Source organism: Neovison vison, chromosome 2, assembly GCF_020171115.1.
Source record: "Neovison vison isolate M4711 chromosome 2, ASM_NN_V1, whole genome shotgun sequence".
In the NCBI taxonomy this organism is placed as follows: domain Eukaryota; kingdom Metazoa; phylum Chordata; class Mammalia; order Carnivora; family Mustelidae; genus Neogale; species Neogale vison.
The window spans coordinates 231,916,378-231,986,176 of NC_058092.1; the positions used below are offsets into that span (position 1 = coordinate 231,916,378).

The 69,799-nt window shown below is 48.7% G+C and overlaps 3 protein-coding genes across 4 annotated transcripts; all 3 read left to right on the forward strand.

Annotated features, from left to right (window-relative positions):
* The first annotated feature begins 3,525 nt into the window (after positions 1-3,525).
* HMX3 (H6 family homeobox 3) lies at positions 3,526-5,230 on the forward strand. Its single transcript, XM_044236697.1, has 2 exons — positions 3,526-3,934; positions 4,557-5,230. Exons 1-2 carry the CDS (start codon positions 3,526-3,528, stop codon positions 5,228-5,230), a joined length of 1,083 nt encoding a protein of 360 aa, XP_044092632.1.
* A 10,284-nt stretch (positions 5,231-15,514) lies between these two features.
* Positions 15,515-17,205, forward strand: HMX2 (H6 family homeobox 2). Its single transcript, XM_044236698.1, has 2 exons — positions 15,515-15,782; positions 16,655-17,205. Exons 1-2 carry the CDS (start codon positions 15,515-15,517, stop codon positions 17,203-17,205), a joined length of 819 nt encoding a protein of 272 aa, XP_044092633.1.
* A 4,207-nt stretch (positions 17,206-21,412) lies between these two features.
* On the forward strand, positions 21,413-33,490 carry BUB3 (BUB3 mitotic checkpoint protein). 2 transcript variants are annotated; one of them, XM_044240685.1, is made up of 8 exons: positions 21,413-21,524; positions 21,975-22,169; positions 22,734-22,803; positions 24,747-24,898; positions 27,546-27,704; positions 29,823-30,000; positions 30,696-30,912; positions 31,887-33,490. In XM_044240685.1, the coding sequence occupies exons 2-8, from the start codon at positions 21,975-21,977 to the stop codon at positions 31,900-31,902; spliced, it is 987 nt and encodes a 328-aa protein (XP_044096620.1). In that variant the 5' UTR covers positions 21,413-21,524; the 3' UTR covers positions 31,903-33,490. The 2 variants fall into 2 exon arrangements, with proteins under 2 accessions (XP_044096620.1, XP_044096621.1); XM_044240686.1 differs by having other exon boundaries at positions 21,414-21,524; positions 33,144-33,490.
* Positions 33,491-69,799: the final 36,309 nt, after the last annotated feature.

Sequence of the window (69,799 nt, forward strand, 5' to 3'; positions counted from 1 at the left end):
CTAGGCCCCCTCTACCCTTGTCCCACTATGCTGCAGAGGCACTGTTCTCAACAGCCCGTCTACTTAGGATCAGCCTGTGAGTATCCCCTCCAGTAGTCCTATTGCTGGGCTTTTTAGATTTTATAAAACTTATTATCAAAGGACCTCAGGTTCTCAAGTTTTTTGAAAAATGCTATTGGCTATGATCAGTCTATGGGAAGAACCATAATTAACTAGACAAATCCTCTGGCATGGGAACTGTGAATTCATTCACTCATTCAGTCGGGCATTCAGACTCGAACACTAGGGCCTACTGAGCACCACTGGCCCTTCCAGGGGCTCACATGGACACCTCAGGGATCAGTTACTGGCAGGAACAGAAAGGGCCCTAAAACAGGGTCAGGAAAGGAGGGTAGGAGAGTGGGAGGCAGGTGAGACACTTCCTATGGTGGCCAGGTAAAGATCAGCAGTGATCTGCAGTCGATTTCACTCTCTGCTTCTTCAGGAATCCAGTGGAAAAAAAATGCTTTTGTTCTCTAGCCTGGCCGGGAAGGGTAAGACAGCGAAGGCTTTTAATGCTTTTCACGGGGACAGTGGTTTGTCCCGCGGAGCCTGCAGGTTTGGTTTCGAGGCTGTCCCATAGAGGGCGCTGTTTGCCTGCCGTTGAATGGAGTCCGGGGCGTGAGTAAGCAGAAGCCACACCCCTCGCCGGAGGGCGAGCGAAGGACTGTGTCCGAGCCAGTGGCCCCACATCCAGCAGCTTTAGGGCAGCGGAAAGGAAATATTTACTCTGTTCAATTGGCTGTTCAAGCCCAGCATCCCTGAAACTCAGGGTATGGGCCGAGGGTGCCGAAACTCCTCTTTCTGGGTGACACACGCGCACACGGGCGCACCTGCGCGCCCCGGGAAAACTTGGGAAGACGGGAGAGAGTGAGTTCGGGTAGCCGCGCCCCCGCCGCTGTCCCGGACTCTTGTCCAGCCGGCCTGGACCCCTTGCCATCCGGGTCTAGTCCTCAGTTTCGCGGATCAGCCCGAAGCCCACTTTCCCAACCAGAACTTTTCGGCGACGTCTGCCGGTCGCACCTTTTCCTGGGAGATGAGCGGCTTTGCTGCTTGTCTCCGTTTAAAGGCGGCGTCCACGCGGCAGAACTTGAGCCGACTTTGCACGCGTCCGCTCCGGATAGGAGAGCTCCCACAATGCGCGCGAACCCACGCAGGGGCCTTTCTCTCGCAGCCTCCGCTGAGTGGCGGGCGCGTCGCCGCCGAGCCCCAACCCGCGTAGACCTGCGCGCGTCGAGCTATTTCTGAATTGGGGAGAAAATGACTTCTGGGTGTCCAGCACCGATTGGGTGACCTTGGCCCAGTCTCCTCTCCGGGAGCCCTGTTCCATCTACAAAACCCCAGTGTGAGACCAGCCCTACTTGAGTTTCAGGGCGATGATTGATTCCAAACTCAGATTTTGGACGCTTTGGCGGTTTGCATTCCATTAAAGCTCTGTACAAACTCAAGGGAGTAATAATAATGAGAATAATGATTGTTTATGGAAGCACCATTTACAATGCTTCCAGGTTTCCAAAGCAAAAAAAAAAAAATAGGGTTCACTACTGCAGACGAATGTTTGCTGAAAGAAGCATTAAATGCGCGCATCGACATTGGGGGGGCGGTCTGAAGACCCGAATCACATCAGAAAATAATACATACCCACTTCCCTACTGGGGAACCGAAGCGGTTACACCTGCCAGGGCACGGGCGGCCTTGACTCAGCGGCGAGATGGCTCTAACCTGCACGGGGCGGGGGTGGGAGGAGGAGGCAATGGGGAAGGGAGAGAGCCATGAAAAGATCTTGGGTGTATGGAAGCTCACAATGGGTGGAGAAGAGTGATGGCCACTTTGCCGCTTTTCTCTGACCAGGGAGCTGTCTCTCGGGAAGGGACCCCACAAACAATCCTACTTTATCTGATGCTTAAATCTAGAGTCTTAAATGCCTGCCTTATGGGCTTCTTGTGTAACCTGGGGAGTTGTTTTTTAATGTCGACGGAGTAGAGTGACTTTCGGCCCAGCTGTCCCTCAGAGGCCCAGCAGGGTTCTCTAGGGACTTGGCGGCCCTGGGGGACATGCTGCTGTGCCGCTGCCGCCGCCACCACCGAGGAAGGTCCCGCCGCTGTGCCTTCGGTTCTCGTCGCTCCCGCTTAAAGCTTTAGGCAGCTCCAAACGCTGGCAGGAGAGACTTCCTAAGAGAAGTGCTGTCTTCGGGGCCACCGGCGCGAGAGGAAGAGCGTCCTTCCGAGCGTAGCCGTCGGTGCCGCGACGCTGCTGCTGTAGCAGCCCGAGCAAGTGACACGCGGGCGTTAGCCCGTTTTGCGCGCACACGCGGGTGCGCCGAGACGCACACCCACTCCTGGTCCAGAGGACTCACTCTTCGGTTTCCAAGGGCCAAAGGCCAAGGCCACGCTAATTCCTGAGCCCGCTGACGCAGTGCAAGGACATACACCCGGATTCCCTTCCTATCGGTTAGACGGGAACCCAAAGCCCCCTCTTCGTGGCCGCGCTCTTAGCAGGCTTTGGGGAACATGCTGAGGCCGCCGGACCCCAAAGGGTAGGAAAGTGCTGACTTCGCCGCGGGCCGGAGGTCGCGTCCTGCCTCCTGGGCCGGGGCTCCGTGGCTCTCCAGCAGCGCGGAGGCGGCGGGACCCTGTCGAGCCCCTGGGGGCGGGGGATCCGCAGCTGCGAGCGCGGATAACCCCGAGGTGACCCGGGCGGGCCAGGCCCGCCCCTTCCCCCTCCCGCAGGCCTGGCGGCTGGAAGCGGGTCCCCGAACTGCAGGGGGGAGAGGAAGGCGCGGGCTCCGGGCGCCTCGTCTGTCAGTGCGCTCCCGGCCGGGGGCGCCGCCGGCTCTGCGTCCCTCGCTCGCCTCCTGCGCTCGCCGGAGCGCTCCGAGTGCCTCTTTAGCGGGAGCCAATATCCTTTTGTGCTAATAGGCTTGTCCTCATTTGCTGCCTAATTGGACTATATAAAGCCAATAACAGGCAGGCTCTTATAGCCTGAAGCCAAAGCGCCAAAATCCGAGCGAAGGCGAGGAGGGGGCGGTGGCGGAGGCGGCTGCGGGGCCCGGACTCGGCTGCGCCTTCGCCTGCCTAATCCCATTTGCCATTGTACGCGCCCAATCGCCGTATACTCCCCGCATTTAACTTGGATGACATTTTGATTTCATCATTAGCATCCGGCGCCGGATTGACGCAGCCCCAAGCCCGGGACTGCTCCTGCCGCCTCCTTCCCGGGAGCTGCAGCCGCCGCCGAGCCGCCTCGCTCCCTCTTTGCCGCGGCTGGGCCGCTCCCCGCCCCTCAGCACCCCTCCCACATGCGAGCCCGCCCCGGCCGGGTCCTCACCCCGCCCTCCCGCCGCTGGATTTGCGCCCGGGGCGGCCCCCGACTTTGCGCCCCGTAGTTGAGTTCCGTTTATGGTCTGATTTCCGGCCGCCCGCCTGCTCGCCCGGCCGCCCGCCTGTCCCGATCCCTCCCTCCCCGGGACCCGGAGGAGAGGGGACCATGCCGGAGCCCGGGCCGGACGCCCCTGGCACCGCTAGCGCGCAGCCCCCGCCGCCGCCGCCGCCGCCGCCCCCACCTCCCGCGCCCAAGGAGTCCCCGTTCTCCATCAAGAACCTGCTCAACGGAGACCACCACCGGCCGCCCCCTAAGCCGCAGCCGCCCCCACGGACGCTCTTTGCGCCGGCCTCCGCCGCTGCTGCCGCCGCCGCTGCCGCCGCCGCTGCGGCCAAGGGGGCTCTGGAGGGCGCCGCGGGCTTCGCGCTCTCGCAGGTGGGCGACCTGGCTTTCCCCCGCTTTGAGATCCCGGCGCAGAGGTTTGCCCTGCCCGCGCACTACCTGGAGCGCTCCCCGGCCTGGTGGTACCCCTACACCCTGACCCCCGCCGGCGGCCACCTCTCGAGACCTGAAGGTACCGACCTCTCTTTGAACTTTCCTTGTTCTCCCCCGCGCGCCAGTACCGTCCCCGCCCCGCGCCGCCTCCCACCTCAACCCTGAGACCCCGCACTCTCCAACCCGCCGTTTGGCCAACTTCCTCCGGCCCCTGGCTTGCATCTACTGCCCGCGCGCCCCGTAGCGGCCCGGGAATCCAATCCCACTTGGTGAGAAAAGGAGGTGGAATCGGAGCCCGGGGCGCGGCGCTTCCCGGGAAAAGTGGCCTGGGGTGTGAATGGGGAGGCTTCAGCCGACTGGGACCGGGGACGGGGCCTGGATGGAGGCAATGAGCCGGTGGGCCCAGGCCAGAAGCGAACCTCTCCGTGGGCCCCTGGCGGGAGATCTGAGGGCAAAAAAGGAAGCGGTCGCTCTATCACCGTCCGGGTCTCTCGCCTGCCCCCGGGAGGAAGGGGATCCCAGGGTGCGGAGGCCCTGCCCTGGCCCAGCCGGGAAAGAGGCCCACGGGAACGTGGAGGCCTCGAGGCCTGGGGCCCAGAGGCCGGCGGCGCGGATCGAGCCTTCGGCCCCCAGGCGCCAGGCCTCGCTGAAGGCTGTGTCGGTGTGCGTGTGTGTGCGTCCGTCTGTCTGTCTCTCCCCAGCTTCGGAGAAGGCCCTCCTGCGAGACTCCTCCCCCGCTTCGGGAACCGATCGCGACTCCCCCGAGCCGCTGCTCAAAGCCGACCCCGACCACAAGGAGCTGGACTCCAAGAGCCCGGACGAGATCATTCTGGAGGAGAGCGACTCGGAGGAAGGCAAGAAGGAGGGCGAGGCGGCGGCGGGAGCGGCCGGGGCGAGCGTGGGGGCGGCGGCGGCGACGCCGGGCGCCGAGGACTGGAAGAAGGGCGCCGAGAGCCCGGAGAAGAAGCCCGCGTGCCGCAAAAAGAAGACGCGCACGGTCTTCTCGCGCAGCCAGGTCTTCCAGCTCGAGTCCACTTTCGACATGAAGCGCTACCTGAGCAGCTCGGAGCGCGCCGGCCTGGCCGCGTCGCTGCACCTCACCGAGACGCAGGTCAAGATCTGGTTCCAGAACCGCCGCAACAAGTGGAAGCGGCAGCTGGCGGCCGAGCTGGAGGCGGCCAACCTGAGCCACGCCGCGGCGCAGCGCATCGTGCGGGTGCCCATCCTCTACCACGAGAACTCGGCGGCCGAGGGCGCCGCGGCCGCGGCCGCGGGGGCCCCGGTGCCTGTCAGTCAGCCGCTGCTCACCTTCCCGCACCCCGTGTACTACTCGCACCCGGTGGTCTCCTCTGTGCCGCTGCTACGGCCGGTCTGAAGCCCGACAGGGGAGGGGGAGGGAGCGCCCGGCCGCCTTCCCAGATCCCGGAGGAGACTGGGCCGGGCCGAGGGCGCCGAGACGTCCAGCGGCCTTCGGGAACCGGGGCTTCGGCTCGCCGCCCCGGCCTCCCCTCCCCCAATCGGTAGCGTTTTGTAAGTATTTGCAATGCATTTTCGTGCAATTCACCCCTAACGGATTTGAGGCGCTTCCCCTCTTACTTTTGGTTTTGGTTCTATTAAGAAAGAGCAGGAAAAAGACAAAATTCCCGGGTCATATACTTCGTCCGAAAGCTTTTGTAAAAGGTGCAACTCTTCCCCCTAAATTTGCATTGCGCTGTGGCTTTTTGGTTTTATTTTTATAGAAGAGAAATAAGCCGCAGAAACCTAAACCCCTCTAGTTTATTCACTTTCTATAGAACTATTTTCAGAAGTCCAGAGAGAGAGAGAGTGAAGGACATAATTCACATTTTCCTACTTTTATTCCTGGATTTCTGGGTGTGGTTCTCCCTCTCCAACCCCAGTTATCCTGCCCAATTTTCAGAATCTGAGAAGCCCCAGGTAGGAATCCCGGCAAAGGCCGCTTTTCCCGCAGAGGTGTGTCACCGTTGACCTCTTCATCCATCCTGCTTTGTGACTGTAGAATTCTCTAAGTGTTTAAAGGGAAAAGACAAGACAGCCCCAAATTAGACTTCTGATTATTGAAACAACTCCACATCTGGCCCGGTGTGAGTGGTCTTATTTATTAGTAGCATTTATTTTGGGGATTTCATTTGTTGGTAAATTATTATTATTGCTATTATTGCTTTGTTCCCTGTTTTGAGAGAGTGATTTCAATATTTTTCTTTTAAAAAAAAGGATCTGTCTTTTATCCTCTCCCCCCTTTTTTGTTCTGCAGTAACTGTTGGACTTTTGACCTGTGCAATATTGTACAAAATTTCCTGGGAGCCTGATCTCTTTCTCCTCGGAGAGGAGCAGACGTTTTCACTGTGTAATCCTGGTCATTCGTTTGGGAGGAGAAAATTAAGAAGGGGAAAGGAGGGAGGAAAGAAACAAGGATAGGTAGCAATGCTCAAAGGTAGCAATGCTCAAAATACTGGAGCGCTTTAAGTGAAGGACAATCAATTTAGGAGAATTTTAACTTATTTGATATATGTACAGATTTCTTGTAAAGTTCACCCTCAACTCCACAGGGCTCCTGGCTCTGCCACCCAATCTGTTTTCTTTCTGTTGGCTACACCTGTTGTTCTGCGATAGCTTGTCCTTCTCCCCACCCCCCATCTCCCTCGTCACTGCCCGGGTTCAGTCCCTTTTTAAGAAAAAGAGAAAAAGGCCCACAAAATATTGTTACACTTAATGTTGTCGTGAAACTGAATTAATTAAAAAGAAAAGAAAAGTGATGCGTTTCGTGTTGCCAGAGTGTGTAACTTCGGACGATTTTCCGCAGAGCAGTTGTCTCTGAAACTCTTTTCTGTCTCGCTCCCCGGCTGCCTCTGCACTCGCGGAGTCCAACCTGGACGCACATCCCCGCAATCCAGGAGGCGGCAGAGACAGAGGCGGCTTTGTTCGCTACCAGGGCTGCTCTCTTCCCGTGTGTTTTGCGGCCTGCAAAGCCCTGCGCTCAGGGGAGAATGCGGGGCGGAAGGGGCGAGAACCCAAGCTTAAGTTTGAGAAATTGAGCGAAGCGGCAGCCGCGAGCCGAGAACTGGCTGGTAAATTTCCGATCGCAGGGTCGCAGCCTCGCATTCGGCGCCCAGGCCACGGTTCCGTCCAGAGCCGCGAGCTTCGGGGCAGGACATTCCCGGGCACTGGTTCGCGGGCCTGGATTGTGCTGGGCTCCGTTGCATCTAGAAGGGGGTTGGGGAAGAAGGGTGGGAACTAAGAATTTAGCTGTGGCCAGAGGCGGGTCTCTAAATACTGCTGGGAGAAGCGGGATCGGGAGAGGGCAGACCCAGGGAGACCGACCACCTCCCGGACTGGGAAGCATCCCCAGGGCTTGAAGAACTGTGGCTCTCCGGGCGGCTCGGGTAGGGGGGCGGTCCCGGTGTGCCAGGGAACACAGACCATCCGACTGTGGCAGCGGCCACTGAGAGGAAATTGTCTCCTCCCAGCCAGGCCCTTTTCTGTCCACCGGCGCCCACCACCTCCAGGGCAGCCTCTCTAAGTCGGCTGTCCCTGTCTGGCCCATCCCCGGAAGCGCAAAGCTCGAGGTTCCCACGCGCTCGGTGGGCAGCCTGCGGAGGCGCAGGGCGCCGGGAACTGCTTGCAAGCGCGAGTCCGCTGACAGAAGCAGGTGCTTGGACGCTCCTTGCCCACCGCAGGGCTGCCTGCCTTAGAGCATGGGGTCTGTACGCCCAGCTCCTGGCAGGGCAAGTTTGAAGCTGGGGAGCCAGAAGGGGGAGATGAAGAACCTGTAGACGATGAAGATGCCGAAGAGCACACTGCCGGCGCGTCCGCTGGGGAGCGCCTGCACGCGCTCCCGTCCCCTCTCTCAGTGCTTTGCTGGGTTCCTCAAACCCAATGGACACAGCTGAATCTACTATGGCTGAAATGTTGAGTATCCTTTTCTACTGACGGGCAACTGCCCCCAAATAAACTGGCATGCGTATTTATGGCACAATTTTAGCCTGAACCTCAGTGAAAATAGATCTCCCTTTATTTCCCTGTGGTTTGGAATAAAAACGAGGGCATGTGTCGTAAATGAAAAATAAACAGAAATTCGGGATCAAAATATGTTGTTCCTTGTGTTACCTGCAAACACCGTGATGGCTTTTACTGTTGGCAATACTAACCGTGGGACAGGCCAATAACAGCTCATTAAAAATAATGTTGCAATAGCAAACATGTCCTTAGAGTTTACAGCCAGAACATGATGCTATCAAACACCAAGAAAATACTTCTTTATTTGTGTTTGGATTCTAGAAAACGGTTCTTGACTGACCAAGTCTTTACAAAGTCAAGAAATAACTGGTTCCCCGTGCACACAGTTTATCCTTTGTCCTGCTCCCGGTGGCCTCCCTTTCCCTCCTATTGGGGAGCCCCGCTGCCCTGTACCGGTAGGTTTCTCTGTGGAGCCACCGTGCCTGCCCTAGGGGAGAAGGGCAGCATCAGACCTCCAGGGACTGGTGGCTGTGTGAGCCTAGAAGCTGACCCAGGTGGGAAACTTCAGCTTCCCTCCTGTCTGGTCAGGGTGGTTGTATTTCTCACGATGTGAGAGAAAGAACTGAGCCTCAGTGTGGGGGCACGAAGCATCACTGCTCACAAGGAAACATCCTAGGCTCTACTGCAGGGCTTTCCGAGGCCTCGGTGTCAGGAGAGCCCAAGAAACCTCTTGGTGCATGTGGGTCTGTCACATCTGGAGAGCTGGGTGGGGTCAGCTTCCCCTACAAAGAATGCCCTTCCCCATTCCCACTTCCCCAGGAATTGCCAGGGGCTGCTGGAACCATTCAGCAGGAGGGGGCTATCTGAAGGAGTGAGGGTACCTCTCTGCACGGAGGTTCCACTGTGGGACGTCAGCCCTTGTCCCCTACGCTAGGACACTGGGCCAACACCCCAGACTTTATATATTCACCCTCCTTGCCCTCCCATCGTAGAACTTAGCTTTCTTTCCACCTACCCTAACTTCAGAGCCTTCCCTATCTGTACCCCCTACTAATCTTCAAACCAGTGCAAATGACACGTTGTTCTGGCAAAATCCTTCCTGTATCATCCAAATAGACACACCAGCAAACCCCACATACGGCGCACTCACGTGTGACATAAACACTCACCCCCCCACACACACTCTTTAGATAGACTTTTACAGACCCTTATCCAGTGGCCCACTGTACACCCACCTGCATATTTTAGCATTACAGCTATCGCTAACACACAAAATCAGGCACACTTTGTTTGAGATGACCCTGGGTAGCTGTTTTTTTCTGATGACCCCAGACTAAGGCAAGCTGGGCAGAATCCCATGGAAAGCACTGGGCCTGAAAGCAGTCCAGCAGGAAGGCCCCGTTCCTTCCTTCTCTCTCACCTGCGACAAAGCAGTGGAGCCTGCCAGCACCCCAGCCGCAGACTCCCATACTCCTGTGGGCCGGGACCTGCCTCGGAGCCGAGGTCCCCACAATGTGGGTCTCTGCCAGTCTGAGCGCCCTGGATCGCCTGCGGGCCCTGGGAGAGCCCGCAGTCAGCGCCTGAGCTGTTTCTGTTGGCAACACAGATGTATTTCTTTTATTTGATAGTAAATAGAGCGGGTTTGTGTACATCAAACAGCGGCAAGACAGATATAAACTGCCCCCCCTCCCGGTCACTGGGCGCTCATTCTGAACCGGGACGTCCTCTTGGCAGGCTCCGGGCACGCCAGAGCCAGAGGCCTCGCGGGGAGAACCCCAGAGCGCTCCCGTCTTCCCGCTCTCAGAGCGCGCGCTGGAGGATAGAGCTGGGAGAAAGAGAAGGCCAGGTCGGTGAAATTTGCTTTCTCTTCTGCAGGCGGGCATGCGCCGGGCCAGCTATGGCCTGGGCGATGGGGGTGGGGGTCCGAGGAATGCGGATCTGAGAAATGGGGCCCTGAGGGCCGAGCAGCCTTTGGCAGCTTTGGCTAGGCCCCGCGTTTTGGGGCTTCCCGGGCTGGGGCCATGCTCCCAGTGTGCGCGTGAGACACTTCAGCTTCCCTCGAGGGGCCCTGTGGGGTGCAGACTTGACTGCTGCCTCCAAGATTCCATTTTGCCCCACCTCTCGCGGTTGTCCGCGCCCCGCGACCCAGTGGCCTCTCCAGGAGCCTTTCCCTTTTAGCCACCAAGCTCAGGGGACTCGTCCTGCCAGGGCGCGGACACGTGGCCCCGCAGAGAAAATCCGCCAGTCTCCTCCTCCAGGCTTCCCGCCCACTCTCTGCCCACCACCTCGCCCTGTCTGCCGGCTCTCTCTGGCTTCTGGGTGCCCGCGGTCCGAGCTTCCCGCTGTAGGCTTCTGGAAGGGCGCACGCCCTTCTGTGCGCTTGCGCCCGCCCGCGCCCAGTGGAGGCGCGCTGCGCGCATGTTGCCCCTTTGACCTATGAACTATGGGAGGGGTGTTGGGGGGGGGGGCGTCAAGAGAGAGGAAAAGGCCGCAGAGGTAACTAGGCTGGCTGTACTTTGGAGCCTTGACTGCTCCGACAGGATCTTGAGTTGAGATTTGGGGGCACTTGTTTCCGCGCGTGGCCCCCTCCTGTGGGGTACCCTAAAGACTTCTCGGGTGGAGAGCAGGTCTCAGACTGCAGCGCAGATGTAGCCCTCTCTGGGGTCCATTTAATCGTCTGGGATTACTTCCCACCCTTCTGCCTCTAGGGTCCCCTAGTTCTTCATTCAAGCCTCAGGCAGTTTCAGAGACCTGGGGCAGGGGGTGGCAGGAAGCTGCGTGCCTCCTTGGAGAGTTCCCAGGCAGTGCACACTGGCTGTACCTGCCCAGATCCCCTTATCGGCTGCTGCTCCAGGCCACGAGTCTGCGGGGTGAAACTGCCCCAAATCTGGGTCGCCGGCGTCCCAAAGGGATTGCTTTTGGTTGCGGTGGAAGGAGAGAAAAAGAGCTGGGGTAGAAGTCTAGAGCGAGCGAACAAGCTCTGAGGAGAGCGCGTTGGCACCCATCGCTTCGTCCAGAGAAGCCAGGTGGAGTCACCTGGTGTGCCTTACCGGAGCGCTAATGTCTTAAAGAAATAGAAAGAATCCCCTTCTTTCCTGAGCTCTTTCGCCGCCCTCGCCCCCTTGGTGATGGAGTGCACGCATCAGATTTTCATCAAAGTTCTATTAAGTGAAACATAGGTTGCAGGGCACCCTTTGATTGAAACAGTTTAAATTTTAATTGTGTTTTTAATTTGACATATAGTTGCAGAAAGGAATGACACTGCGTCGCCAAGGGGCGGTCGATTTTCTTAATTTCTCCCAGAGGAATTGATGAGTCTATCAGGCCACTAGATTGGAAACCCATTAAAGCTCTCTGGTTAGGCTGTTAATTGGAACTTGATGGATGTGGGGGGGGGGCGGTGTCGGGACTCGGCTATGCTGATCCAATCTTCATGACTTTCTGTTTTCCAATAAATTACACAATTCATTTTCCAGCCGCAGATTACATAAATTGTACACCTCTGGGGCTCTCTTTTTCAAATAGGGAGCCCTTTTCCCCAAAAGCCTATTGCGAGATGTCATTTGCACCAAAGAACGAACAGCAGAGGTCCTTGAATGAAAATCGAAACATAATCAACGTTTATACTTAGAAAATTTATTGAGATCATTTTCTCTGGTATTTCCTTATTTTAAAGTTTGGACGCACCATATATCATAATCCACTCCCGTAAAGGTGGGGGGGCAGACTGTGTTTAATATTTATCGAAGCTTGATTCCAAGATCAAACTTGTTTATGACTTCATCTGTCATTTCGGAGGGAGCCTCCTTCCATTACCCGGCTCAGCCAGCCTATTTCCCAACCGCTGCAGAGCAGAGAGGATCAATTTTTATTAGGCTCCTCGGCAAGTTTGCTCTGGGCCGCTTTAATATTGAGCAGCGGCATAATCTCGAGATCTAAACTTTAAGCGTCCTTCCAGCCTCGGAGTTTATCATTCCTTAGAACCCGGTTGTGTCTAATTCCTAGGGAGGGGGCGATCCCTAAAATGAGGAGGGGCCGTACTCCAGAGTTTGGGCGGTTGATCCAAACGCTGTAGGGAGGGGCGGAGCTACCCTTTGAGTAGGAGGGTGGGGCGGGAGGTGGTACAGAGTTGAAAGATTGCCACACTGGAGGACAGAGAGACGGGGTGTCTGTGGGGGTGGTTCCTAGAGCTGACGGTTCCTGGGAGTGTGTTTTATAGCTGTGCTGGACCCAGGAGAGGACGTCTGGGCCCTTGCACTCTGGGTGAAGTCTTGGGGATCCCCGGATGCCTCAAAGGGTTGGCGGGAAGATCGAGTCTTGGCCCTGCGGCCCCTGCTGCGTGACTGCTACCCGTGCCCTAGGGGCCGCAGCCCCCGCCGCTGACCAGCTGAGAATTGCAAGGGAGACCCCAGAGGAGAGTCCTTCAGGCTGCAGAGCCAGGAGTCTGCCTGGTTTCTGCCACGGCCTCCCTGCCTCCGTCAGGCGCCCATCATCACTTCCCTGGCTCAGGGCAGAGTGTGAGTGAGTGTGCGTGTGTGCGCGCACTAGTCGGAGCTCAGCGAACGTCGGCTGACTCAATGCGTGCGAAGGCGTAAGCGTTTATGCAAGTGCGTGCGGGCGGCTTAATGTGTGCGCCTCTGAAGATGTGCGGGGTGGGTAGGTGGCTTAGGCTCTGCAGGACTCACAGCGTGCCTCTGTGTAGACCAGACGGTCAATGCGAGGGGAGGTAGCGAACAAACGGAGTGCGAGGGAAGCCAGATGGCTCCTTTTGACTTCCCAAACTAGCCTGGGGTGAGGGATGGGACTAGGTTGTGGGGTCACGGGGCTGCGTGGTTTCCTAGTTTTGAGTCCCCAAATCAGTCCTCAAATCTCAGCACACCCCACCACGCTACACTCTCCTCCCCACTCTCGCTGCTCCGAGGTCCATCCCCAGAGGCCTGGCCGCCGCCTCACATGCTCCCCGCTCGGGCAGAGGCCAACTCCTTGGATCCTTGACCGCACCCATACATCTGCCTCAGCGGTCTCCAGATAGCAGAGGTCCTCACAGTCTCCCCCACAGCTGTTCCCCAAGCTCCCTGCCAAAGCCTGCTCCACCCCTCGCCCCTCCCGAGGGCCTGGAATTGGCAGTGGAGTAACCTTGAGCTTCAATCTTCCGCACTCTGCTCGGGCTGGTCAATTTCCCCCACTGGGCCTCAGTGTCCCCGCCTGTATAACGGGGATGAAGATCTGCACCACAGGCTTGCTATGAGGATTAACGTGAAGAGTGATAGGACGCTCCCGACGTGTTCCAGGTTGCTGGGGCCAAGTATTTACTAATTAGAAGGGTCCAACCAATGCTCCCCTCCCCCGCAACTCCCGTTTTCTTCCCCAGAGGGTGGCGGCCTCCGCTTTCTGGGTTGGCCCATTTCCCTTGGGGTAGCATCGGTCGGAGCCGCGAGACAACGCCCACTCGGGGTGTTTGAGGCAGGCGGAAAGGCCGCAGGAGGGTGAGGGAGTCGGCTGTGTCTTTCCAGGAACCTCCCCTCTAACCCCCAACCATGCGGGAGCGCGCGGGACAGGCTGCGACGTGGCCCCCGAGCCTGCGCCGCGGCCGCGCAGAGAGGACGCACAAATTGTATTTCAGCGCCGGGTCCTTCCGGGTTAATGAGCTGACACCATGATTAAAGCTGACCATTTGTAATGTGTCTCGACCCCGCCGCCGAGCCCTGAAGAGGTTAATGCGGTGACGGAGGCCGGCACCTGCCCCTCGCCGGCCTCCCGGGCCGTGGCGCACAGCCCCTAGCCTCCACCCCCTCGCCTGCCCCTGCTCGGCTGCGCCGCCAACTCCTAATCAATTAGCCCATTAACGAGCCCTTCGAGGAGTTAAGTAGCGAGAGGTTCTGCCACGGGTAGGGCTGCAGTCGGTAACTCACCGCGGCTAATGATATTATAAGCGCGTTACTCAATAACCCCGCGCGGCGCGGGCAAGGAGGGAACTGCGCCGTCATGGTGCAGGGTCTGGACATTTGTGGGGACTGATTCCAGAGTCTCCTATCACCTTGGTTGCTTTTGGGGGGATATCCTAGGAGCGGGGGCTCCCAAGAGCCCTTGGTCCAGCAATCCCAAGGCTGCAGCCCCTGGGCGGGGTTAGGGGGACAGAAAAGGGGGAGTGCGGTCTTGCCTGAGCACCTTTGGGCCTTACCTCACCTTCGTTTCCTCCATGCTTGTATAGACAACTGTGCCCCGGTACCGTTTTGCCCGCACCAGGCTGCTTCTAGACCCAGTAACAGCCGATCCGGGAATTACAGGGGCGAGAGCCAGGGCTTAGAGGAGGCCACTGGGAGGGAACCAGCCACGGTTTATTGAACACTTACCGGCGCCTTTGAGATGGCCACTTTGACCTAACCTAACTTCTTCCAGGTAGGCATTGCTTTCTCTAATTTTAGGGAGGGAGGAAACCAATGCTCAGAAAGTTTTAGTAGCATACCCAAAGCTACCCAGATGAGATTTGAATCAACTTTGCCTAATTCTAAAACCATAACCTGTTCTCGCCTTCTTCCCACATCAAAGCACTTCTATTTCTGCAGCAATTCCGCATCCGCAGTCTTTGCCAAAACTGGAAAATCACTTGTGAAACTGAGTGTGGGCTGTGGGCTAGCCAGCAAAAGTTTACAGAGTACCTACTATGGACTCCTAGTGCTTCTGGGCTTTCCACGCCTTTTCCACTCCTACCTAATGCTATCCTCAAAACAGGGGAAGGGAGGAGGTGCTACTGAGAAGTTCATGTGAGGTACCCTGTGAGGGTAGTGAGGCTCTAACTGGAACTGGACTTGTCCTAGTTCACGCAGTCTGTAAGTGGTGGTGCTGGGACTTGAACCAGGATCTCTAGCAACAAGATCCCACCCCCAAAGATCATGCAGGCCTGTGGGGCCTGTGATGGGGTGAGATCTGTAGGGTGGGGTGGCCAGAAGTTGTCTACTCCCGGGCCTCCCAGTTAAGCTCCCAGGAAGGGCATCAGGACCCGAAGCGCATGCTCTTAAACCCCTTCCCTCCCTTGCCGAATGCAACGGTCTACCCGGCGCCAGCTCGGCACGCCGGCCGCCGGTCCCCGGGACCTCAAGTTCCCCCGACGGAGGCACTGGACCACTCCAGCTCGGAGCCCCGCGCTGCCCCCTGCCCCTCAAGGGGGCCGGAGTCGGAGCGGTGGGAGTCACCACAGAGGCTAGGAACCTGGGCTGGAATCTACAGGCTGCTTTCGGCCCGGCTGTCCCTGGTTGGACACAGCTGATGCCGGCCGGCTTCTCGGCGCGCTCCGGGGCGCACAGTGGCTGCTGCCCGGCGTGGGCTTTTTGAAAATTTCCGGGGCCGCTCGGCGGCGCTGCGATTGGCCGCGTCCCGGTAACCTCTATGCAAATGAGGCCGCGCCACCTCCGCGCCGGCGGAGACCCGCCGAGCTGGCGGGCAAGGAAGGGACATTCGCGGCGGGGCTGGGCGGGCGCACCCAGAGCCGGGCAGGCAGGGATCCCGCGCAGCCATCCGGTGCCCGCGTGTCCCCCGCGCAAAGGGGACGCCTCACCAGCTTCGCCGCCCCCTCCCCCTGGCTCCCCTCCCCGCCCCTCCCCCCGCCTGCCTGCCTGCACCACCTTCCACCCAGATCGTCTCTAAAGGGAGTTCTTGGTTTCCTCCGATTTCTTATGAACCCAGGATGGGCAGCAAGGAAGATGCAGGCAAGGGGTGTCCGGCGGCCGGCGGCGTCTCCAGCTTCACCATTCAGTCCATCCTGGGCGGGGGCCCCTCGGAGGTGCCACGAGAGCCCGCCGGCTGGCCGGCCAGGAAGCGCAGCCTGTCCGTGTCCTCGGAGGAGGAGGAGCCGGACGACGGCTGGAAGGCACCTGCCTGCTTCTGCCCAGACCCGCACGGCCCCAAGGAGCCGGGCCCCAAGCATCACCCCCCCATCCCCTTTCCTTGCCTGGGTAAGGATCGCACGCCGCCGGGCCGGCCGCGAGCAAGCTCTACGGGAGGGAAGCTGTGCCGGGGTGCAGGGCCCCTCTGGCCAGAACCCCGGCCGCCCGGGGTCCAGGGAGGAGGGGAGGGGACACGCGGGCGATGCTGTCTCCTCCTCCCGGAGGGAGCTCGGGAGGTGACGGGAACGGTCTTGGATGAGGCTGGGTTGGAAGGAGCGTATACCACAGCGGGCCGGTACGGGGCGGGCCGCACACGCGGCTCTGCCCTCAATATCCCCTTTGTACATCGGTCGGATACTTTCCGAACAAGAGGTCTAGAAGTCGGGTCCCAGCGGTCCGTCTGTCTCTACCGCAATCTCTTCCAGCTTCTTTTTTCTCCTCGCTTCCTCTCCCCGCCCCCCCTCGGCCTGATTACCACTCCAAGATGATTGACAATGGTGCCTTTCAGAGACGGTTCCTCTTCACAACACTGACGAAGGGGAGCCCCGCGTTAGTCCTTAGCGTGATTTCCGAACAAACGGCCTGTGAAATGATGCCTCCCGATAAAGCTCGGGGAACTCTTCCAGCTCAGTTATTACAAGGCAAAATCACCTTTTAAAATGATGCTAGTGCCCTCCCCCCCCCCGTCCAGACTTGCTCCCCGTTGCCACATGTCCTTTCTCCGAAGCTGGTGGGGGGCAGAGACCCCATACTCTCAAAATAGCTGGGTCCCGCTGTCTTTTCAAAGCTCGAGTGCCGGGCTTCGGGTTCCAGCGAGAGGGAGAAGAGGAAGGCGTTGGGACCAAGGCTGCAGCCTCCTGCCATCCCCCTGGCCTCGGCCAGGACTGGGGGTCTCGGAGGCTCCCCGACTCCATGCCTCCCTGTCTGTTCTCCCTCCCCAGGTACCCCCAAGGGCAGCGGAGGCGCGGGGCCGACGAGCTCGGAGCGCACGCCTTTCCTCTCCCCGTCACACCCGGACTTTAAGGAAGAAAAAGAGCGGCTGCTGCCCGCGGGCTCGCCGTCGCCGGGGCCCGAGCGGCCGCGGGACGGCGGCGCCGAGCGGCAGGCGGGCGCCAAGAAGAAGACGCGCACGGTCTTCTCGCGCAGCCAGGTGTACCAGCTCGAGTCCACCTTCGACATGAAGCGCTACCTGAGCAGCTCGGAGCGCGCCTGCCTCGCCTCCAGCCTGCAGCTCACCGAGACCCAGGTCAAGACTTGGTTCCAGAACCGCCGCAACAAGTGGAAGCGGCAGCTCTCGGCCGAGCTGGAGGCGGCCAACATGGCGCACGCGTCGGCGCAGACTCTGGTGGGAATGCCGCTGGTGTTCCGGGACAGCTCGCTGCTGCGCGTGCCGGTGCCGCGCTCGCTCGCCTTCCCCGCGCCGCTCTACTACCCCGGCAGCAACCTCTCGGCCTTACCTCTCTACAACCTCTACAACAAGCTCGACTACTGAGCGGCCGCCGGCCCGCGCCGCGCTCTCCGGGCCGCCTCCAGCGGCGCCCCCTCCCCCTCCCTCCCCGGGGCTCCGGCGCGGGCCGGTGCGTTGCCAGGAATATTAAGAAATACACCATGTGTATTCATTATCTCTTATTTATGGCCTCTGCCCTCCTTTTTGTTTTGATTGTTTCGGGTTATTTATCGGCATTTCTCAAGCCAGATCGCCTGCTTTCTAGCCAAAACAAACCAATACGTTTTGAAAACCATTTCGGAGGGGATGTTCTCGGGTGGCGGTGGGAAAGGGAGTTCCGGCCAGATCTACACTGATTGGTAGGGAAAAAAAATCAGAAAAACACCAACAGAACCAGGTACACTCCTCTCCCCATACATACACCTGTATGTACGTACATGCACACACAGCCGGCCAAGCCAGCGGGGGCTTTGGACAATGATCTCAACGCCTCTTTTCGTTTTCCTCGTCCCGAGGATGGGCAGGAGGAGACCTCAGATCTGTAAATATTTTTAAAGAGGGAAAAAAAAATAAAACATTTTAAGCATCGTTGCTAATTTTGGTGAGATTAATTGCCCAGCGAGCTAATGCGCGGCTTTATCCGATTTTCGGTGGAGGCGCGCGGCAGTAGAGGTCTTGCTCGCCCCACGTGGCGGGTGGGCCTGCGGTCAGTGGTTAAAGGCGGGGACCTCCGCACCGCCGAGGCCGCAAGCGGGCTAGAGCTGCGCCCGCTTCCACTCCCTGGTGCCCATAGACCTGCAGCAGGCTGAGGCGCACCTGGGCCGGAATCCAGCTCCGGAGCCCGGGCGGAGAGGGACAAAGGCGGGGAGCCTCACTGCTGAAGCGATGCCTTCCCGGAATGAGCATCTTCCCCGCACTGGGAGTGCCGTGGGCTTAGCCGCAACAGCGCGCCGGGCGACCTGGCCCAGCCTGGGCTGCGCGCCTCCTTCCAAGGGCGAACGTCAGGTGGAAAGGCCGTGCCTGTACCAAGTGCAGAGCCCGCTTTGCTAGTCCCCCAACCCGGCGCGACAGGCTTGCAGCCGCGCACAGTTCCCGAGCGGGTGGCACAGTTGTGCGTGCGGTGCCGCGCGGGAACTGGACGCAGAGAGGCGGCTCTTCGGCTGAGGAGGGATCTTGAGGCTGGAGACAAGGCAAAGCAGGCGTGGGCCGCGAAGAAAGCGCGGACTGCAAAGGCGCTTCCGTGCACATTATTGTTGTTGTTGTATATTTTGCATTGTGCGTGGCTGAATGGCGGGGTCAAGGGCAAGCACGTGGCCAGTCGCGCTGAAAGGAACCTCGGCAGGGGGCCTGCGTGCCCACAGGCTTCCGCGCCCTAACACCTGCCCCTGGGAGGGCGCGGCACCCAGAGAACAGCAGCACGAGTGTATGCAAATCACAGAGTTTTGCAATGTTTGATCGCAGCAGCCTGTTCCGAGTAAAACGTCGGAAAAGGTGGCTGGAACTTAGAGGAGGACGACGGTCCCGTGTCACGTGGGGAGAACCCCCCTGGTCCTGCCGTCTCCGGTCCTAAGGTCCCCTTAGCCGGTGCAAGGGTGCTGGGAGTGCGCAGTGAGGAGGTCGGACCTTACGCTCTAGAAGGAAAACATTTGCGTGATGGACTTGTCTCTGAGCCGAGAGGCATCGAAATTATCAGCATTTTATGGAAATGTAGAGGCTATCTGTAAACCGTCTGTGTGACCTGCAGTGTTCTGTCTGAACTGCTTGGCCTCCTGACCATTTTGAGATCGTTGTTTTCTCACATAAGATTTCATGAAAATTACAATCTCTTTCAGGATGACGTTAGAGGGATGTTATCCAAGAACACATCTGCAGATGCTAAGTTAGTTCTAGTCCACTTATTTCATTACAGCAAGTTCAATTCAGTAAATGTATACTGAGCCCTAGAAGTTGCTGAGAACTAGGCTAAGTATTGTATAGACAAAAAGAGAAAACAAAAGTGACGCTGGATCCGTTTTCTTCTGACTTATTTGGTACATGTATTTTATTCCAAAGAATTTTTTCTTTCCAGATGACCCACTTTAAATTATTCTTGTCCTTTAAAGTTGTTATTTGAATATTCCATTCAGTAACAACCAGTTTGCTCAAGGACTACTTGTATAAGAATATTCCATCCATCTCATTATTGTCTGCATTTCAATAGATTATGTTTTTGTCAAGAGATGATGATTTTAACAGTATTGGGTCACTATAGCCTCCTTACGCTTACTTCTCTTATAGGAAGTGCTTTTCTCCAGCCACTCAAGGCTCTTAATGGCAGATTGATTTCACCCTTAAGATTTCAGGGATGACCCTTTTCTGGTTTATCATATAGTGGATATTTCAACCCTTTTACTAATTCAGAAATTAGCAGCCCAAGGTGATCCAACAGTGTAATTAGTTTCTGGAATTCCCTGCTCCTACAGGTAACTGAGTGTACACACACACACACACACACACACATGACTTTGCATTTGGATTTAAAATGTTCAAGATTCCATTGTGGCCAGATCTCCTATCTCAAGGCTATCAATTCATTTGAATGATCAGCAAAATCATCAGCCTCCTTTTTAGGCTGTAAACTGGATTTTAAAGATTGACGTTTCTTAAAACTCGAATAGAGTCCGGCTGCAACTGTGTGCCCAGAGGGACCAGAATCATACACACACTGTATAATGAAATACTGTTAGATTTTATTAGCAGATAATTCATGTTCAGAATCTTGAAACTCTAATAGAATTAAATAAACAACTGGGAGAGGGAACCAAATAGAATTATTTGGATAAAATTATTTAGCCGAAGTTAGAATGGCAAGGCACTGCATTTTAAAATTCTTAACTTCACCATTAACTTGTTGAAAGAGAAAGTGTAGAGAACCGAGTATGAGGATTGGCATTGAGGGAGGGCAAGGATCTGTTCTTTTAGCGGTGATATCAACACAGTGGGCAGAAGGGTGATTACTGTGCGCATGCTCATTGTGTCAAGAATCCTAAAGAGAAGTGCACCTGAGGGGGTAAAGACCAACAACACTTCCCTTTATTAACATACCTTTAAAGTTAAACCCTTTAATTCCAACAATTTCTTCCCACTTCATACAAAATCACATAATAAGATTCCGACTCCCCTCCCCTGCAAGAGGCAGTGAAAAAGAGGTTACAGTGTGGATTAAACTGAAAATTGTCAATGAGTTTTTTTATATTCAAGAGTAACTGAGCCCCAGCATTCTAGTTATTAATTAAGAATTACTTTTCTTTCAAGGAGATCAAGTAAGTTCCAGAAGCAACTTCTTGATTCTCCTATTTCTGGAGGAGTCCAGAAACAGATAATGGGAACAAACAGCCTGCAATTCTAGGGAGTTTTGGGGGGGGGGTAGGGAGGTAAATGGGGAGAAGATTGTAGCTGACATTTTAGGACCCTGCTTAAACATACAGAAGTTTTGAGCTTGAACACACTGCAGAGTAATTGTTTTCCAGTCTGTCCACCCTTCTGGACAGGGAGCTCCCTTGAGAGCAAGGGCTGTCCGATTAATGCATCTTCCCAGAGGCTCTTACCAGGCCTGGTATTCAGTAGGTGCTCCATAAATGTCTGAAGAAAGATGGAACGGAGGGAGAAAGCATAGTATAAATAAGGATGGCTTTTTATGATATCAATAGATCTTAAGACAATGGAAGATGTGAGATCTTAGTTCAGGGGTGGAAACACCAGGAAAATGAGAATAAATCAGAGCAAAGTAATGCAATTGATTAGAGCAAGTATTTCCACTCCAATTTTTGGTTAACTTAATGGGCGTGTGAATGTCCAGTGAAAGGGAATAATGAAGTATTGACCAAAACGGGGTTCTTGAGTCTGAGAGACTGAGGTGGGAAGTGAGCCACGGGTCAAACGGGAAAGAACATCTTTCCCGCCTACTATTCAGATGAGCAGCCGGGCGTCGCCTCCAGGAAAACTACATTTCCCAGCGTGCCGCAAAAGGGCGGGAGAGAGCGTGGGCGCATCCTGGGCGCGGGGCACTTCGGGAATTGTAGTTTCCACTCGGCCCTCACGAGGACCGGAGCCTTAGGCGTGTGCTAAAGGAAGTCCACGTGATCGGAAAAGCCGCGGTTTGCCTTTGAGCCGGAACAAGATGGCTGCGTTGACCGGCGCCGGGCCTCCGAGCGGACCAATTGGTTGCCTCGAGCGAGACGTTGGCGTTTGAAATTAGCCAATGGCAGTCACACGCTGGAGCTTCCTCTCCGCCTCTTCTTGCCCAGCCCGCGAGTACTCGGAGGAAAGCGAGGAGGTGGTGGCGGCGGCCAGCAGCGGCTAAGTTGCTTCGAGGGGAGTCCAAGGTAACAGGGACGAGGCGACGGGACGCTGGGGTGGATTCTTGGGGGACATCCCAGGTCCGGAGCCGGCAGAGCCATCCAGGGGAACCCGTTTGGCTTCCATCCCTTTTGCTTTATTTTAGGAGCGTCCAGGGCGGTAGGCCCGGCGGAGGGGCCGGGGTGCGGGAGCCCGGGGAGGGTTAGGGGTGCCCCAGCGCGGGCGGGGCAAGTTGGGGCGCCTGGAAGGGGCGGCGGTGGTGGTGGGGGGTGAGTCCTGATTGCGGCGGGCGCGCTGATGCTGCGCAGGCGCAGACTCCCGGTGGCCGACGTTCTCTAGGTCCCTCCCCCCGGCAAGGCAGCCCCCCCTCCCCGGGGCCCGTAAGGAACCCCCTGTCCGTGAAGCCCCCTGAATGCTCGGCCTGCCGTCGGCCCAGCACCGGTTCCTTGGGGACTGACTGGTCGCTTGTTCCGTAGATGACCGGTTCTAACGAGTTCAAACTGAACCAGCCACCCGAGGATGGCATTTCCTCGGTGAAGTTCAGCCCCAACACCTCCCAGTTCCTCCTGGTCTCGTCCTGGGACACGTCGGTGCGCCTCTACGACGTGCCGGCCAACTCCATGCGGCTCAAGTACCAGCACACCGGCGCGGTCCTGGACTGTGCCTTCTACGTAGGTGTCCTCAGTTCGCGCACCTGCCCGCTTTGTTTCAGGATGTCCTGTGTTGGGAGCGGCCTTGCACTAGTGTCGGGCAGAAGCTTCTGTCGGTGGAGGTTTGGATAGCACTGCGTATTTTCCCGAACGCTGATCTTGACGCAAATACAGTTTTTTTGGGGGGGGTGGGGGCTGGGGTTATGCAGATGTCTAGATGTCAAAAAGAGTAACCTTGCAAACTTTGTGGATATATGACATTTGTATTTGAAATTTGCAACAAGACGGTAAAATTTGGTTGCCCTTGTCAAAAGGAAGGGTTTTTTTTGTTGTTGTTTTGTTTTGTTTTTTAAAAGCTAGGACGTAGGAATACCTATGTGCTCTCAGCCAGTGTGGTGAATAATTCTTCCTTAATTTGCTGATGTTAATTTTGGTGACCATTTATTTGCTGTATTTTGTGTGTGTGTGTGAGCCCAGTGTACATCATGCTGAGCATAAAGTGAACAGTTGGCTGTAGAAACAGGATTTTAAAATTCTTTATAAACGTCTGTAACTTTTGAATGACTTGAAACTTTTTTTTGTTAGGATCCAACACATGCTTGGAGTGGAGGATTAGACCATCAGTTGAAAATGCATGATTTGAACACTGATCAAGGTAATATGTCACATTTTTACCAGTTTATTGTTTTCTCAGCTAGGGTTCTGAAGTGTAAATGTTTATTTAAGAAGAGTGGTTTTGCTTAGCTTCCGAGGGTTTACAAGTAAAAGTGGCTTAAGTTTAGGACTTTTTGTTTAAATGATAACCGTTAAATTACTGAACACAAAGTACTATCCTTGTACTTTTTCAGTAAATTCATTTCCATGTAGATCACCACTGTAGGTGTTTACATGAAGTTACCCTTAAGTGTTCGACCCTTACCTGTCCTCAGAAGTGGACTGGATGCCATAGTAATCTACTGCTCATTAAAATTTTGCAGGACAGTGCTGATGTCTGAGTGTTCTTTTTTCAGAAGCTTATTTAGTTCAGACTGAAGGATGATAGGTTTTTAAAAATCTGATGTTATAAAATAGCCAGTCCTGTCCAGCTGCTGTAGTTCTGCTTGTGTGATGATTTAGCGTAGAATATGCTTCAGTTGCATTTATTGAATGAATAAGAAGATGACACATTTTTTTTTTTTTTCCATTTAATTTTTTCGAGGCCCGGATAGAAATGTCTTAACCAATTTTTTATGTTGACTTTGGAGCAGAGCAGAAATGGAATGAAACTCAAATGAATAGAACCTCTTGGAGCATTAAAAAGAATGCATACATTAGGTATAGATGTGCTTGAAGCAGTTGGCAAGGCACGAAGATAGGACTAGCTGAGGATGAGCTGGACAGTTGGAGGATGAAAAGAAGATGAACACAATATTTTGTCAAAAAATAACTCAGGAGAGGTTATTTCAGGAAAGTCACTTTGTCATGTAATTTAGAACTGCATAACTACTTGGTTTTGTTAGGTTATTTCGTATAGTAAGTTAGCTTGTGGGGTTTGGTCCTATTTGTTGGAAAATTTAGGCGGAAAAAAACCACAGAAATACAAGATTTTTGACATGGAGACCATAGTTAAGGGAATTAGCTGTTTACTCTCAGGAGGTCATTGTTGAACTACATGAGGTCCTCTTTTTTCTTGTTTAAGTGATAGAGCAGGAACACAAGCAGGGGGACTGGGAGAGGGAGAGGCAGGCTTTCCATTGAGCAGTGAACCCCATGTGGGTCTCCATCCCGGGGCCCTGGGATCATGATCTGAGCTGAAGGTAGACACGTAATGACTGAGGCACCCAGGCACCCCTTAAATGATATATTTTTTAAATAGGTAGTTTTCCTGTTTGAGGATCAGGACCACATACTGTTCTTTGTCATACCCTTAGCACATGACATAGATTTGGCACATACTAGGCATTTAGGAAATGTTCGTTGAATGAATGGGTGAGATAGTGTGAAGAGTTGCAATTGAAAGGAAAGAAATTGCCTTTTGGAAATCTGACCCGCAGTGAAAACCCAGAGAACTTGTCATAAGACTCTTCTGCCTTCCTTATCCCCCAGCTCTCAGGTATCCTGTTAGACCACGTAAACAAGTTTTTTATAAACATTGGCTTTAATGCAATAAATTTTACCCAGATCCAGAAGACCAGAGTTCTCTACTCATTGTTTGATTCAGCGGGTATTTTGAGTACCTACCATGTATCAGAACCTGCAGTAGATAAAGTCAGAACTATAGAGTTGAATAAGGCTTCTGATTTTAAGGAGTCTAGAATCATTGTAAGGAAAAAACCCAGATATGCCACCCAATTTAAAATAATGTGAAATTCAGGTCAGCCTTTGGTAGGGACCATGTTAGTGAATCAAACTATGCGTTATAAGGTGAACAGAGAAGAATGGGTGACAGTTTGTAGTCATGGAGAAATTTTTTTGTATGCAGGCATTTTCATTGAGTTGGTGGAAGCAGATTCATTACAGTTTAATGAGTGTTTCCTTCTATTGTTCACTTGTGGAATCTTTGTTTAGTGGAGGTAATGAAGCTGGGTGATTTTTTTTTTTTCCTTTTCCCTCTTGTAGAAAATCTCGTCGGAACCCATGATGCCCCTATCAGATGTGTTGAATATTGCCCAGAAGTGAATGTGATGGTGACAGGGAGTTGGGATCAGACAGTTAAACTGTGGGATCCCAGAACTCCTTGTAATGCAGGGACCTTCTCTCAGCCCGAAAAGGTAGGCTCTTGACATTCATAATAGGAATTTTAATCTTTGGGGTGATTTGATTTGATACACGGTTGGTGAGTATGGTGTTGAATTTGAAGGTTCATTAAGAGTTGATGAGGGGTGCCCCGCCGGCTCAGTCGGTAGAGCACATGACTCTCGATTTTGGAATTACGACTTTGAGCCCCACATGGATGAGGCCTAGAGATTAGTTTTAAGAAGTCGGTTTTTTTGTTTTGAAGAGAGGGATTGGATTGTGGTATTTGGGTGAACTTTTTTTTCTGTTTGTTGTCATCTCTGTACTGGATAGTAGTAGCTTTTAAATAAACCCACTGCTCTGTATGGTTACTGTATTGTTAATGCTTTAAATCCCAGGACCAAGAAGCAACTCTGTGCCTTTTCAGAGAAGTCATTTAGCAAAGGCTGTTGGATTGCCTTAAACTGGGTTTGCCGTGCCCAGATCAGGAAGTGGGACAGAGCATCACTCATCTTCACTTACCACCTGAGGTTTCATTGGAGTGGACTGTTAAGAGGGTGGAGTGGGTTATCGCTTGAAGTTAGTGAGAAAGGAATTCTATATTCCCTGGGTTTTGCCATTTATTAATTTATTTTTAATGTTGGCAGATGTTGTTTGAAGGCTCTCCTGAAGAAAGCTTTTTAAAACCCCAACTTTGTGTTGTTCTAACCTTTTGATCTGTACAATGAAAGTGTAATTGAGCTTTGTTGCTGTATCCTCATCAGACTTTATCAGGTGGTAGTTAATTTTAAAGATTGATTGTTTTAGCAGTTTAAAGGTATCCTTCACTCCAGTCTATTTCCTTAGTGTAAATATACTATTCAGTTCCTGTTAGCCATCATTATATACTGTAGTGCATCCAAAGAGCCATTATTTCTGTCACATCACAGTCGAATCTACTCCTGGCAAGACCTTTGTTCAGAATAAAATAATTGCATTGTTTCTAGTTTTGATTTATGGTTTTATGTAACATGTTAAGAGCTGTGATAAATTGCTGGCAGAATATCGTATAATGGACAGCCACACTGAATCAAGCTGCTTATTGGTTCAGCAAGGTTCATTATGTCACTTTTTTTAATACTTTCTTTGATAAATGTATACACCTAGTCACTGGCATGACAGTGGTTTCACATGATTTACGATCAGTGGGGATAGAAAGCCCTGTTAGAAGCTTGTGTGTCACCTGTATAGTAAAGATTTAAGATAAAATTCCCAGTCTGATTGTACTGTTATAAATTGATCTCTTTCTGGATTCTGTTTTTTAAGTTTGCCATCTCACTGTCGTAGGTTAATTTCTGTTTTTCTGCAAACACTGTGTTTCCCTGAGTAAAGTGCAGTAGATCTTGCCCTTCTTTTATTTATATCTGCTTATGGTAATCTACTGTTTTGAATCTTCTTAACTCCTCATATTTCCCTTAGTCAAATTAGTTGTTGAATTTTAAGGTCAGAAATCTGAGACTCTTGGATTGTTGTATTGTTAAACCTAACTTTGTATTTTGGGGTGGTGGTATAGAGTTAACACATTAGTAATTATTAACCTTGCGGTTTAGTGACTGAATGTTAAAGAGATGTCTTAGCAGGCCATGGGCTCTCTTCATTTTTAATAGTGATTCTTCAGGTTTTAAAACAGGTTTTAAAATATTAAATCAGATTAAATTAGAGTTAGTTCTTAGTTGAAAGTAACAACCAGAGTACAATTTTATGCCTGAAGTCTAGATTTAAAAAAAAACATTATTTAACATGATCAGGAAAATATATTTTGTCACCTTTTTCATGAATTCGCTATTTGTATTTGACATAATTTGAAAGCAAATCACTTGAAATACTTGCAGGAAATTCTGTGATTTATTGTAAAGGAATTTTATGGAAATTTAAAAAACAGTGTAAAAAGGGCATTACATGGGGAAAATAAATGCATTTAAAGGAGAAAATGCTTTTTAAATTTTCACTAAAGATGAACTTTGTCTTGAGTGTTTAGTAGAATGTCAGGGAACAAGAATGTGCTTTGTCACATGCCAGACCACTGTCCTTGTCTTTTAATTTTGAGTACATGTGCCACCAACAGCAACTAAGCAGCTAATTAATGATGGCTCCTTCATTCTTGGAAAAGCCTATTTATTCACTGTGACAGCTAGAAAATCAAGATTTTTAGAGTTACAACGGGAGATCTTTTTTAAAAGGGCAGTCATAGAAAAATAATTTGGAAAATTATTATTTTGTGAAAAGCTAGAAGCCTGTTGAGAGGAATCTTGAATTGTTATTATGGCTTTATTAACTCCTCTTTGAGTAGTTTTTATACTTTCATGTTGTTAACTAAATGAAGCAAGAAGTCTGGAAAACTAGCTTAATAATTGAATTTGTTTTAGTAACCAAGAGAATTAAGTCTTCAAAAGTGTTTTTGCAGAATTAATTAGAATGTACATTATATGATCCATGGCTAAGTAGTAAGAATATTTCGGGTTGGTAGTTTTGTGCGCATTACTTGGTTTATGTAACTGTAGCATTTAAAATTTAATCGCTGTGTTTGCGAATCTGATTAGCTAACTTTTTCACGGTTTCACAATTAGTAGACTTCTTTGGGGGACAGAATGGCCTGTTCAGGCAAGTGGGTGGATTTTAGTAAGTTTTGGTCTTTCTTGAAAGGTGTACACCCTGTCAGTGTCTGGAGACCGGCTGATTGTGGGCACTGCAGGCCGCAGAGTGCTGGTGTGGGACTTACGGAACATGGGCTACGTGCAGCAGCGCCGGGAGTCCAGCCTCAAGTACCAGACTCGCTGCATCCGGGCATTTCCCAACAAGCAGGTACTGACCTGTCCTCAACCACCCCCACCCCCCGCCCCGTTTGCGATTTTGAAAATAAGAGGATCTCATCTCATTGGTCACTGCCTTTTTTTTTTTTTAAAGATTTTATTTATTTGACACAGAGAGAGAAGTCACAAGTAGGCAGAGAGGCAGGCAGAGAGAGAGAGAGGAGGAAGAAGGCTCCCTGCGGAGCAGAGAGCCCGACGTGGGGCTCGATCCCAGGACCCTAGGATCATGACCTGAGCCGAAGGCAGAGACTTTAACCCACTGAGCCACCCAGGCGCCCCTGGTCACTGCCTTTTAAAGCTTTGCTTTTTCAAAAGTGTTTTGAGGACTGATTGAGAATTTACTGTAGTTACATTTCCAACAGCCCTGTGTTACAGAGCAGTGTGTTAACCCAGTTCCAGAGAAGATCTCGATGTTCAGAGGGGTTAAGTAATCTACCAGTGGTTTGACTGGAGGCCTTCCGGTTCCCTCGGTCGAGGATGCTTGACAGGTGGACGGTAATCAGGGAGCAGTTCGCACGTATTTCAGTTTACCAAACCAGTGAACTTAGATTTAAATCTGGAATTATGGATTATGGAATTTGCTGTTCTCTTTTTTTTTTTTTTTTTTTTTTTTTGGCCTCTTTGTAACTCTGATACTCCTAGAGTTCTTTAGCTAGTCTGACAGCAGAACTTGGATTTTTTTTTTTTTAAGAGAAGATGATAATCCTTATGTAATGACGGCCTCTTCAAACACAGGGTGGGTTCCCCTCCTCGTCATCGCAACTGAACAAGACTGCCCTGTTTATTAGTGAGCCCCTTTCCCCTGAAACCCTTAGAAGTTTGAAGGAGAGTTGGTGGTGGGATCAGCTGCAGTAAGAATTTTATGAGAGGAGGCGTCCTTAAAAACAGCAGACACCTTTGAAATCTTAACGCTCTTCTTCATTGGTGGACGAGCTGGATGCAGTTATGTCAGTTACTCTCTTGGCCCTTTATCTCAAAGGGCTGGAACCTCAGATGGTGATCACGGTTCTTTTTCTCAGGAAATTGTGAATTTCCATTGAAGATAAGGCTTTGCAATTATGTGACTTAAAGATTGGACTATGTGATTATAAGATATCCTTGCATTTATAAATATTTTTATGTCTTAAGTCTGAAACTTTGTTAGAACATGGTTCTAGTTGGTGATGGAAGCTTAAGATTTCACTGATGTGTTTTTTTCTCCCTAAGTAGTTTTTGAGGAATAATTCTTCATACCTTCAGAATTTAAAGAATAAATGAAATATAGGGTTCATATTTATCGTATCTCTTAGTTTCTTTGACATATTGTCATTTCAAGGGAAGGTGAGAAAGGTTTTAAACAGTAAACCACTTTGAACATCGTTGAAAATCTGTGTTGCTTGTGTGTGAACTCAACTTGCTATAGTTACATGCAAGAGGCAGAATGACTGAGGTGGAAGACTGGTGTTCTAGTTGATTCGGATTGTTGATAACTCCTCCCACCCCTCGAAGGACACACAGTTCTGTTTTGTTTTGTTTTGTTTTTGTTTTTGAGATTTTATTTATTTACTTGACACAGAGAGATACAGCGGGAGAGGGAACACAAGCAGGGCGGGTGGGAGAGGGAGAAGCAGGCTTCCTGCTGAGCAGGGAGCCTGATGTGGGGCTCGATACTAGGACCCGGGATCATGACCTGAGCTGAAGGCAGATGCTTAACAACTGAGCCACCCAGCCGCGCCGCAGGACACATAGTTCTTAAGAGTTGTTGGAGGTGAAGAGGCACAGAGCACAGCAGATTATATCCAAGTGATGGAACAAATTTGAGCCCCGTCTGGACAAGACAACAAACCAATGCCACTGAAGCACTTGAAAATTCTTGTCTAGATGTGACAGAATTACTAGATGTGATAGCCTTATTTTTCTTTTTTTATAGAACAGGTATAAGTGTTAAACTTTTGATCCGGTCATAGCTATGTTAGTGCAGTTTAAAACCTGTACCTGGTTAAAACCTGGCTGTACTTAGCTTTCATTTCTGAAATAATCCTTTTCAATGTGGATTGAAGTTGGGAATTAGTACCTTGTTTTGGGGAGCTGGAGTCACCAGGTTTGTCCTTCTCTGGTTCCTTCTTGGCAGGGCTATGTATTAAGCTCCATAGAAGGCCGAGTGGCAGTTGAGTACTTGGACCCAAGCCCTGAGGTGCAGAAGAAGAAGTACGCCTTCAAGTGTCACAGACTGAAGGAGAACAACATCGAGCAGATCTACCCGGTCAATGCCATTTCCTTTCACAACATCCACAACACATTTGCTACAGGTATACAGTGTGGCATGTGTGCCTACGTCCCATCATTGCGATAATGATTTTGCTTTATTTTATATCCGTTAAATTAATTGTAGAGAGAGAAGGTGGTGAGGGGTGGAGGGAGGGGAGGGGGGGGCGGGAGAGAATCCTAAGCAGACTCCACACTGAGCGCAGAGCCCACCCATGGGGCTTAGTCTCCCAACCCTGAGATCATGATCTGAGCCAAAATCCGGAGTCAGACGTCCAACTGATTGAGCCGCACAGCGACCCGACAGTTTTGCTGTAATTGAACACTAGACAGTTCAACTTAGAGTTTTGAAAAAAAATTATGCTTGCTTTTTCTGATACATAGGGAGTAAAAATTTTACATGGTCTTCTGGGGAAAATGTAACTTCTCTGACCTTAGAAATTAACCATGAAGGGTAATAGTTTTTTTCTGTACGTGGGTTTTGTTTTGTTTTGTTTTGTTTTGTTTTAAAGGATTTTATTTATTTATTTGATAGACAGTGATCACAAGTAGGCAGAGAGGCAGGCAGAGAGAGGGGGAAGCAGGCTCCCTGCTGAGCAGAGGGCCCGATGCAGGGCTCAGTTCCAGGACCCTGAGATCATGACCTGAGCTGAAGGCAAAGGCTTAACCCACTGAGCCACCCAGGCACCCCTGTACCTGGTTTTAAGAACCATTTTACCTCTTTTGAAATGACTTGCAGGTGGCTCTGATGGATTTGTAAACATTTGGGACCCATTTAACAAGAAGCGGCTGTGCCAGTTCCACCGGTACCCCACCAGCATTGCGTCTCTGGCCTTCAGTAACGACGGGACCACGCTCGCAATAGCATCGTCGTATATGTATGAAATGGATGACACAGAACATCCCGAAGATGGTATCTTCATTCGCCAAGTGACAGATGCAGAAACAAAACCCAAGTGAGTATGCTTCACCTGTATTTGAGCCTTTTCTCGCATTCAACCCAGGATTTATTAATTTTTCTAAATTCATGAATAGCATTGTTGATGCCTGCTCGATATTACAGCTGACTGTAGGGTTGGAGTTGATTTTATCTTGTTCTCCCAAGCTTTCAATATCCGTAGGTTGATAGACGTCTGATGGATAAAATTGTGCCTAGTTGTTTGGTAGAGAAGAATGTCAAACTCTCATTCTTCTTGAATAGGCACTATTATTTGAATCTCTGGAGTTATTACCAGCTCATTGCTTCAAAATTAAGTTGAGGAATTCAAGAATAATTTATTTTAGCAAATTCTATTTAAGATATTTAAGAATTTGAACTGCCAAAAATCTTTCCTCTCCACAGAGGTTGTTTCTTTAATATTTACACAAAGCGAATGACCTTCAGGTCTTACTGAAAATCCAGAGTAATATGGCCTTGCCTGGAATAGCAAATTTCCGTAGTTTTGAAATTTTCATAGCTGTCTTTGGCTTTTGGTTGTAACTGTTGACAGGGACGGATGATTTACATTTTTTTGGTACCAACAGGGCAAAGCTCTTAATTACCTGCACTAGGCCTGAGGGAAAACTGATACTTAGGCTCTTGTTAAACCATAAAATACCTACCCCCCCGGGAGTCTTTGTCCCTGTTCTCTGTCCCTCTCTACCCAGGCCTCAGTAAATACGGAATAACTGAACGTTTTCAGGATTCTTCTACTTGTCTGAGTTAAAATGGTTTAACACCCTTGCTAAATTGGTTGAGTCCCTAAAAGGGGGCAGAGTAGTAAATATTCAATTACATGCATACTTTTACAGGTTTGATTTTAGCAAAGACTTAGCATGTGAAGCCTGTTGGATAAAGGGCTGTGTTTGCTTATAATCTCTCACTTTTGTGTTTCTTGTCCTGGCCGGCCATTTTGATCTCATGCTGTTCTTTTTTCTTTTGAACTTGTAGGTCACCATGTACTTGACAAGATTTCATTTACTTAAGTGCCATGTTGATGATAATAAAACAATTCGTACTCCCCAATGGTGGATTTATTACTATTAACAAAGAAACCAGGGAAATATATTAATTTTAATATTATAAGAACCTGAAAATAATGGAAAAGAGGTTTTTATTGATTTTTTTTTTTTTTTTTTTTTTTTTAAATGAACACTCTTTAAGTGCATGAGATGGTTGATGGTTTGTTGCATTAAAGGTATTCTGGGCAAACGAAATTGGAGGGCAGTGACCGTACTTTTGAGAATCAGTTTTGACCTTGGTAATTTTTGTTTCCACTGTGGAAATACATGTTTGTAAATAAATATAGGTAATAAAAGTCCTTTTGCATTCTTTCTGGACCTTAAATGGTGGAGGAATAGGCTCTTGAGCCATTTGTTTCTTTTGCTGGTTGTAGTTGCTAATTCGAAAGCTGCTTCAGACCGCCTCATGAGGAGGTTAATCTACAATTAAACAGTATTTCCTCTTGGCTGCCCATTATGTTCCGAAGCAGATGGGTCATCGTTTCCTGGGCTGTTCCACAAAGCAAGGTTAAGGTTAGACTCCTGGGAATCAGCTAGTTTTCAATCTTATTAGGGTGCAGAAGGAAAACTAATAAGAAAACCTCCTAACTTCATTTTGTGACTGTAAACAATTATTTATTAGCAAACAATTGATCCCAGAAGGGCAAATTGTTTGAGTCAGTAATGAGCTGAGAAAAGACAGAGCATATCTGTGTATTTGGAAAAATAATTGTAACGTAATTGCAGTACATTTAGACAGGCATCTATTTGGACCTGTTTCTATCTCTAAATGAATTTTTGGAAACATTAACGAGGTTTACATATTTCTCTGACATTTATATAGTTCTCATGTCCATTGCAGTTGCCCAGCCGCTGGTGATTAAGGTTAAAAAGAAAAAATTATAGTGAGAATGAGATTCACTTTAATGTAATGCCCTGAAGCAGAACACGAACTTAGCTTGGTCTGTTCTAGCTAGTTCCAAATAGTATTTCTGTGATCAGACTTCGGTGTTTTATTTATATTATTTGCAAATGTATGTTTTTGAATGGGCTTTGGACCCTTACTGAAATTTACACATGACGTGTTTTTTTTTTTTTTTAATTCTTTTGATACAGAGAAAGTCTTGCTTTTATTTTGTAAGCATTTCAGTGAAAACTTAGTGTTAAGTGTGAACCCATCTTTTGAAATGTATTTTCTTCATTGCAGGTCCACCTAATCATCTCGTGAAAGTGGTTTCTCTATGGCAAGCTTTGTTTTGCTTCCTACAAATACATACTCATCCCCTAAGGGATGCGTTGTAGTCATTGTGGACACCTTATTTAGTATGTGGATTTCTCTGTTTTCTGTCTTAAAAAAACTTGTCTGTGTGCCCTTCCATGCTGACTTTGTGTAGGATGAGGAGTCTTTGTGTCCTTGGGTGATAGTCCGAAGAATTTTTTTTACCCCCAGAAAGCCCAGGTGCTGTTTCGGAGCAGCTTGAGGTCTTTTTGTAAAATAATCTAACCCTGTTATTGCCGTGCTGTCTAATAAATCAGAGATTCAGAACCCTTAAATGTTGGATGTTTTTAAATGTTGGTAATTAATGTAATTTACTTCATAAAAAGGCTTCTGTAAAGCAAAACTCGTTTCATCAAGGGCCTGGTAGGGATGACATTTTACCTTTAAGTCCACACGGCCTCGTTTAATTACGTCTGTTTTTGTGTACGTTGGGGATTCAGTCCTGGCTAAAGTGATCTGTTGGAGTTCTGCCATTTCCCTCGCGCCCTCATGCTGGATCAGCAGGGGCCTTGAGCCAACTGTTCAGCTTCGCAGGGTGGGCACAGACAGGGTGGCAGCTGACGGGCACCCTTCGGCCTGTCTCTCCTGCGCTGGTGTAGTAGGGGTCCTGCGGCTTCCCGGTCCGTGGGCCGGTGCAGTCATCATACGCGCCTGCACAGAGCCGGGTGACGGACCTGTCTGTACTTCTCCATCAAACGCTAAATCAAAATGAAGCCCTTGGGATGGTAAATAATGTAATAGCCAGGAACTAACTGATGGCATTGGTGCTGGAGTGTGATTATGTGCTTTTCAGACTCCTAACCACTTGGTTGAGGACAAAGCATAAATTTAAAACATTGTTTAACTGAAAGGGAATTACTATGGTGGTGTAAAAGGTGACTAAAATTAAAGCAATGTTGGGGACCTGTTTTGAGTTCGTGGTGTGGGAGGGCTGTTTTTGTACTTCTGTCTGCATGTCCTCTTTCTCTTGAAACCGGATGTGTGTCAACCTGAAGGTGTCTCCTGGCCTCCCTTGTGGACCTGTTAACCTGCTTGCTCTCCTTCACGATTTGCCTGTTTAGGGTTACAGCCACTTTTCCCCCCAGATGACCCGGGGTAAAAACCTTAGTGTTCTCCTTGATTTCCTTTGTCCATATCCTCTTCAGTGTTTTTAAGTGTCTTTTCTGATGATTTTTCTTTCTCCTGCCCATCTCCCGCTGCTACTCACCCGTCTGGGATGTGCAGCAGCCTTGGGGCTCTGCCCCGAGTTCTGCATCTGCTGGAACAGTGACTTTCAGGCTTTTTTAGCTGTGATCCAAGTAGGAAATACATTTGGACTGAAGTCCAGAACACACAGAGGTCAATCCAGTATGTGTAATAGAGACAAATTTCATAAAGTATTCCTTGTTCTTCGTACCTATGATGTATGTTTGGTTTTTTCTTTTCTTTTTTCTTTTTCCTTTTTTTTTTTTTTTTTTTAAGAAATGCTGGTTTGGGTTCGCTGAACTGATTTTATAACACATGCCTTGCCACCTCTAATTTGAGAAGGCTGCTCTATGCCACGTAAGACTTTAAAAACAGTTGCTCTGTTTCTCATGCCGTGCTTGGGATTGTCCGGGGCGCCCCACTGCTCACAGACGTCCCTGAATTACTTTTACAAGAAGGGCTGTGCCCAGAGCCTGCAGCTACCCTGGAAGCCACTGCTGACTGTCCAGGTGCTCTTGGAAGAATGGGGCGGGGCTGACCACGGGGGACTCTGACAAGTAGATGGATATGTGGGGGTAGCAGGACCTGGTTTGAGTTCTGTGTAGAAACTTCAGGGTTCATCTGCAACTCCTCTGTTCTGGGGAAAATCCAGGCCCGATTGGACCAGGGCCAGACTTTGAAATTTGCCTTTGGCATTCAAGCCCTTTATTGTTTTGGTTCTGTTCTCTGTCGAAGAGGTATGTCCTGAGTTGTTTTGCTGTGCATGAATCTCCGGTGAAGAAGGATGGCAAGGTCAAAGAAGATCTCTTCCCCAGGGGAAGGAGGCTCCGTGCACCTTATCCCACTAGGAGCTTGAAGAATTCCACCAGTAGAGACAAGCCTGTTAATTTTGTTAAACCTGGTTTTCTCAAATGCCTTTGCCCCGAGCCTCTCCTTGTTGCCCCCATTCCCTTGTCCCCATACCCTCCACACCTCTCAGCCCTAACCCTGCGCTTCTTACCATTTCCCGGAGAAAACAGGATTCTGGACTCGGAGTGCTGTTTGCTTTACTGTTGCTCAGATCGTGCCGGCTACCAGATTTCACAGACCGCTCGGCCTTTTCCTTTTCCTAAATTGCTTTTGCAGTTTTAATTAGAACCTGCAAGGTCCTGTTCAGGATTCCCTTGGCCACAGAGCCTTCTGACCTTACTCCAGCTCACGAGAGTATAGCCTTCCTCAAAGCTTGCATGGAGCACCTCCTGTTTATATCGGCTTTAACGTATACTGCCTGGTATTTTAACATTTTTGTATGTACAGACCTTGCTTCCTTGTTCCATTCCATCAAAAGCAGGGACCACATCTTTTTGTACACTCTGGCGCGTGAGCATTGGTCCGCTTTGATATTGCTGGATGATAGAGGTGATCCCTTTTTCAAAAGCAATTTTCAGTATAATTTTGTTTTGTTTTTTAAGATTGATTTATTTTAGAGAGAGCGCAAACAGCAGGAGGGGCAGAGGGAGACTCGCCAGCAGACTGCCTGCTGAGCGCAGAGCCCGATGGCGGGGTTCATTCTCCCCACCCTGAGATCACGACCCGAGACGAAATCAAGAGTCAGATGCTCAACCAGCTGAGCCACCAGGCGCCCCATCAATACAGTGTTGAAATAGTGTCCAGTATGGATACGTGACCTTCGGCTATGTTAATTCAATAAGCATTTAGTAACTGTTACAGAATTCATATAACCTCTTCATTGTAGAAATGTGGAGATAACAACATGCAAAAAATGAGTTGTTGTATCACACAATCCTACAGTAGGAGATAACATTTCAGTTATCCAAAATCCATCCTTCAGAATTTTCTGTGGGTAACCAATTTTGTTAACCATATCAAAAGACGAAAAGCCTGGGTGAACATATTTGGAGATTTTATGGATGGTGTGCTGTATGGTACATGCCATATGTCCTCGTGGCATTTACTCTGAGGAGGTAGCCTAGGTGTACTTTGAAGTAATGGGCGGCTGGTCGTCTCCCAGAGCATTTGAAGCACGAGTGCGAGAGATTTGACAGCGGTGGCTGAGAGGAGCCTGATGCTGGAGAGTTCGTGACAGGTGGATTTCAAGTTCGGACCCCGCCCCCCCATTGTCGTCCGTACTGGGCAGGTGCTCCCAGTGACTGGTGACAGTTTGCAGGTGAGCTGCTTCTCGCATGGCCTCGTTCTTTCGGCCGCTCCAGAGTGAGAGGCTGCAGGGGCCTGTTTGCCTACAGCTACGATGCTCCCGAGCAAGACCGGGGGCTGTGTTAGGTGCAGTTTTATAACATTTGGGTCACAGGGAAGAACCTTGGCTTATACACTTAATGTATTACGAAGAGTCTCTCCTTTGTTTCTTGCCTTTTTTTTCTTTTCTTTAAGATTTTATTCGTTTGACAGAGAGATCACAAGTAGGCAGAGCAGCAGGGAGAGGGGGGGAAGCAGGCTCCCCACTGAGCAGAGAGCTCGATGGTGGGCTCCATCTCAGTACCCTGGGATCATGACCTGAGGCAAAGGCAGATGCTTAACCGACAGAGCCACCCAGGCGCCCCTCTTGCCTTACTTTTAATTGCCACCTCACTTAAGGTTTTGAACAAATATTTAATGCCTGTTGTATGTATGCCAGGCTCTGTGCTAGGTGCTGAGGCTCCAGAGGTAAGTAGGGTAAAGTCCCTGTTCTCCCTGGTGGGTTTCTGCCAGTCTGGGGCCGGGATTGTGACTGGTAGTGATGAGCATGTAGACGTTACAGCTGACAAATGCTGAGATGCCATACTGTGACCGAGTCCTGCTTTGAAGCACTTGGATGACCTTTGGTCCCCACATCGCTATCCTCTCAGGGAAGGGGGCGTTTCTAGTTTCGTGATTGCTCTTAAATCTAAGGTCACGTCACTGGTTAATAATGCAGAAACTATGACAACCTGGGCACCAGGAAAAGTAGCTCAGACAGAAGGCCCCTGTTAAGAATTTTCTAGTTAGTACTTTAAAAAGGAAAGAGTGTACCAAGATAGTGTAGAGTCTTAGAGCCTATCACCGGTGTGGCCTGTTAGCCCTCCAGAATTAGGTCTGCTAGTTTACTGGGTCAGGCAGCATGATGAGACTGCTTGAGTCTTGAATCTAGCCTTTGAACCTGACTTGGAATCCTAACTTTCTGCTTCATTCATTGCATTAAGTTAATTTCCGAGCCAACTTCAGCATCTGTAAAATGGAGAAAATACCTAATTGATGGAGTTAGAAATGAGTGTGTAGCATGTTTCTGAGGGTGTATCTGATAAAGTCAATAAAGAGCAAATCCTTGCTCCCTTAGATAAAAGAAATAATCTGTTGCTCTCATTTATTAGCTAGCTTTCAGGTTTTTTTCCTTTTTAGTAGATTAATATAGTTCTCATGTATCTAAGATTCCTTGTTCTTAAGTTTGCCAGTATATATGTCGTTTTAAAAAACTGATAAGCTTTTTCAAGCATTCAGAAAAACAGTCACAAGCCCATCATCCAGGTTGTACAAAGTTAATATTGCCATCTTCACTTAATTGCTTATTTCTACTATAAAGCTTTGCACATACCTGAGGCCTCATTGTACCCCTCTCACCCCATTCCCACTTTTCTTCTTAAGAGTTGTACCCTTTTATGACTTTAGGCTCGTGTGGTATTTAAAAAACATACATTTTTAAAGACTTTTTTTATTTGACAAAGACAGGGAATACAGGCAAGGGGAGTGGGAGAGGGAGAAGCAGGCTCCCCGCTGAGCAGGGAGCCCAATGTGGGGCTCGATCCCAGGACCCTGGGAACCATGACCTGAGCTGAAGGCAGACACTTAACAATCAAGCCACCCAGGTGCCCCGAAAACATACATGTTTTTAAGTTGCAGAAATGGGGGGCGCCTGAGAGGCTTAGTTGGTTAAGCATCTGCCTTCAGCTCAGGTCATGATCCCAGGGTCCTGGGAACAAGTCCCACATTGGCCTGTCCGTTCAGCAGGGAGCTGCTTTTTCCTCTGCGCAGTGCTCTGCCTGCTTGTGCTCCTCTCTCTCTCTCTCTGTCAAATAAATAAAATTTAAAAAAAAAGTTGCAGAAATGGTGTACTGTTTGTATCCTGGAATGAGGCTGCCCCTATTCTCCATCAAGTGTGGTTAAAAAAATGTAGAAGGAAAGGGGCAAAGACAGGATCATTTGTAGGGAAACAGCAAAGCAGCAAGGTTGTGGAGTGGAGTGACTGACCGAGTACCCCCTTTCTCCTAGGAGATTAGCCACCATCTGTCACTTGGGAAACACTTAAGCTCTAAGGTCTATACAGCAGTTTCCTTTAAAAAATGGCCCTTGGCTGCCTCCATTGCTTTGGAACTGGCACAAAGAGAAACTCACTGTTGAGTGTGGTGCCCACAAATGTGCATTGGACCATTGAATACAAAGATACTTTTCCCTTGACCAAGGGTGTGTTGCAACAATGCTTATATATATATATTTTATTTTTTTATTTTTATTTTTTAAGTAAGTTTCACACCCAGTGTGGAGCCCAACATGGGGCTTGAATTCATGACCCTCAGATCTAGACCTGAGCTGAAATCAAGAGTTGGAGGCTTAACTGACGCAGCAACCCAGGCGCCCCAACATTGCTTTCATTTTTGAAGGATGCCCACAGAACTTGTGGGGTTGTCGTGGGGTGTTGGCTTCTTAGTTGGGAAGTACTTTATATCCTGAGGGAAGAAATCCGAAGGTACAGGCAGCTCTGTGATTTATGGCGAGCTGTCACGAGGCAAGTACAACACAAGTTAGTCTGCCCGATTAATATAACTTAGGATTTGGCAACCGGCTTTCAGAACCTTACTTTAAATGAAAAGCAATTGGTTTTATTTTGTTGTTTCGCTCTCCGTGAATACACCACTGGTGGTCTGACTTTCCTGAGTCACCTGACTTGAGCAGAGAAATGGAAAAAGAAATGTTTTGCTTTCCTTAGCTTTAATGCAGCAGCGTGTCACGCTGAAGGAATTGAGGGCTCATTTCCAGTGGTTTATTCCATTAACTAATTCCCCACGAAGTATTCTTTCACCTTTGACCATCCTGGCCCGCAAACCTGAGGAAGCCATACAGGGTACACCCGGCCATCTGGGAAGCTCCGAAGTTTGCTTTTCCAGTGTCAGAATGAAGTACCTTTCAGCCCCTTTATAGGATTGTGTTACAGGCTATTGCAGTAATTTAAAACCTATGTACCTAGACTCCTGACCTTGTTATAACATCACTTTATAATTCTCAAAATACTCGGCTCTCGAAGATTTTCTTAGTACCAGCCATGTATTCTTAAAGAGGCCAGACGATTTGTCTTCAGTGCTTTATTAGCCATATCTCCTCTGCCGGTGACACCCGACGTTCTTAGGGAATCGCCTGACAGAAATCACTCCGCTCCGTTGTTATTTCACGGCTTACCCTAGCAGCCCGTTACCAGCATTCGCCCATTTACAGAGACACCCTGGTCGGAGTAATGGCCGTGCGCACCTCCCAGCTTCCAGTGTGGCGGAGGCTCGGCGTCAGGTTCACGGTTAGTTCATGGGTGGGGGGGCACCTGGGGAGACCGGGGAGGAGCGCGGCTTCCCGTGTCCGGCCCAGGGAACCGTTGTCCTTGCCGCAGGGCACAAGGCTGTTGACAGTCACATTCCGCATTGCACTTTGTCCTTCTGTACTTCTGTCTGTCAGGTGAACGCTGACTTCAGTTACCAGCAGAAGTCTGGAACAGGCACTGTTCATTGACAGCTTGGTCCTCTCTTGATGGCCCGGCCTTCTGCTTGTGTTCTGGGGGGTGTTAAATGTACTTGTGAAGGTTGCACTTGGCCTTCACTTTGCACTAATGCGTTCTGTTCCAAAGCTTCTCCTGTGCAGGGCCCACCGTTAGCCACGGTTTTATTTTTGACTCTGGCCTGAAGCTGTTGAAGAGGAAGGAAATCTCATTTGTTTGGACTTCACTAACAGAGAATTTGTGATAAATTGACTTAACTTAGGAGAAAAAGCAAATGAGATCAGAGGGAATATATTTAACTCCTGAAAGGTGAGTTCTTCATGGCGATTTAGCACTTTGGTAGAGAGAGTGGTAATGTTGGATCTGGGCATCACACAGGGCTTCTGCCTGGAGACGCTTGAGGACCTGTCCCCATTCCAAGAGGCTGGGCATGTGTCATGTTTCTGAAGAAACACTTTTTGGCCAAAAACAGTGAAACAGTTTGATTTACCCGAGACCTCTAAGCTGGTGATTGGGGACAAACTGGAAGGCATGGAAAACATGGAAACATGCAGAGACTTGCTTCTTGGGATTACTTGGGAAACAGTAGGACTAACCTGAAATTTAAATTGGGCTATCAAGGCAAAATTTTACTTTGGCCACCGACGAGAATTTTAGAAAAGAAGAGAGGCTTATTTCTGTTTCCTCTTTGGACAGCATTTAGACCTCTCTCCACAAGTTTCTTGATTGATTTCATCTTTTTGTGGTTTTTCCTTGACTAGAGCTTCTTAGTGGAGTGGATGAGAAAAAAAAAATAAATTAGAGAAAGTTCTTTTTAATTCTTGTTGCTTTGAGCATATCTAATTGTAGATTTGGACTTATTGAGATAAAAACTCCTGCAAGAATTTCTCCTTTTTTGGCAACTCGTGGCAACAGAGGGAAGGGGACATGTTGGAAGGGGCGACAGCTGTTCTGGAGGCTATGCCTGTGGTGGTTGTGGGTGGAATTGTCATTACTTTTGGCAGAAGGGGATTCGTCTTTGTTTTTCTTAGCCCTGGAGAAGTGCAAAGGTCAGGAATTAGAAACTGAGGAAATCAGTTTGAAACAAGCCTCCTTGGACCTCTGCCAGAGCTTGCTGAGTGAGGGGTCTCCAATCCTTGGGCATCTGGAGAATGGAGATTTGAAAAGCTTCTTCAGGTCTGGCCTCTTACCGAATGTTGATGGCCTCATAGAAAACATGGAGTCGTGGCCATTCTTATGGAACCATCCATTACTGCCGAGTACCTGCTGGAAAAAATTTCAGGGTCTTTGACAATAGCGTCCTCATCCTCAGCGATCAGAAGCCTATGCCCAGCTGCGTGTTAAAATGGCACATCATTCAAGGTCTTTGGCCGCTGTGTAGAGCTAATCATCAGATCTATAATTCAGGGGACACAGTCCTTCATTTTTTTCCCGCCTCTGTTCTTTCTCTTTTCTCCTTCTTTCCTTCAGTCAACGGACTGATAATAAAAGGCATTTGTGTAGAAGTTGACTTGGGAAAATAAGGCCATTGGTGGGTTTTTGAAACAGACGCTCAAGACACCGTTGTGCCTTTCGGTCCAGGCGGTTGGAGGGCGGCACCGGGTAACTCAGCCCATTGTGTGCCTTATGCCATGAAGTCCCTGGGCCGTTTGGGACACAGTGAAAGAGCACGTTTTCCTTTCCGTACCTGAAAACACAGAAGCACAAGCGTTGTGGAGGGATTCTGCCGGATAGTAGCTGAGGAGATCCTTTCACTCCTGCTTCTCAACAGGGTTCATGATAAACAGAACATGTCTCTGGCCTGCCTTTCAGGGTGCCCTGGGGTGCAGGGGGGACCCTAGGCTCCAGCTCTTTCTGAAAGGCTCTCTGAGGCTCCTCCTCATACCGACATGGCCTGACCTGCTGTCCCTTTGCCTCTGAAAAAGGCAGGGGTTCTCAGCTTCTACAGGGATGGACCTGTAGTGTTTCTAAGTATTTGAGTAGATGAAGGTGAAGACAAACAAGCATCTTGCCTCTACCTGCTCAGAGCCCTTCAATGATTGTAGCATCTCCCGAATGACACTGGGTCATTTTTGTCCTTGCATAGTGTTCTCCATCCAATCAAAGAGGGTGATATTATGAATCTACTTGACAGACAAGGAAACCAAAGCTTCAAGGAATTAGGCAACCGGGCCACACTGCTAGTATCTGTAGGACGAGGATTCATACCTGGCCTCATTCCAGAGCTTGAGCACTTAACCTGCTATGCCATTTTGTTTCTAGCTATATAGTTGATGAAGTTGTATCTTATTTTCCTGTTTGTTTGTTTGTTTGTTCGTTCATTCTCTCTATATCTGTTTTGGCCCATACTGAGTTCCAGACTGTGGTAGGTAGTGAGTTCATTCAGGATAAGGATGGTGTCTTGATTTTCTTTTTTTTTCTATAGTGTCTGGACTGGAGTTATGTGCTCAATAAATTTATGTATGCTACATGAATACCTGTCTGGAAGGATGGACATAGATCATGGTACAAGAGTATGCTTGACCCATCCAAGAGTTTCCAATTTCCAGGCACCTGGGTTACTCAGTTGATTAAGTGACTGCTTTTGGCTCAGGTCATGATCCCGGAGTCCTGGGATCAAGTCCTGCGTTGGGCTCCCAGTTCCACAGGGAGTCTGCTTCTCCCTCTGACTTTCTCCCCTCTCATGCGCTCTCTCTCTCTCTCTCTCCCCCCCTCAAATAAATAAAATCTTTTTTTAAAAAGTTTCCAGTTTTCTCCATTAGGCATGAGTTCTTTAAACCCAGGATGTACGGTACCTGCATGGCTCAGTTGGTTGGGTGTCTGCCTTCAGCTAGGGTCATGACCATGGGGTCCTAGGATTGAGTCCCTGCTCACTGGGAGCCTACTTCTCTCTCTGACTTTCCCTCTGTGCTCTCCCTTTCTCTTTCTCTCTCAAATAAATTAAATAAATAAATTTAAAAAATTTTTTTAAAGATTTTATTTATTTGACAGAGCACAGAAGCAGAGAGAGCAGCAGAGGAAGAGAGAGAAGCAGTCTCTGCTGAGCAGGAAGCCCCATGCAGGGCTCCATCCCAGGCCCCTGGGATCATGACCTGAGCCAAAGGCAGAAGCTTAACCAACTGAGCCACGCAGGTGCCCCTAAATAAATGAAATCTTGAAAAAAACAAAACAAACCAGGATGTAACACTTGGTAGAAATTGTTTATTACTGTATTTGAGATTTAGTGATGGAAGGTGTGGATAGTCACTTTGCTGTAAGTTAAGGGAGACACTTAGAATGCTTCAGGTGATCTGCTGGTAAGTCACACCCCCACACACCCTCCTCTATAAGTTCTTCAGTTTATCTTCAGTTGTTTCTCCCTCCGCCTTCCTTCTCCCCACCTCCCCATCTGTCTCTTTGCCTCTCTGTCTCACATACACCTTCTTTTGATGTTTTAATCTTCAAGGTCCTCCCAACACCTCCTCTAAGAAGCTTTCCCAGATTTCCCATATCACATTGATTGCATCTCTTCCCATATTCCCCAAGGCATGTTTCCTTGTACTTTTCAAAGTCCAGTTTGTTTCTGTTTCAGAATAAATTTTGTGCACAAGTAGTCTCTTGTCTCTTGTGCTGGCTAATGAACCCCTAGAGGTCAGGAACCCCACTAGTTCATAGCAACCCAGCGTCAAACATAGTGCTACATGAGGAAGGATGCAGTAAATATGGAATTGTTGAAATTCGTCAAGCGCTGTATCCCAAATGCCAGTCTTCCTGGTACTAAGTGCTGTGAGGGCCTTTAGAAGTAACATAGTACAGTCCATAACCTCAAGGGGTTTGAGAAAAAGAAGATAATTTTCACAGTGAGTGAAATGAATACCACTGCCCCAGCAATGGCCAGAGAAGAATAGCTATTGATTTCATAAACTGGCCTAAATATTTCTTGCCAGATTTTAACGTGAGCTGGATAGATCCTTCAGGTTTTCGAACCCAAGCAGCCATATAAATTTTTTCCTTTTGGGTCATTTCCATTTCAGTGCACTTTTTTAAACACCTAGGTGTGACATGTTTCTTGGGCTATCATGCATGAAGACCTCGAGTTACCTTCTGACCATATTTCAATCATGGCTTTAATCACATCCTCCACCATTTGAATTATTTAGCATCTTTTTGAGATTACATTTTTTATTCCTAATTATATGACAAAGATATATACCATGAAATATTTATCATGTAATTATGATTAAAATGTACAGTCTCCCCAAAGATATGAATAATAACGTTAAGTATTCTATATTTAATTAAAGGAGTCTGGTGGACTATGCTGGGTTGCCTTGGTTAAGCTGAGAACTACATTTCCCAGCATCCCGTTGTCTGTATGGTTCCGGGTGAGATGTGGCCCAAAGAGGAAGGTACCCAGACTAGAAACATGGCCGTAATTCTTCAAGCTTTGTTGCTGTCAGGTGCAGAGACGGATGGCAGCAGAGGAGTCTAATGGGTGCCCAGGTTGTCCTTTCCCCAGCATTTCTTCCTGATTTGGCTATGATGCCCAGTTGGAGCCTGAGACCCACCACCAATTGTGTGGGTGAGACTCCCAGGACAGCAGCTACTTAGAGGCCTCTGCCCGGCTCCCCACTGTAGTCTTTTTTGTGGCCGGGCATGCCTGCCCATTATGCTTGTTTGGTGACTCCTGATCTGCCAGCACCTTTTGGACCTTCACGCTCCCCTCTCAGCTCCTCCCACAACTGCATACAGTCAGGTTCCTAGAATAAAATCCCCTTCCATTTCTTTCCCCAACTGAACCCTGACTGACCTAAGGAGGAAGAGAATTAGAAGCAAGTGTGAAGTCTTTTTTTTTCCAAAGGGCTTTCATTCTTTCGAAGCCTTTTGCTTTTAAAATTGTTAAGGGCAAGTGTTTAGTAGTGGACAAAAGTGCTAAAGCCTTTCTGCCTTGCTTCTGTGGCCTCTAGGACATAATGAGATGTCCTTTTTTTATATGAAGATGACCCTTCTGACTCACTGCCATTTGTGAAGGGGGTGTTCGTGCTGATCAAGACAAATTCAGATCTGTGAAAGCTCATGAGAGAGAATAGACACATGTTTATTTCTGTCCTTCATCCCTTCTTCCTTTCCTTGTCATAGAACCTCTTACGGTTTTAGGACTAGTGGTAAGGATCTAAAGTTTTAGGAAAGCCAGGAATACAGCACATCCATGCCCTTCCCCTCCCTTAGGAACATGCCTTAATGCTACTAAGCCCACTGACTACCAAAGTATTCCCTTTGTGGGTCACTTTTTTGTTTTCCTAACATATTCTTCCACCTACCCACCAACTTACCATCCATTCATCTATCCACCTGTCCATCCATCTTCAGATCTTAACACTTCTGAATGACTTGCCTTGGACATAGCATTGGTTTTAGAAGGGTGGGCTTTGTGGTAGACCTGGCGGGTTTGAATGTAGGTGCTGTAACTCACTGACTATGGAATTTGGGGTTGTTATTTAACTTCTGAGCCTTATGTCCTTAGTCTGTGTGGTGGTGGTGATAACAGTGTGTCTTTTAGAGAATAGTCATAAGGATTAGATGAGCTAACAGGTGTAAAGGGATTCACACCAGTGTGTAGTATATTAACAGCACACAGTGCTAACTGCTGTTACTGTTTTCCACCTTTATTAAGATAGAATTGATGTGTAATTGTTACTGTTAATCAAAGATGAACCACGTGCAGTCTTTGTCTTCAAGGAGCTGACAGTTTACTGGGGAGGGGCAGACACAGAAGCCAGCAAAGTGGCTTGAGGCTGAGAGGAAAGGAACAAGAGTTAGGTGTTTTTCTCTTAAGCTTAGAGATACTGAAAGTGTAGGTGGATAAGCATTATGTGGCTACATACATATTTAAAATATAATCATAATCATCGTTAAAACAAAAAGGTCTCCCAAATTATCACCTCCCCAGTGTATCTTTTGCGCAACACAATTGCTCTTTCGGTCCTGGACCGAGTCCCTTTCCATGGGGTGGTCTCTAAAGCCTCAGAACTTTATACACTACCTCCTCTCCCTTCCTGGCACGTTAAATGAACTTGAGATGGATATTTGACCCAAGGGCATCTGATTTTCTGGTAGGAAATAGGAATGACCTATCATTCACCAAGTGACCTTGGGCTTTCATTGTCCTCCAACTCAAGAAAGATGAGTTGGATCAACTGGAATTCATTCCTAGGGCACTAAAGAGACTGCGCCAGTTGGTGGTCGGCTCTGCAGCTGGACGGAGGCTCTTGTACATTTCATGGCCGGGAAAGCTCCTGGTCCTTCTGCTAGGGCAGGCAGGTAAGTAAAGTGGGAGAAGGGAGCGTAGGTGTGCACCGTGGAGCAGAGACCATGGAGCCCTTGAGAAATGGAGATCCTGCTTCCACTGAGACATTTGATCAGTGGTGTCTAGGCTATCTGTTCTGTTGCGATTCTTGCATTCTTAACTCTGTTGGGATCTCTGGGATGAAGTTCTACAGACTCATCTATAGGCCTTTTTTTCTGTTCCGCGGTATAGTTGTAAATCAATTGACTACTGATTGCCAGATAAATGCTATTACATTTAAAGAGTGGGGGCTTTGTTTTTGAAGATTCAAACCCTATGCAGCTGTCTTGTGAGTTTATAAGATGGTCCGTCCTAAATCTTCAGCATTTAACGTGTACCCCAATCCAGAGGGAAGCAGTTGGGGGTGTGTGATCCATGCTTTCCACTGAGGAAGGAGTTTCATCTATACTGAGGATGCTGCAAGTTCATAAGAGAACTGCAGCAAGACCGAAAGAAATCCTTCCTCTTCTGAGGGGCTACCATTTTCTGAAGCGTGTGGCAGCTAACTTGGTGAGCAAAGCTGATCTTAAGTTTCATAAGAGAGAAAACTGGAACGGGAGAAAAAAATCCTGAGGTCTTATGACTTATGGACTGGAACATTCCAAAGCAGACAGCCTGTGAGTCAAATGCTGGCTTTGCAGGTGACCAGCTGTGTGATCTGGGGTACGTTTCCTAGGTCCCAAGCTTCACCCACCTCATCTGAAAAAGGTGATTGCTAGGAGGATGACATGAAAAGTTATGAAAATTGCCTCACCCAGTGCCCAACATACAATGAGGACTCAATTCATGCTAATTAGTTACATAATATATTATATAATATGGTAATATTATGTTATGTTGGCTATTATATAAACTGTATGCCTTTGGAAGGTGATCTTTGACCCACAAAGCCAAAAATAAACACAAATTCCTGTTTTCCTTTTCCTTTTTCTTTCGGTTTATAGGAGTGCCATTGTGTAGCGGTGGACTCTCATGGGAGTCAATCGAATATTCTCTTTCTAATCTAAAAGGAGTTTTATTGCAGAGAAGGTCAATTATCATATGGTTTCACTTGTGGAACATAAGGAATAGTATGGAGGACATTAGGAGATGGAAGGGAAAAATGAAGGTGGGTATCAGTGGGGGCGACAAACCATGAGAGACTGTGGACTCAGAGAAACAAACAGGGTTTTAGAGGGGGGCGGTGTGGGGGGATGGGTGGGCCCAGTGGTGGGAATTAGGAGGACACGGATTGCATGGAGCACTGGGTAGTATATGCAAACAGTGAATCATGGAACTCTGCATCAAAAACTAATGATGCGCTGTATGGTGACTAACATAACATAAAAAAGTAAATAAAAGGTCTTTTATTTCAAGCGGTGCATCTTGTAACTACACCCCCCCACCCCCAGCCCCGCCTTATTCCTTAGTCTCTTTTAAAACCCAAACTGAGCTCTAAACTGAGCTGTTACTGTGGGAACAGAAGCCCTCTTCCAAGGATGCCCACCGTGCATCTAGTGTCATAAAAATCTCTCTGGCCACAATGAGATGTCTTGCACACCCATGAGAGCAGCTGTTATAAAAAACCCAGAAACTCACAGGTGTTGATGAGGGTGTGGAGAAACCGGAAATCTTGTGCCCTGCTGGTAGCAATGGAAAATGTACAGCCTCTGTGGAAAACAGTAGGTTTTTCCTCAGGAGAAGAAATACAGAATTCTCCTGTAATCCAGTAAACCGACTGCTGGGTATATATCCAAAAGGATCGAGAGCAGAGACTTGAAGAGACATCCGCACACCCCTGTTCACAGCAGTGTGAATCACAGTAGCCAGAAGGCGGAAGCAAGTAAGCGTCCATCAGCAGATGATGGAGGAACAAAATGGGTTCGGCACCTGCAATGGAGTACTGGTCGGTCAGGAAATTGTGACACCGGCTCCACACGATGGACTCCAAGACGGTGCGCTAAGGCAGATAAAGCAGTCCCGAAAGGAGAAGCCCTGTGTGAGCCCACTTCACATGAGGTACCTAGAGTCGTCAAACACAGACAGAAAGTGGAATGGTGGTTGCTGCTGGAGGGGAGCTTGGAGGGGATTGTTTCATGGGAACTGAGTCTGGGAAGACGAAAAAGTTCTGGAGATGACGGCGATGGCCGCGCAGCTATGGGATCGTGCTCCCTAGGGCTGCTGTTTACTCCAAGAGGGCAGAACTGGTAAATTTCGTGTGTGTTTCGCCACAGTCACAGGCCAAACACACGTCTTAGCGCCCAGCGCCCCGTCTGAAGAAACACTGGCTGTCCGAAAACCCAAGTCCCTCGGGGTGTGCATGGGACCGGAGGTGCTGTCTTTCTGGGGAGAGTGTGACTGATTTCAGCCCGAGGTCACCCAGCTGTACTGAAGAGCGAGAACGTGGCTTCTAGGTTGTATAGGTGGGGAGGGAAAAAAAAAAAAGAGAGAATTTGAATTCTTGCTGGATTTCTACTTGAAGCTGGTAGGATGTGACCTCTCTGGCGCAGAGCTGGGGAGCTCCAGCGGCTGCCGGGTCACAGCGCTTCTCCCAGCCCGCGTGGCCGCTCTCCATCTCGCCATTCTAGTGCTGTTCAGTGCGCCCGGTGATTTCTTTCCTGCCCGGGTCTTGTCCGGTTGTCAGATCAAGTTTATTGTTCGTCCTCTAAGACAAATTGGGTAGCTCCCCCTATTTTTCCAGTCTCTGAAACAATTTAAGGATTACTTGATCCTTGAAGATTTGGTAAAAGCTGCCTAGAAAATCATCTGGACCCTGTAGGTTGTAAGTGGTAGGGAAGTTGGGGAGATTGATGAGTAATTAATTCGATTTATTCCAGTTTTCTGTTTCTTCCTGGGTCAATCTTGGTAATACATGTATTGCACTTCATTTTATGTGAATTTCCAAATTTATTGTTTGTAGCATTCTCTTAGGATTAAAAAAATCTTCACTACTTACTTTATTATTCCTAATATTGGTTGTGACTTTTATTGACTGGTCTTGCTAGAAGAATGTCTATCTTATTGCCTCCCACCACAGAACATTTTTGGTTTTGTTGCTCCTGTCTGCTGCTGCTTTTCTATTTCATTAATTTCTCCTTTCCTCCAACCTTTTTTTTTTTTTAATTTTATTTATGTATTTGACAGACAGAGATCACAAGTAGGCAGAGGGGCAGGCAGGGGGAGGGGGAAGCAGGTCCCCAAGGAGCAAGGAGCCTGATGCAAGGCTCAATGCAGGGCTGGATCCTAGGACCCCGGGATATGACCTGAGTGGAAGGAGGAAGCTTAACCCACTGAGCCACGCAGGCGCCCCATCCTTTCCTCCAATGTCTTTAGGTTTTCTCTTTGGTTCTCTTTCTTGCTTCTTGAGTGGAACACAAAGCTCACCAATACGCAGTCTTTCTCAATGTAAAATAAATGTATATAAAGCTCTACACTATTTACTATTAAGTATATTCTTTGCTCTATCTCATCAGTTTTGATATGAGTTATTTCATTGTTGTTTGGTTCCACATACTTTATAATTTCCATTGAGAGTTTCCTCTTTTAGTCATGAATTATTGAGATGTACATTTTAAATTCCAAACATGTGGGCTATTTGTTGAGTTATAACTAAATGACAGTGTAGACAGGGAGAGTGGTCTGAATGATACCAGTTTTTGTGATTTGTTATGCTTTCCGTTGTGACACATATTTTTTATAAATGGCTCATGTACATCTGCAAAGAATTTTCTCTGTCAGGTGTAGAGTTCAATTTTTATATTTATTAGAAAGTTAATTTTGTTGTTCAAATCTGTTATGTTCTTATTAAATTTTGAACTACATTAGCTATCAATTTTCTGATGTGTTAAGCTCTCCAACTAAGTTGATTTGTCAGTTTTTGCTGTAATTCTGTTTTTGCTTTGTGTAATTTTTTACTTTATATATTTTTATATATTTTATGAATTATGTTATTTTGAGGTTATGTTATTAGGCATATACAAGTTTGTGATTATTATATTTTCTAGGTGGATTTTTTTCTCTTTATTATGAAGTATACCTCTTCATCCCTATGAATACCTTTTGCTTTATGTATTATCTGATATTACTCTGTGGGCTTCTTTTGGTTAACATTTGCATGTGATATATATTTATATTCCGATATTTTCAAACTTTCTGGTGAGTTTTATGTATGTTTATTTTAAGCATCATATAGCTGGATTAAAAATGGAAATGCAGTCTAATAATTTCAGTCTTTTAATTGATGAGCTTAATCCACTTAGATTTTTATGTGATCACTGATGTATATGAGTTCATTTCTATACTATCTACTATTTCATTGATTTGAGTATTTTTATTTACCGTGCTTTTGTTTTCTCTTTTCTCTTTCCTCTGCTCTCTGTGGATTGATAAAATTTTTCATATTCCTTGTTCTCCATCTCACTTAAGTTTGAAGGCCATAGATTGATAGCTCCCTTCAAGTTTAAACACTCATAATTAAGTATAAAACTTTCTTTAAAAAAAAAAGATTTTATTTATTTATTTTTGTTTTTAAAAAAATATTATTTATTTATTTATTTGGCACAGAGAGAGATCACAAGTAGGCAGAGAGGCAGGTAGAGAGAGGGGGGAAGCAGGCTCCCTGCTGAGCAGAGAGCCCGATGCGGGACTTGATCCCAGGACCCTGAGATCATGACCCGAGCCGAAGGCAGAGGCTTAAGGCACTGAGCCACCCAGGCACCCCCAAAAGATTATTTTTTAAGTAATCTTTACACCTAGTGTGGGACTTGAACTCACAACCCCAAGATCAAGGGTCGCACTGAGCCAGTGAGGCACCACAGTATAAAATGTTCTATCAAACTCTGGGCTCAGCCTTGCTAGCCTCCTCCCAGCAACCGTGGTCTCACAAATGTTACCTGTTCACTAAACACTCCTTCCCATTATTTTATAATTGATGTTTACAGTTTTAATTTTAGTTTTATTCAATTTAAAAATACCAAAGTTAGTTATTTTTTATAGTTAATTAATTACATGTATTAACTTTTAAAAAATCTTTACCCATAGTGGGCATGAGCGTATCTTTGTATCCGGATAATGTCTTTATTTGTTCTTGCTCTTGAAGGGTGGCTTAGCTATATATAAAATTCTAGGTTGACAGTTAATTTTCCCTCAGTCTGCTTTAAAAAATATATTTATTTATTTGAAAGTGTGAGAGAGGGGTGGGGAGGGGCAGACAGAGAGGGAAAGAGAGAATCTCCAGCAGACGCCCTGCTGAGCACAAGCCCCAAGCACAGGCTTCATCCCACGACCCTGAGATCATGACTTGAGCCTAAATCAAGAGGTGGATGCTGAACTGACTGCGCCACCCAGGCACAGTCTTTTTTTCTTTTTTTTCCTTTTTAAAAACTGTCTTTATTTCCACATCTTTTCATTTGTCTAATTATGATAGTTTCTGAGCAACTAATATTGGTAATAGTAATAGATAATATCAACAGAAAATTCTTCCACATTGCTAAACAGTTTAATTATTAAATTTGGGCTGTACTATGTCTGTTGAAAATTTGCTTTAGAGATGCAGGCTGCTTTTCATTAGCATCTGTACTTTCCTGCTGAGAAGGCTGTTTTAAGTGTAACTATTGTTTATAGAGTATCTGTGTTTTTTTCCTTCTGTATATTAGTCGAGATTCTCCAGAAAAAGCATTGATAAGATGTATATGTGTATATAAAGAGATTTATTTTAAGGAATTAACTCCTATGCATTTGTGGAGGCTTGTGAGTCCAAAATTGGATATGGGGAGTCTGGCAGGCTGGATGCTAGTAAAGAGAGCACTTCAAAGGCAGTCTTCTGGTGAACTAGAAAGTGTTGATTTTGCATATGAAATCTGAAGGCGAGCTGCTGGTCGAATCCTCTCTTGCGTGGGAGAGGTGAACATTTTGTTCTAGTCAGGCCTTCTACTGATTGGGTGAGGCCCACTACTTCATAGAGGGTAATCTGCTTTCTTCAAAGTCCACCAATTCAAATATAAAGCTCATCCAAAAGCACCCTCATAGAAACACCCAGAATAATGTTTGGCCAAGTATTTGGCCACCGTGGCCCTGTGAATTTGACACATAAAATTACCTGTTACATTCTGGAAGCTATTAAGATCTTCTTCTGATCCTTTATATTTTGTAGTTTCACTGCGATTTATTTTATCTATACCTGCTTGGTATTCAAAGTGTACAAACTTTAACTTCTTGGAAATTTGTCACATTTGTGTTTGTGAGTATTGCTTGCCCCAAATTCGTTACATTCCCTTGTTCTGGCACTTCAGCTTGCTGGAAGTTGTATTTTCTCTCTGTGCTCCATTCTGAGTGTGTTCCTTGGAACTCTCTTCCAATGTATTGGTTTTCTCTTTGTATTTAGTGCAGAATTTATTTCACCCAGTAAGTGTTTTTTGTTTCTAGGATTTCTTGTTTTTTTTTTAACTCTTCTTATTTTATATTTGCCTATTTTTGATACATAACTTCTTAAATTGATTTTAATGAAGTCATGCCTTCCTTGACCTCGTTGAATATTTTAGACATAAAGAAAGTCTTTGGTTGATAGAGCTCTAAAATGAATGTCATTTGGAGTAAATATATATTTCAGTTTGATTTTGATGGCTGACTTATAATTTTGTTTTTCAGGCTTCTTATTTTCCCCCATCTCTATTGAGGTTGACCAAATTATAAGATCTTTAAAGTATACAGTGGGAAGATTTGATATATGTATACATTGTCCCAGGAATTCCCCATCAAGATTTTGAGTAAAGGTTCTTAATTTTGGTCCTTAGTTGTTACTACTGGGTTTTCTCTCTTTATACCTCCTCCTTCCTGTCTAGCAGTCCCCTGTCACCCAGCAGACACGAAACTCCCTGCTGCTGCTTTCTGCTGACAGCCCGAGAGATCAGCTGTTCAACTCCACAGAAACGTGGGTTTCTGGTTTTCAGGTCAAAATCTGTCTTTTTTGTTTCTCTTCTAATTTAACCATCTTTGCTCTGGTGTCTGGAGCAGAGAGGGATCAGAATGTGGGCTTAATATGTCATCCTGATGAGCTAGCTCATGTGGTTTAAATAGTTTGCTTTATTTGCACCAGATAGATGACCTGATGAGAAGCAATTAGAAAAATAGAAGTAGTGGCTCAAATATTTTCCGTCTCCCAATACTGCCTACATCGAGAGAATTAATCCTGGTTGGTGAAACAAAACCAAGGGGTTGGCCTTACACCTCTTAGGCCAGGCGTATCTTCTCTCAGGATTTGTTTTACTAGCACTAGCAAGATGACCACCAGGTCAGGAGGAAGTGCCACTTGTCTTGGCTGCTGTTGGCAGGATGACTTCCTCCACGTCGTTTCCTGTTTTGGTGCGAAGTGGGTATTGTGCTGTCCTGATTGACTTCACTGGAGATTGGAGGTGTGAAAGCGCTTTGAAAAACATCTGGAAGTCCTCCGCCACAGTGGATGGTATTATTATCATTCCTCCTTGGCAATTCTTCTTGGAGGATATAGTGCAGTGGGGCCCGAGGGAAGGGTTTTGGAAGCAGGTGGATCTGTGTTGTGATTCTGGGTCCACCCTTATGAGCTCTGTGATCCTAGTGGGTAAATCAGTTAAGCAGACTCTCGTTCCTTAAATGAGATAAGCAGTAGCTGTTTTTACCGTGCCCCCTTTTACTTTGCTCCATTAGCTTGGGATAGGAGGTCAACTTCTCATATCCCGTCTTCTGGAAACTTCAGTAGTGCCAGCCTCCATCCTGGAGTTAAATGAGAGGGTTAAAGCAGCCCAGGGCACTTTGCCCTTTATCATCCCTCAAAGTGGTTTCTGTTTCCAGAGCATCATGTGTATGAAACTCTTCTCGTCCCTGAGGAAACCAGCCAATTGCCTTTCATTATTTTCTGATTTCTTGGGTACTGAACCTAGAGAGTGGCTCAGCGGGCCATGGCCAGGTGGCTCTGGGAGGCAGAGGGACAGATCAGCCTCAGGTCTTTCCCGCGCTAGCACCCCTGCCTTCCTTGCCCTCCATGTGCGAGCTTCCCAAGGGCAGGTGCTTGGGATGAGCACACCCAGAGTGTCAGTGGTTCATGGGGTTCTCTTCTGCGATCCTTCACATGTGCTGCACCAGGAAGGAATGCATTTGGGCCACAGAACCTGCAAGTCAACAAGAGCTCAGGCATGGTGTAGAAGCAAGAACATCACTGTTGCCTGACTGAAAGGCGACTAGTTGATGTGTAGGAATCTGGACCGGGACACGAAGGACCTGAACGGGGAGCTCGGTAGCCTTGGGCTGGTTTTAGCTTCCTCACCACTGTCCATTTGAAAGGAATGGCACCTTTGGTAGCTCGGGCTGTGCCTCTCCCAGGGAAGGGGACTTGGTATCACTGAAGGTTAGGGGTGGGTCCTTAAAGGCTCTTGGGGCAGGGTCCTCAGGATGATACTGCGGTCTTCCCTGACCCCAGTTTCTTCGTTGAAGCACCTTATTCAATTCCTTCTTGGGTCATTTACGAAGCATCTGACCGGTACCAGTTCCTTTCTGATTTTCCTTGCTCTAAAGTCAAGACATTGTCCAGGCAGCCAGGACCAGCGCACCCAGCAACTCCAGCTCCCTGTGTGAGTCAAGGGTGCTGCTGCAGGAAGGTGGGTAGTTCTGTTACATTCACTGCTTCGATGCTGAATTTTGACAAATGTTCAAAGTGAACGGCAAAGGGGGAGGGGCATCCCAACCCTTGCCTGGAGGCTTTAGAGTGGCTGGAAAAATCATTGTGCGAAGTCGCAATAAACATCAATCTGCAGGTATGTTATAATTTTCTGTTTTTAAGAGAATGTGGAATGACTGTAACTGCTTTTGTATTGGAGCAGGGAAGCTGTACCCGAACCTGAAGATCTTTCATCTGTCGTCCCTTAATACATACCCACAAGTACGTCGCAGTCTTGAGGAAGCACAATTAAAAAGGGGGTAATCCTTTCTTCAAGCCCTCAGGTTTAATTTTCATGATTATGGTAGATTATGAGTCATTCTGAGTCTTGGTCTCCAGGAGAGACAGCGCCTTCTCTCCAGTCCTTTCAACAGTTGTTTATGGCAGTTTCAGCCTCTTTCTGCCTCTCCGAGCCTCTTTATTTTTAAAGCAAGGCAGACAAGGCCGAAAATTATTCCATTAAAGAGGGGCAATTTTTGTAATGGGACTTAGAGTGCTTTGCAGAAGTGCAGGCAAGTTTCTTCAATATCCTGAGCATTATTCGCTCATTTAGTTAAATGATGTTTCTAATTCCCTGGTAATTACGTGTAATGAGGCACTTTTTCTCTTCTTGATGAGACTTTAGCCTAATATGAGATGGCGTATTTTTTCTTTTTTTTTTTTCCATGGGGATAATTACCCCTTCCCAGGAAAAGCAGGGTTTGTTGTGCAGAATATAGCAAATTATTTTATTTCCTGCCATCTTGACTGCCAGTAAATTATAAAATTAAGTTTCAGTGGCGCATTAGCACCATTTTGGAAAAAGCTCAAGACTATTTTTCTTTTTCTTCTCTTTTCTTTCTTCCCTTTTTTTTTTTTTTTTTTAAATTCATGTACCGCTGTCCTCTGGGACTGTAGAGGCTATTATTCATAGAATAGATATTTTTCTGCCAATTCCTAGTATTCAGATGTATTGAAGCAGCAACATAGGTTTAATTTTTCTGGCTGATATCCAGTGTAGAATGTTCTTGTAAGCGTCTTTGTGTTCAGGTAATTATCATCACAAAGTTAAGTAATATGTCCCCTCTTTTCTCTGCTCTCCCCTCACTCCTCCTTTGGACGGCAAATTACCTTTTTTTGTGTGCAATGCTTCAATTAGATGCAAAGCAACTAAATTTGAATCACATGAAGGTGGTGACACCAACTATTCAAAGGCAAGAAATTCAGAGTTAATGCAGTCACTCTACTTAACTCTTCCTGTTGTTAAAAAGCAAATTTGAAGAGAGGAAAAATATGAAGAGAGCATCATTAATTAAGTACAATGTCATGCTGAACGTCGGTTTTCCGGATTCAATGATTTTTTACTAGTTTCAGGAAAAGTGTGTGCGTGCGCATGTGTGTGTTCGTGTGTGTGGGCATCTGCTTTTTTGGTTTTGTTTCTAAAGGAGAAATGGTCTTAGGAAGTGACGGGAGAATGGGATGGAAGGAGAAAAAGACAGCTAGGATGGGGAGTCAGGAGCCTTGAGTTTTAGGGCAGACCCAGTCTACCTCTACCTAGCCATGGGGTTTGGGCCAGACAACTTCTTTGAGCCTCAGTCCCCTCCTCTGGAAAGTGCTACACGGGTTCCAGTGGATGATTTACAAGGTCTTCAGATTAATTAGTGAAAGGATCATGTGCTCCGTCATTCCAAAGCAGCCTGGATTGGAGGGGTGTGTGTGTGTGTGTGTGTGTGGTGACTCTCTTCTCCATCACCATACCTTGGTAAGGAGCCTGGTTTCCAATGGCCTGGCAGTTCCTGCTGGTGTGTGTTAGACACTGTGGTTCTGGAAGGGGGAAGGATGCTGCCCAGAGCACGGCTACGCAGGACTACTCTTCCACCTGCCAGTGAACCCAGGACCCTTCAGCCCGGCATTGTTTCCCTTTGGCGGGAATGTGTCCCTGTGGCTTTTGACCAATGTCTCAATAGGTGACTGCAGACTCTTCTTGAGGGTGACTGCAGACTCTTCTGCTTGTTTGCATGTCTGAAACCAACAGCAGTGTGCTGAGAATGATACTATCTTTTTCAGATAACTGGCAGGAGTCTGTTTGATGTGGACTGGCTTCTGCGTGTTTGGGGAATGGGGGAGGCTACCCAAATGATGAGTCTTTCTTGCTCATATAATCAGTCTGCAATAAAAGCCTCCCATCTGGTGTTTGGGGTAATTCGTTTTAGGATACTTGTGTTGCTTACTTCACTTTTCTCCTTGGGATCACTGCGGAGACCCATGTGCTGCTTCCTGGTTGATCCTTCTCAGGCACAGCTCCAGGTCTGGCCCTTTGCAGCTTAGCTCCCGCACGAGATCCCCATGGACCATGGAACAGTGTCAACTCCGCATCCCAGCGTGGACCAGATGGTGGGCCCTGGAAGGTCTGAGTTCTCAATCCAGCACATTTATGAGTTCTGTGATTCTTGGTCAAGTTGCTAAACTTCTCTGAGTCTTAGTTCCCTCGTCTGTATAATGGGTTTTGTAGTAATACCTTGTAAAATGAGGGTAAAACAAGACCGTACGTGTAAGGCCCTTAGCACAGGGCCTGGGATTTAACTGCTTAGCTACGTGAATTGCTATGATTGATGTTACTATTAAAATCCCATCTTGTTCTGTTGGCTTAGATGGTTAGATGTTTGAATGCTACATTCCAGCCACTATTCCCCAAGCCCAAGCTCTCTAGTCCTTGTGCCTCTGTTTATAGGGGTTCCTCTGCCTCGCATCCTTCTCTTTCTTGCTTCCTGTGCCATGAACTCATTCACTCTTGTTGGCGTATTCATCAGGTATGCCAGACCCGTTTCTGGCATTTATCAACCTCCATACATATCTTAGAAAACGTTCATCAGGTATGCAGGGAGCGCCCAGTACGTGCTGGTCCCACGTGCCTGTGGTGGCTAATGTCAGACATGCCTTTGCTGACTGCCTTGGTGGGAGGGGGCCCTCTCTCTGTCACTCCCCTGACTCGGGGCTAGTGCAGTGGCTCCACGAGAGGCACTAAGTGAGTGCGGACTCAAGGGAATGGAATCACTTTCAGAATCCCAACACCTCCACCAGGGCTGCTTGGAACATGCACTGTCTTGCCAATGGCAAGAAAGTGGCCATTTCTGAACTCCCTTGGTACCCAGATTCCCTGTGATGGTTCTTGGTCCTCTCTGCTTGTCCCGTGGCTGTGTGCATGGTGAAATGGCCAAGCACAGGCTTCCAGCCCAGCCTTCCCACTTAGCAGCGTGTGGCCTTGGGTGAGTCCCAGACGCTCCCCAGACCCTGTCAGTTTTGCACATTTGACGTGACACCTCTCACCGGGCACTAGTATGAGGCCGAAGTGAGGCAGGGAAGCACTTAGCTCAGTGCGGGGCACACTGGGAAAGCTCAGTGAGTGGCAACAGCTACTGTTGTCATTATAACTATTATTACTAGTTTTTCTACCAGAGAGGTTCTCAAACTTGGCTGCTACCCATCATGTGGACAGCTCTTAAACATAGACTCCCTGGCCTCTCCTTGCCCTCCTGAATCAGACTGCCAAGACGGATTCTGGGAATGGTTTTTTTGTGTGTGTTTGTTGGAGGGCTCTGGAGCTCAACCTGGGAAATCACGGGGTGCGTGCTTCTGGCACTGACAAGTGCCTGTGTTCTGTGGGGTCAAATACCCCTGTGTTGTGTTATGAGGTGGACCCTGTACTGGGTTGGATAGGTCCCCACAAAATTTATGCCCACCCAGAACCCGTGAATGTGACCATGTTTGGAAACGGGCACTTTGCTGATGTAGTCAAGTTAAGATGTGGCTGTAGGGGATGGAGGGGACTCTAAATCCAGTGTGACCAGCGTCCTTGGAGGAAGAAGGAAATGTGGACGCAGCAACACACACAGATGGAAGCTGGAAGCAGGGACCAGAGGATGCAGCCACAAGCCAACAACGCCTGGGGCCACCAGAAGCTGGAAGAAACAAGGATCCTCCCCAGAGGCTTTGGAAGAACTACAGCCTTACCAACACCTTGAGTCTGGCCTCCAACTTCTGGCCTCCAGCACTATGTGAGAATAAATTTCTGCGGCTTGAAGCCTCCAGGCTGTGGTCATTTGTTACAGCAGCATTAGGAAACTAATGCAGGCTCCACATCACATTTTGATGATCCTGCAATTAGGCAGAAGCTCTGCTGATGAAGCCTATTTGTGACCTGTTTCTGGCATTTATCAACCTCCATACATATCTTAGAAAAGAATTTGCCCCTTAGGGGAAAATGGTCTTGATGACTTTTAATTTTTTTAATTTTATTTTTTATTTGTTTCAGCCTTATTGAGCTAGAACTGATAAAGAACACTGTGTAAGTGTAAGGTATACAATGTAGTGATTTGATGTACTTATAATATTATGAAATGATTCCCACCGTAGCACTAGCCAACACCTCCATGACCTTACAGAATTACCATTTCTTGTTTGTGGTGAAAATATTTAAGATCTACTCTTGTAGCAACTTTCAATTTTATAACACAGTATCAACTATCATCACCAGGCAGCCCATTAGATCCCCCAAACTTACTCATGTTAAACTAAAAGTTTGACTCTTGACCAACATCTCTCCGTTTTCCGGTAACAACTGCCATTCTACTCTCTGTTTCTATGAGTTTGGCTCTCTTGAAATCCACATATAGGCAAGATCGTGCAGTATTTGTCTTCCTCTGACTTATTTTCCTGAGCATAATGCCCCCAAGATCCTTCCATGTTGTTGCAAATGGCAGGATTTCTTTCTTTCTCATGGCTGAATAATATTCCAGTGTCTATCCATTCATCAGCTGATGGACACTGAGGTGGCCCCCATGCCTTGGCTATAGTGAGTAATGCCGCGGGGAACCCAGACCTGCAGATGTCTCTTGGAGATGCTGACTGCGTTTCCTTTGGCTGTGCCACCAGAAGTGGGATTGCTGGGCCATATGGGAGTTCTTTTTTTAACTTTTTGAGGAACCTCCACTCCAGTTTGCACAGTGACTACCCCAGGCCGTGTCCCCACCAGCAGCGCACAGGGTCCCCTTTTCTTTGTGTCCTCACTGACACTTGTTGTCTCTTGTCTTTTTGATGACGGCCATTCTAAGGGCTGTGAGGTGATATCTCGTGATTCTGATTTGCATTTCCTCGCGGATAGGGATGTTGAACATCTTATGTATCTGTTGGCGTCTGTACTGACACATTTTTAAAAGGATGGTTAAATGCCAAGGGCATGAGATGCCTCTTGGCCATGTGGGACTGGCCACATCTCAGGACCCATGTCTTCTCAGCCCGCTCCGAGCATCCCTAGGGAAGAAGCCAGCATCTGGCCTGGCTGGCTGGAAACTTCTAGTTGTTTGTTGTTCCCTTGAAGGAACCTCGGGGATGTTCATTGACCATCTCAGGGGAGATGAGGTCAGTAGGCCTTGTGTAGCCTCAGTTTTTCCACCTCTAAAATGGAACTACCAAGCCACCATATTGTTGTGAGCGAGTGAGCATCAGATGAAACCAAGACTGATTTAACTGTGCCGTGCTGGGCTGTGTGGATAGTTTTTGTTGCTTTTGTTTGTATTTTATGTTGGTGAGCCGACTCACCAGGTTTTGAAACATACATGGAGATGAAATTGGAGTTGCAATCTTGAGCTACAACCTTGGAGCCTTTATTAAAGGAGAAGGAATTTTTTTCATTTGTAAGAATGAAAAATGGTAGAGGAGGCCTATGTGGCACCGAGTTCAAGAAAGAGAGCAACTGGCCACGGGTGATGGGCACATTCTGGAAGGTTCTGTAACCTTTGCTTGAGTTCTTCCTCACTGCAGCCGCTCTGGACTCTATTCACTGAAACATCTCCAGGGTTTAGATGCCTTCCTGTCCCTCTTTAGGTGACCAGACGTGGGGGCTGAGAGAGCAGGTAAAAACGGAGAGGGCTGGAAAGTTCTTCTTAGCATAGGAATCAACACAGATTTGAATATTCAGTCCTAAGGGTTATAAATAATGTGAGTTTTCATTGATGTGTAAGTGGAGCTACATTTAGTACAATAATTAGTTATTTGATTACTTTTGTTTTAGCCTGAAGTAGAGGACAATTGACAAATGTGAATACCTCTGAGACTGATGGGGCCCAGTAAACTAACTTTATTTATTACAAAATGCAATTTTATTAATATGAATTGACAGTAATTAATTTGCTAGTGTTGATGTTGTTAATAATTGCATGTAATTTTGAAATATTTATGCTAAAACAGAATAAAATAATGCATAGGTCCTCTGGCTTATTTGTTAAAAAAGTCTGAATATTTCAACAAAGATTTCTAATTCAATGCATTCGTATTATAGTGTTTTGAAATACCACAATATAACAAAAAGCATTTTAATTGCATTGTGCCTTCACGTTCCTTAGTTTAGCGGTTCTTAACTTGATTTCCAGGCACCTTCAGGAATACCTGAAGCCTGGACTTTAGGGTTCATGAAATTCCCTGAAATCAAACAGGATGACACAAGTTTCTGCAAATCTCCTCCAGAAGGTTACCACCGTATCATCTAATTTAATCTTCATAAAAGTTTTAAAAATGGTTCTTTTATTCCCACATCACAGATAAGGAAACCAAGGCTCAGAGAGAAATATCGGCTCTAAGTTGCGTGCCAGTTGGAAGTGGCAGAGACAAGCCTCAACCTTTGGTCCCCTGGCTTCCAAGTCCAGGACCCTCGGAGTGCAATCTCATTTTGCTTCTATTCCAATTTTTTTTTTTTTTTTCTGAATGAAAGTATGGACTGTTTCCCCCTCCTAATTCAGTTTGGGCCTCTTGTTCCTAGAAAAGGATTGTAATTGGAGAGAATCACAATTGAATTGAGCTAATGTGATCAGTGACAAGGGCTGGAGTCTGTGACCCGGCTCTGTCCAGGCCTTCAGTCACTGCCTCGCTTCAGAGGATCCCACCCCGTTCTGGAGGCTGCAGGCGGCAGGCCAGAGGGCGGGCGGCTGTGTGTTTCGGGGGGGGGGGGCAGGAGAGGCAGCTGTGGACGCAGGAACATGCCCCCAGCAGTACTGGCTCAGTTCCTAAGTCCCAGGGCTGACTTCACTGGGCACGTGACATGCTTCCACACTGCAAAGTTTCATTTTGCTCCAGCCCCCAAAATTACGTCGCTGGTGTCTGCACTCCCTCCGGAAATCGGAGGCAATTATTTTGCCTCTTGGAGCCTCAGCTTGTCATTTGTGAAATGGGGATAAGATATCTTACATCCCAAGATTCTTGAGGGGGTTAAATGAGAGCATGCCCATGAATGCCGTACATATTCTAAAGCCCAAGGCCAATGCCAGGGATTTGTATTAGAGATTATCTTCTCCAGCATCTGCATCTTCTGGCTCTCACTGGAGTCAGCAACAGTTGGAGCTTCTCCAGAAAGAGGCATCCGAGAGACGGAGTTCAGCCCAGGGTTCTTTCTGAGCCCCTCTGAGCCTGTGTCCCAGGTTAGAGATGTTGAACGATTAAAGACCCGACAAAAACCCAAGTCCGCAGGTAATTCCAGGTGATATGTTTGCCCCCCACACTTGGCCCGGCAGCCTCGGAGGCCAGCTCGAGAGCCAGCCTTACACAGGAAGGGTTAGGGTTCAAGAAGCCACCCCTGTGGTCTGTGTATTTCTACCTCTTGGGCACATGCCTGACTCGTTTGAGAAGAAAAGAAAAATGCTTTCTGCACCAAGTTGCCAACTCACAAATCATTTTTCTAGCTGTGACCTCAGACACGTTTTCCTCTCTGAACTCCGCCTTCTCGTTTGTACACTGATCATAATAATTCCAATTACCTCCTGAGGCTGTCGGGGTCTCAGACTAGGAAATGCAGGTAGAGCTCCGAACACAGTGCTCGGCCCATAGAAGCCCTCAGTAAGAATGAGCTTTTCTTGATCTTCTTCTTCTGATTATTACTAATTAATAAATTAATAAAAAATAAAAAAATAAAATCTGTGCAGCTAAGAGATGCGGGGCTCTCTTTGACAGGGTGGATGAAGGGTGAAACTGAGGGTTGGGGAGATACTCTAAGCCTGCCAAGCCCCTCCGGTGGCCCACCTCCCCCATCTCCCCTCTCTGTTGGTCCTCCATGAGCAGGCCAGGAGAACTGTCACCTCTACGGCCTCCAACCCCCCAAACCCGGGGAGAGGTTGTGGGTGGGAGCTGCGCTCTCCGTGATCTCGCCGCACCAGATTGTGATTTAAGTGTCTGAATGCCTGGGGAACTGACAAAGAAATCAAACCCTGAAAGGAAAGGACCTTCTAATTATAGAGCGCACTTCTTTCCTTTTTTCACCATTTTTCGGTATCCAGTTCAGTGGCAGGAAGCAACCATTGCCACTATCCATTTCCAGAACCTTTGCATCACCCTATATGGATACTAACTCCCTGGTCCTCCTTCTCCAGCCCCTGGCAACCCCCATTATCCTTCCTGTCTATGAACGTCCTGATTCATATAGTGGAATCCACTTCTATCGTGGAATCCTACAACATTTGTCCTTCTGTATCTGGCTGCTTTCTAAGCACACTTTCAAGTTTCATCCATACTATGGCAGGTATCATAAATGCATTCTTTTTTTTTTCCTTTAATAACTGAATAACATCCCACTGTAGGGATAGACCACTGTCCGATTCATCCATTCATCAGGCAGTGGGGTTCTTTGGCTTGTGTCCCCCTTTGGCTGTTGTGAATACTACTGCCAAGAAAGTGGCTGTTTAAGTATCCAAGTATCTACTTTCAGTCCCTTTTTTGGAAGATTTTATTTATTTATTTACTTGCCAGAGTGAGAGAGCACAAGCAGGGGGAGCAGCGGGCAGAGGGAGAAGCAGACTCCCCACTGAGCAGGGAGCCTGACGTGGGACTCAGTCCCAGGACCCCGGGATCATGACCTGATCCAAAGGTAGACACTTAACTGACTGAGCCACCCAGGTGTCTCCTTCCTTTCAGTTCTTTTGGCTGCATACCTAGGGATGGAATTGCTGGGTTATACGGTAGTTCTAGGTTTAACTTTTTTTTTTTTTTTAATGTTTATCTTTTTGAGGGACCACCAAACTGTTTTCCACGATAGCTGCAGCATTTTATACCCCCACCCAGGCCATGTCTGAGGGTTTCCCTTCTCTACATCCTTGCCAACACGTGTTATTTTAGATAGCACTTGTACCCACTAGGCAAATGATCTCATTCTTCCCATAAATACACAGCCACCTTGGCTTAAAGTAGACTTCTGTTCTAAGCCGGGAAGAAGGAAAGAAGAATGCGTAGGAGAGACAGGGGCCATCTACCCGTGGTCTGTGGTGCTGACAACAGTGCTGCCCTTTTGTAAACGGTCAGGCAATCTCCCAGCTGCTGAGTGCTCACGTTCCAGAGACGGGAGCGTGGGGGAAATGGAGGCCATAATGTAGGTGAAGTGATGGCCTTCTGATGCCACTCTTGGTTAATTCTGACCAAAGAATGGAATACAAGTTTGTCTCCATGTGACCGGCTACAACAAGTCACAAGCTATTCTCTGGGCAAGATGTGGGGGCCGGGGTCCCCGGACCGGCGGGATGACGATACCAAGTACTGTACACCGAGGAGCGGGGCATTCTGGATTGACCACGACTTGTTTTAGCCATCGATGAAACTCACGGGGACACCGAGCTATTAGCTCTGCCTGCCCCTCAGATGGGACCCTGGCGGGTGTCCGTTGGGAGCTGCTATGTGAAAATGGTGGCCTGGGGTTCCAGAAGACCGTGCCCCAGCCCACCCTGTGCAGCAGGGAGCCTCGGCTGAAAGCAAACGGCCTGGAGGGAGCAGGAGAGTCCCTGATTCTCCGTGCTGAGACGCAGAGCCCCTCTGCGTCTGCTACCGATCCGCAGCTGTCTCAAGGCCATGGCCAAGTCCTAGGGACAGGACCAGTCTTCATCGGTGTAGCTGGCTGCCTTCCCTCGGTAGCGCTGAGGCCAGCAGGGACCTGCGAGGGCCCCCACATCTGGCTGCGGGTCAGGATGGCTGCAGGTTGCTGCCGGTCTGTGGCACAGGATCAACGTGCAGGGATGGGGTCGGGCCCTTAAGTGAAGGTAGATGGAAAGAGGTAGAGACAGAGCATGTGCGGCTGACCGGTATTTCCCTAACACTCTCAGCTCAGTCCCTGGGGGAGGGGTGGTGGGCAGAACACCACCTTGCCTTCTTGGGCTCTTGCCCTCCTGGTCTCCCCCTTGGGCATCGAGTGGTGTCTGTCATTTACTGAGGGGTTTTGTTTGTGAGCCACTAGGCCATATACTCCACACACCCCTTTCTACCCACGCTGTGGTGGGGATTCCCAGCTTCTGGCTTGAACTGTGACTCTGACACGTCCCAGTTGAGTGACCTTGGGCAAGTCAGTTCATCTCTCTGAGCCTCAGTTCCTTGATCTGAGAAGTGGGGATACGGAGCTGCACGGGGACATTACCTGTGAAAGCACACTCTCCGTATAGGAAAAAGCATGTTTTAATTGTTAGTGCCCTTGGGGCACAAAGTTCGGAATCACAAAGCTGTATTGCTTAAAGAACTCATGAAGATGTTAATGAGTAAGGAAAGGCTGGCCTGTCCTGCATGTACAGAGGCAAAGACTGAAGGAGCCGAGCGCACTGTACGCAATGCTTCCAGAATCCCCACAGCTAGCAGGGAGTCAAACTCCAGTCCTCCAGAGGTCAAAGCCATGTCCTTCGGCTCCTCTCTGCAGGCCCCGCCCCCCTCTCCGTAGCTTACAGGAGTCTCAAAATCCCACCATTCCCCAGGCCAGGAGCGAGTTCAGAACCACCTTAAGAGATGGGGAGGCTGAGAGGGAGGACCTGATACCTCCAGAAATCACTAGGGGGGCTGAGTTTGAGGATGTTGATTTTCAGGTGCTAGAGGTCATCATTCATTTACCCAGCCAAGAAGTGTTTCCGGAGCAGCTATTATGTACCGGGGGCTGATCTGGGTGCTCGGGTGAACGAGATCAGATGTGGCTGCAGCCCTCGTGGAGGTTTCGGGCTGTGGAGGAGGCGGAAGGGACGGCGCCGAGGAAGCAAGCTCCTGCGACTGACGCACACGGGATATAATGGGGGCCTAGAGAAGGCCACTGGGGGAGCTTCCCCACCAAAGTGAGGAAGGACTAGAAAGGAGGCTAGTGGGGCAGGGGAGCCTGAGCAAAGGCCCTGGGTCAGGTACCGGGCACCGTGACGCTGGAGCTGAAAGCAGGCAGTGAGGGTGGTGTGATCCCAGGCTGGGGAGGAGGGTTGGGGCACGTTAATCCGGAGCCCATCGAGTGAGGACTCGGGGTCCCTCTAAAGCAGAGGAATTGCGAGCGTCGATGCGGTGGATAGAGGTGTGCTCCCTCCGTGTCACACACACGGGCCCCATCTCCCCAGAATTTCAACACCTGCTGTAATGGCAACTAGAGGCAGGCCCGTTGAGTGAGTTTAAGAGGGAGCCTCGGTGTTTTTGGCATCTGGGGAGAGACACCAGCAGGAGAGAGACGGGAAAGAGAGGGCAGACGGTTCCCGGAATGAAGGTTTGCTCTTTGCTCGCGCGGAGGCTTGGGTGCCGAGATGCACCTGTCTGCCTGCTTGGCGCCAGCCTCTGCCACCCCACCCGGCCCAATCTGTGACTGAGGATGGGCCAAGTCACGAGTCCTTAGGGGTGAGGGGGAGAATGAAGCTGTCCCAAAGCAGTGTTCTGCCGAGTCTCTGAAGGCGGAGCATCAGCTAGAGCCAGAGGGAGCTGGGGAGGGCTCACGTGGTGCCTGAGGACCCCCGGCTCACGTGGGGGCCCAGGTCGGAGCTGGGATTCTCCCGGACTGAGCTGGGTTTGCTCAGGCTCATGACTTCTGAGGAATGTCAGCGTGGGTAAGTGACTCATTTGTCCTGGTGTGTTAATGATCTATTGCCAGGTAACAAATCACCCCAAAACTCAGCAACTTCACACATAAAGCCATGATTTCAAACAGCCTGCGAACCCGGAATCTAGGAGGTGCTGAGTTGGATGGTCTGGACGAGGGTCCCTAAGGAGGCCGCAGTCTCAAGCTGTTGGTGGGTTGTCGAGCTGTCTCAAGGCTGGACAGGGGCTGGAGAATGTACCTCTGAGGTGACTCACTTGCCTGTCTGGGAACTTAGTGGCAACTGTTGGCAGGAAGCCTCTACTCCTTTTCACAGGGACCTCTCCGTGGGGCCGCCGGAGCATCCTCACAGCGGGGCGGCCGGCTTCCCTGAGGGGGGGCGATGCGCCAGAGAGCAGGGAGAAGGCGATGACTCCCAGGACTGGCTTCAGAGGTCACGCTCCGACACTTGGAGTGGCACTGTCGGTTTCGCAGGACAGCTCCCTTCCGTACAGAGGGGACTGCATAAGGTTGGGAGTTCCCAGAGGTAAGGATCCCTGGGGACCATCTTGCTGGCTGGCGACCCCACCTGGCCCCAGCAACTGGGCCTGCCAGCTGCCCTCCTGTGAGGGCACAGGTAGATCCTGTGTTCGAAAGAGCTCGGAGAAGTGGGGGTGTGGAACGTGCTGGGGTGTCCAGAAGCTCGGGCCTGGGGCATGCCGGAATGAGACGTCGGAATGAAGATGTGCTCTAAGTGTCAAACACACTCTGGGCTTCCAAGACTTAATATGAAAAAGAGAATGTAAATGACCTCATTAAATGTCAAAATGATATTTTGGATAGTGTGCTAAAGACATTTTTTATCAAAATTAATTTCCCCTGTTTCTTTTCACTTGTTAATTTGGCTACTAGAAAATTTAAAATTACACATATGTGGTTGGCATTTTATTTCACGGGACCGCACTGGCCTAGGCCAGGAGCCGGGGAGTGCCATCCTCATGCATTTCGCCCCATAACTTCCACAGGGCTCGGTGCCTGGGGGGGTATCGATACAGGCCTGAGTGAGCACTCTGAGCACAGCGGCCTCCCAGGAGTGATGACCAGGCAGCTTACGGGAGAGGGGATAATACCACGATCTTCTGAGTCCCACAAACCCAGATTCAAATCCTGACTTGATTCGCAGGTTCCCAAAGCTCCCTGACTGGAGATCCCACATCTGCAGAGAGGGCCGGCCCAGCCCGTTTGCTCCTCTCCCTCATCTCAGGTTGGAGGAAATGCCAATGAGAGCGACTCTGCCCTGAGGGGAGGCTTCCTCATGCCTGGACTTTGGCATAAAGACCTGTTGGCCTTGGGCTGAAAGCACCTAAGGGGCCTGGGGCGGGCCCAAGGTGGCCCAGGCCACGGCCAGCCGCACCGCCTGCCACATGCCAGCTGTTGGCAGGGGTGGCTTTCGATTTCTGATTTTCCTGTCCTTTCGCTGTGCCCTGCTGTAGGCCTGTCTTGATCTGTCCTATGTGCTCGGGGGAGAGTAGATCAGCCTTTCCAAGGCCATACTGCCCCCTTAGCCCATCATGGTGACAGCTGGGAGCAGGCGCCTCTCGACAGGAGAGACTGGTCCCTGGGCAGCGCATGAGGACATGTCAGAGGGACAGCCCATGTTCCCAGGGCTCCCTCCCCCAGGGCCTGCCCACCTCGACCCCTCCCTGGCTCTGAGCTCCATCCCCTATCTCTGTTCCCAGAGGGACTGGAGACAAACAAAAGGGAGACATGTTTTCTGTTATCAAGACACAAAATCCTTACACTTAATTAAAATGTGCCATGGCAACCGGCCGGGGCGGGTAGCAGGGCTCGGTGTGGCCATCTCTGCGAGGGGGTGCCCACGTGCTGCTCCTTTGTTCCTGACTCCGGGAGAGGCGACCATCCTTTTGTGAGTGCGGCCTTTGTCTGCAGCGCGGGGGGGGCAGAGACTGGGGGCCTCCTCGGAGCTGACGTCTGCGGCCTTTTCCGGGCCAGCCAACCTCCCCGGGCTAGGAGGGCCGGCAATCCCAGAGCCGCCGCGCTGGGGTCAGGGGTGTGACCAGATGCTGTCCCCCAAACTCCAGAGCTGCGGGGTGGGACACACACAGCCGGACTGCTACTAGAGAGTGGATAAGGACCTTGGTGGGGTTGGGAGGAGAGTGGCTGAGTTGGGGGGGATCTAGAGGACTTCCCGGAGGAAGGGCTGCTTGAGGGATAGTCAGGAGAAGGCGGACAGGAAGAGTCTGGTGGCAGGAGCGGCACAAGCCCAGGCGTGGAGGTGAGAAAGAGCAAGGCCCGTGGAAGCTTCTGCAGGTCCGTGAAGTGCCAGGAGCCAGTGGCTTTCAGGCTGTGCCAGGCGGAGGGACACCGATGCCCTGAGGTGTGGGTGATGGGCAGCCACAGAACGTTGCTAAGTAGATCAGAGTCGGGTCAGAGGCTGCTGAGCTGGGATGTGCTGGAGGAACTCAGATGGCCCTGCGTCTCCCTGCGAGGTTTAGACTTGTGCCGTGGCCACCAGGGGACCCTACTGGGCAGAGTGGGATGACCTCCAAGAACCCCCATGCCCACCATAGAAGGACACGCAGAGGGCCTGGACTCCTTTTCCACCTGAGGTAGAGAGAAAACCACTTGTAGGAAGCCCATAACAGGTGCTTGCTGCCTGTAGGTCCTCAACTCATGACTCCTATTGTTTCCAGTTAAAAATGACACACATGTGGCTCAAGCCCAGTGGTGTTCCCTGACGTCAGAGCCTGTCACTTCAGATGTCTCCAAGATTCTGAGGGTTTTGGGGGCTGGCTATGGAGAGAGAAGGGACCACTGTAGGGAAGCGACGCCCTTCTTTAGCAGTGGCAGAGAA

What these genes read in the sequence shown, in the direction of transcription:
- HMX3 (XM_044236697.1), top strand. Translation starts at nt 3,526, where the DNA reads ATGCCGGAGCCCGGGCCGGACGCCCCTGGCACCGCTAGCGCGCAGCCC. An exon ending in CCACCTCTCGAGACCTGAAG is followed by an intron (nt 3,935 to 4,556) that starts GTACCGACCTCT and finishes GTCTCTCCCCAG; the next exon opens with CTTCGGAGAAGGCCCTCCTG.
- HMX2 (XM_044236698.1), top strand. Translation starts at nt 15,515, where the DNA reads ATGGGCAGCAAGGAAGATGCAGGCAAGGGGTGTCCGGCGGCCGGCGGC. An exon ending in CATCCCCTTTCCTTGCCTGG is followed by an intron (nt 15,783 to 16,654) that starts GTAAGGATCGCA and finishes CTCCCTCCCCAG; the next exon opens with GTACCCCCAAGGGCAGCGGA.
- BUB3 (XM_044240685.1), top strand. Translation starts at nt 21,975, where the DNA reads ATGACCGGTTCTAACGAGTTCAAACTGAACCAGCCACCCGAGGATGGC. An exon ending in TGATTTGAACACTGATCAAG is followed by an intron (nt 22,804 to 24,746) that starts GTAATATGTCAC and finishes TCCCTCTTGTAG; the next exon opens with AAAATCTCGTCGGAACCCAT. An exon ending in CCTTCTCTCAGCCCGAAAAG is followed by an intron (nt 24,899 to 27,545) that starts GTAGGCTCTTGA and finishes CTTTCTTGAAAG; the next exon opens with GTGTACACCCTGTCAGTGTC.